The sequence below is a fragment of the Prosopis cineraria genome, unplaced genomic scaffold (genome assembly GCF_029017545.1).
Source record: "Prosopis cineraria cultivar Desert tree isolate PC_DT_omini unplaced genomic scaffold, ASM2901754v1 PC7, whole genome shotgun sequence".
In the NCBI taxonomy this organism is placed as follows: domain Eukaryota; kingdom Viridiplantae; phylum Streptophyta; class Magnoliopsida; order Fabales; family Fabaceae; genus Prosopis; species Prosopis cineraria.
The window spans coordinates 31207055-31277253 of NW_026555338.1; the positions used below are offsets into that span (position 1 = coordinate 31207055).

Below are 70199 nucleotides of genomic sequence, written 5' to 3' on the forward strand. Positions count from 1 at the left end.
AGAACATTTCTATTATTTTGCGCCACTGCTTCACTATGTAGCACGGATACTTCAAAAAAGTAAACGTACCCGTATCCGATACGATACTTGTAGGATACTTCTGCATACGTATTCCATATTCTAACATTTGTAATATGATTTTTTTCAATAATTTTTACTCTATCACTTAAAAACTTGAAAAAACACTTAATATTTTAGTTAATTACTATAAATATCCTTATATTACTTTAGAAATTCTTGTTTAAAAATCAAACTACCTATACTTATATCATAAAATGTTGAAATATATATTATAAATATCCCCGTACCCGTATCTTAAAATTTTGAAAATTTCCCGTATCCTCGTATCATGCTGTATCATATCGGATACTCGTACCCGTATCTATGCAACCTAGCTGCTTCATTGAGAGAAGGCCATCCCATGATATTTGTTAGAATGAAGTGTCTAAGTAAACCAAATGGCCTTCTCTATATTCAGAATAAGCTACAATTTCAGTGAAGCAGTAATCATCTATACAAGGATAAGGTCATTTGAATTAGCATATATTCACAAAAGTTTATGAGTAAAATGCATCTTTAAAGCAACAGACTGGTTCCACAGATGAAAATAAATCGGAAAGACTAACAGCAGCTACCTTTTTAGTTCCTTGTTCTGTTTCTTATAGTTAGCACCAGAATTTCCTGCCTTCTCATTGTTGAACCCTGTTTGTTCAGCAAGTATTAGTCTAATAATTGTTTATGGTATATAGCACCCTTGGAGCACGAAGGGGCTCCAAAATGCTTGGATGAAAATGTAGCTCAATTGATGGTGACTGATTTTATATAGAAAACCTAATTCACAATAAAAGAGGCATAATATCAAAAGGAAATGATCATCAATAAAACATCAAGTACTCAAATCATGAATTACATCACTGTTCAACATTTGACCCTAAGCTTTATTTGAATATTTATAAACCAATTCCTCTTCTTTATCAAATGCAAAATGACGATATTCATTATCAAGCCCTTGATTGAATCTCCTCTTCTTTTGAAGTTTTGTTCATTCATCAACCAAATCAAAAGCAAATTAGAAGAATCCTCTAGCCCTCTTCCCATGCTCTTTAGATGGGATTACCAGAACTCAATTTGGGTATGATCTACAAGGAATTATAAATCCTCATTATAGTGTACTATTACAAACTATTGTTATGATCTATTTGGAATTATAAGTTCTCACTATCATCCATTATGCATCATGGTTGAAGTGACATGTATTGAAGTCCCACTGTTGGATCCAAGGCAGATGATCTAAAATGTTAGGATGTTCATGTGGAACAAAGGCTATTAGGAAATTGTGGGCATTAGCTAGAGCGACCAGCATTAATCTGTACCTGAAGGGTTGTTCAGATAAATAGGTTAAAGATTGTGCAACAGCTTCCGCTACATCGACTATAAACCAATCATAAATCCAGCATACTAAATGAAACCAAAGCTTAAGTGACTGTCTTTAGTTTTTACTATAAATTTCAAATTTATCTTCCATTATTGCTATTGAATAATCATTTAAATTTGATGAAAAACAAACAATACATTGATAAAGTAATTTACAGGAAAATAGAGGGTATGTAGGGGTGTTACAACAGCTGCACCAGAGCTATAAGAAAATTGCAAGGCTATGCATGTGGCATAGCAACATAGCAGACTATTAATAATTATCTCCAAGCAAAATAGGCATTTTCCTTTCTAAGAAGGTAGAGAAGTTCAAACCTTTGTGCCAATGTTCTTTTGGAGCCCCAAATTTCTTCTTTCCTTCGTTGATATCATGAAACTTAGACTTTTGAAATCTACATCAATTATATGTAGATTTTCATTAGGTCAAACAATGCACATCATCATATGTAAACAGAATAATTGAGAGCAACTATGAAAGAGAATTGCATACCTTCCTTGAATCCTCCCTCGATTTGGACCATTTAAGTTTTTGCTTGGTGAACCTTTCCAATTAGGGTTTGGACCATTAGCTTTGACATTGTTCTTATGATTTGCCTGCAATAATAATATTCATACTAAAAAAAAATAGCCACCACTATTTTACTATAGTGCATGCCGTTAAACAGAATACATGACCAGAACATATTAGTGGTAATTACTATATCTAATAGAGACAAGCACGCTACCTGAGAACTTGTGAATGCAGGTTGGGAGTGTTTTGCATGTAGTTGCTTCAAATTATTAGGATTAGGTGTTGCCCGAGTGTTACCCTCTAACTGCTGAGATGAAAAAGGTGAGAACATGTTTTTCTCATTCTGGTTACCCTGTGGTCTAACCTGGTTTCCAGGCACATGATTTAATGGCAGACTTGCAGAAGAAAATGGATTTTGAGGAACCATAGCCTGAGGCACTTGGTTTCCAGGCAGACTTGCAGAAGAAAATGGATTTTGAGGAACCATAGCCTGAGGCACTTGGTTTCCAGGCACACTATTTAACTGCATATTTGCGGAAGAAAATGGATTTTGAGGAACCATAGCCTGAGGCACTTGGTTTGGAAAGCTGCACATAGAATGGGAACCTGGAAACATACCATATGGAATAACTTGAGCTGAGTTGGGGATCTGCATAGGTAACTGTTGATTCATATTTTGCAGGGGCAACGGAGCACAAAATTGTCCATTTTGCAAATTCATATTATTCTGCTGTAGCAAACTTGTAATATTCTGCGCTAAAATATGCCCCTGGACCTGGGACAAATTAAATTGACCTCCATTCACCATGTTTGGTCCCTGAACAGGAAACAGTGGATTGCAATTCACATTGCCAACACCATTCTGCTGACCAACCAAAGTAAAATGAGGCGGAACCAGCTGATTGTTTTGCAATGGATGAAAATTATCAGCAGCATGCATGAAAGGAAGTGGATTGATCATTGGTTGCATATTGGTCATAAAGGGATTCATGTTTTGGAGGATCCCTGCACCCAATGGATGGCGGGTTTGTATGCCGAGATTACTGTTTGGCAAGGGAAGCTGTTGCTGGTTAACATTATTCATGAAACCGGATTGACTTATGGAACTTGTATTATCAAGCATGCCAGGAACATGAACTCAAAACCGTTGCACCTCAAAGTCCCGCTAGAATCAGAGTCATGAAACGTTTGAAGTTTAGATGATATAACCTGTACATTTGATCATTCTGGCTAAAAAATTTACATGTCAACAAAAAAACTGTGCATACGAACACAAAAGAAATAGATAACTCACCAAATGTAATTGAAGACACTTTAATAAAAATGACAGGTTTGCAAGGGAAAGAATGCTCCAAAAGCAAGGGTGAGCTACCAGTACAGCTATATAAAGTTCAGCCCAAACATGTCCTCAATAATCCTGAAAAGCAAGAAGATCAACCCGGTAGAGCAACTTAATAAAAGTACAGAAAAAATTAGATAGCCCTGGCTGGAAAAACATTGAAACACGCAAAAAAAAAAAAAGGCATAAACATGTTAGTGTTAAAAGATCAAACAAGGAAATCATATCTCAGCCACATTTACAAAAGTTATTCCTCACATTTTCAAACCAATATAAATTAAAGGATGCTGTCTTTACAAAATCAGAGGCATAACAAACTCAAGCAAATAGGCAAAAGCCACCACTAAGCGTTCATTTCGTCAAGGGGCCAATAAAAATGACATAACAACACTTAAAGACCATCGAATCCCTACATGAACGGGACCAACATCCAAAATTGACTAAAAGAGACCCCGCAAATTCATGGATAGCATTCTGAAAAATTATTTTCATGAACATATGCACAATGTAAACCCAGCGTGTGGGTGCACACACCCATATAATAGCTTCCTACCACAGCAGCAACAGCAACAAGGTTGCTTTTTAAATTGCAAATGCATCAAATCACAGGAGACAATAAAAATGCCACAAAACACCATGAGCACAACAGTGGAGTAAGGTTTTAGACTCATGACAAAACCATTACGTTGGGCATATCCCATAACATATTAAGACAGTAGTTCCAACGCTATATATGAAGAAAACATGAGACAATATCTTTTAAGGTTTTCCTTTATTGCCTTGAACAAAGCCGAAGCAACATCATCTGTGAGTAGGATAACATGGACTGAGAAGAAGAAATCAGAGGGACGAGAGTTGACCTGATTCTGTGAGCTTGCGTCCCTTGCTGTGGGCTGTGGCAAGGCGAGTTCCAGTCTGAGGCATAAACCCTCCTCCGTGTTGGTTTCGCGGCAGCTCGTGGAGAAAAGATCCGGTGCTACACAATCTTCCTGGAGCATCTTAAAGAATTAACTCTGACCGTTAGATTTAATGAACGGCTCAGAAGAAGAACACGGCCAGGCATGTTAAAAATCGTCTTGTAAATAAAAGGAGAGTTCAAGGCATATTAATTAAATTTTAATAAGATTAATTAGAGATGATTTGAATCGGTGATTCAGACAGGTTTATCAGAGTCCGATTTAATTCCCCCTGGCTGACTGTGCCAGTTTTAAAATATATAAACCTATAAAAAGTTAATATATTTAAGCACGGCTCTACTATTTGGAATTTTTAAATTTAAACTTGCTTGAATATTCACATATTAAAAACTTATTTTATTTTACAAGCAAATTCAATTTTTTCTAGCAAATAACCACAATATATCTTTTCACTTCATCAATAAATTAATAATAAAAAATCACTCACAAAAAAAAAGATATATCATTTAAGAAGTTGCTAACCTTTTAGCAGTGATAAGCTTCAAAAAAATATGTCCTCTTGAATGGTTTTTAGAATTTACATCTTCTTTGTTGCTTGTTAATTTACTAGTAGATAGTAATATTTTTTTTTGTTTTTTATTATTATTCTCACGAGATTAAAAAGGAATTGATTGATGTTTCTTTTTTTTTATTTAGAATATTATTTGGTTTCTTTTTCTAAATTGTTTCTTTTCTTTATTATTATTATTATCATTATTATTATTATTATTATTGGTGTAAGCTATGTGTTACATTGTATCCAGGTTTTTTTTGCGTGTTTGTTGGCTTTAGCTGTTGGTATTTGTTTTTTTTTTTTTTGTGATTAATAGAAAATTGATTATTTTTTGGCAAAAAAAAAAAAAGAGGACTCAAACTTGAAATAAAAAAAAGACAAGAAATTTTTTGGACCAATCCATTCATGTATTGGGCATGGCATGTTCATGGGCTTCTCCAACTGGACCACACACTGCAATGTATCGTGGTCTTAAATTTTATTGACACTTTGGTCAAAAACAAAAACCTCTTTATTGACACTTTGACACAACCTATGCTCACCTACTCTACCAAAACAAAAAATTACTTCACTATTTGGGCCAAATTTAAAAAAAAAAAAAACCAGGGGCGGGCTATAATTATTATTATTAATTAGCCATAAGCCATTACTTTAGTCCCTTAACAACAGAATTTCATGTTAAACGATGAAATTTAAATTAGAAAATCTAAATAATTAATTTAAAATTGCTTAATTATTATGTAGAATTATTTGTTTAATTCCATATAATTTTTTTTTAAGTTTATTTTAGAAGAATTTGAACTCTTAACTTTTACCTGATACATCTCAGCACATCTTTGTCACTCATGTTAACCCAAGTGGCTCAATTCCATCTGTTTTTGTTTATGACTTTATTGGTAAAAAGGCATGCATGATAATATTAATATTAATATAACAACTAACGGTGTTTAACCCCAAAAAAAAATAACGATAGTGTGACGCATATATTAACATCATTTAAAGAGCTCGCGTGAAGCACGCACCAATGTGTACATACTGTAATAGATTGAATTGAAGTGTAGGAAATCATTTGCATGGAGAATTTGTGTGAGTATTGATGTGGTAATTTAAATTCAACCCGTGAATCATGTTTATTTGAGTCCGATAGTCCACATCATTGCTCGGAGAGAAAACTAATCATGAAGATGCCATTGTCAATGTTAGTATTCCTTTCATAGAAATTACTTGTTCGCACTTGTCTATTTTTGAACCTTACCAAGTTACGGTCAATATTAATTATGCCATTTCAAGTTATGACATATTAATATTGGTATTAAAGAAAAAGCCGTGACATATTAATTTCAAACTTTTCGACTCAAGAGTAGAATCAGAACATTCTCATGTGACTTCTGAGTCCAACTGAAGCCAACATGGATTAATTGAGCAGCTTATTTTAATTGGCTTAGTGAAGATAAATAGCCAATAAGATTGATCAATATCTTTTTTTTTTTTTTTGGGTTAATTGACAAGGCCACCATTAAAACCATGCAGTTATTACAAGCAAATTAAATCAAAATACTCCTGAACGTAAAAAGTCATTGTACTCTAGCAGTGGATCGTTGAAAATTCTAATGTTGACACCATCGACTTGATAAGCCAACTAGTTAGCGCAACAATTTGTTCGTCTAAAAATATGATCAATGAAGACCTGTCAAGTGTGTATAAGAAGGTTCCCAATTATTGTAATATGTTTAATAATACAAGAGGATGGTTTGGTACATGTTCACTTTATAGAAGATGAATAGCTTTCAAAGAGTTGCATTGAACCTTGATATGAGAGTAATTTTCTACTAAACAGAATTCAAATTCTTCAAGGACTGCCACAAGTTTCGCAACAGTACAGGAATGATACCCTAGAAATTTTTCAGTACTGGGAGCGATCAATATGATTTCAAAGTTGAACTTGACAAAATTAAGCTCACGAACGAGCTTGTGATCGTGATCATGATCACTAATCTTATATCGTGTGGCTAGTAAATATTGGAACTTTAGATTGTTAAATCATCGTTGATAATCTAAAAAGAATATATATATATATATATATGGTTGCCATATATAGGAATATACATGATCTTGGATATATTCAAGCGCTGAAGAAAAGTCGTGATTGCTGGGCATGTGACTTATACAGAAACTCACATGCAGCCTCCATTAATCTCCAAGGTGGTTAGATCCATGTTTCAAACTCAAGGTCACGCAGCAACGCCCTTCAGAAACAAAATGACAATATCGCTATGTATTTTTATCTTATTGTTTATTAATTAATACTCAATCATTTTTAAAAATCCCTCTTCATAATTAATTCGTTATGACAAATATACATACATAGATATATATATATATATATATATTTGTCATAATGAATTGTGAAGAATCGGAACAAAACACAGCAGCATTTCTCTAATATATAGTACCTTTCTTAAACATGTGTGTGCGTGCGTAAATCCAACGAAGCATCAAAAAGTTTATCTATCTATCTATATGTTTGTGTGCTTTCTGGAATAGCGATTCCCAATTTCAAGAACAGTACATAAAGGGTGAGTCAGAAGAACAATGATTTCTAAGAACATGACCACCTCGCATCGAATCATATTACTTGTAAGTCACCATGTGCTTATGGCGTTAACAGAGGAGGGGCATCCCACCACTTCATAAGTAATCAGATTCTGAGTTATATATATATATATATTCTTTTTTATTATATCTATATATAGGCTGTAAAGTTATGTGGACTTGTTCTATTTTCAAGTAGGGCATCGTGGATGGACCTTCTTTGGAATTTGTTCCGCCTATGCATTGCATTCAAACAACTTGCTTTTTAAGTGTTTTTTCCTCTGCGTGTGTGTGTGGATCAAGCATATGATCTAGACGATAATGAGTTTCTTGTTCACATTAGATGTGGAATTTTAATACTCTACCTTTCTTTGTTAACTTGGTAATATAGTTGAGATCGCAATTCAAATTCAAGTTTTCTAATATTATAAGAGAGACTGCAATACTTTATACTTCAGTCAAAGTTCATTAATTTAATTAATGGTTTTGTTCAAAGCTCACAATTAATTAATCTACATTGCCCATAACGGGTCCACGTTGGATTGAATATATTGTGTCTGCAAGTCAATACTGTGTTTTTGTATTGAACTCTTAAGCCACGTGGCTTTAGGGGCTTTGTTTTTCCAACTGCGCAGCGTCACTATTGATTCGATCAATTGAAAACCCGTTATTTACTTAAACTTTCGGATGAGTCATACATGTTAATGACTTACAAATAATAAAATTTTGAAAAAAAAAATATTACTCAAATATCAATTCAGTCCTCTAAACTTTAAGTCAAAACAACCCAAATTTATCAACTTGAAACAACTCGGTCTTTATACATTTTTTTTACTAGATAAAAGTTGGAAACTAAATTCAATGAGTTACAAGAATTGAATTGTGTGAAAATTTGAGTCAACATTTAAGGATTAAATTGATAATTAAGAGAAATTTTAGGGATTAAAAATTATATTATTCTCTATAATTTTTTATACAAATGAAACCATTGGAATTTGACGTGATTAAATGTATAATTTAATGTTTTATATGTATGAGATGGATTGGTCGACTGAATGGGACTAATTAAACGACTGGTTAATATAATTGTAGTTTCTTTCACTCTAAAATGATATTGATGAAGAGTTAGGTCAAAAGGAGGAATAATATTCGGAGTGGTCAAAGAGTCAAAGAATAATTTGTATAATACAACTTGTAATTTCCATTGAATTATAAATAAATGGTGCGTTCATATGAATGATAGATAGCATTCTAAATTAATAAGAAGAAAAGTAAAATAAAAATATGCAATGTCCTATAATAAGTGGGGTTAGGCATACGTTCATGTGACGCAATCATAATCAGCTGTCTTGTTGATCAATGTTAATATTGTTGTTGTTAATTATATTAATCAAATCAATCAGTGAGGAGGCTATAGCTAGCTCCATTAATTATTGATAATGCATCTTATTGCCATCCTATATTGATCGTTTTGGAGATCACTTTTGTACTCCATTAATTATCTATCTAATTTCGTTGGCAGCAATGAATCATTCAAATTAATCAAAATGGCTGTTCATTTCAATTAATTGGAGATTAATTTTAAACTACTATATATACACACTTATATACGTACTGATAGGGGACGCAGAAGCAAAATCATGCTAGTTTAGGGACAGAACCCTGAAACAACAAAAACACAAGAACAAAAGAAAAGGGGTGAAATTTATGACAGAAATAAAGAAAGGTATGAAGTAAACAATAGGATAATGATCAAGACGAAGATCCTTTAGAGCACCTGCCTCTAGGAACCTCAACCTTCGAAAATATCACAAGAGTTGATCACGCTCTTGATCACGTCTATTTCTCACACGGGATGCCACCACAAAGCACTAAGGCTCATAAGAGTTATAAACTCTAAAATGAATAATTTTATTCAACTTCTGTGTTATTTACAATAAAGAACATGCCTAATTTATATAGGCTCATAGAAAAGAATATTTTCTAAAATTAAAACCCTAATTTTCTAATACTAAAAGGAGAAATAATATAAAATAATGATAAATTGGGCCTTGCATATATGTAGTGTATTGAAGCACCTGTTTTCCTATAATTTTAAAATAAATAAAATTAATTTATTACAAACAAAAATTACAACTTTTGACCTTCAAGTAAGCTATTAGCATAAGTTTCAGTAACTTACCCCTCCATTTTACATAAAACTAATTTAAAGAAAATATAAATCAAGAGATTTTATTATTATTATTATTATTTTGTCATTACAATGAACCCCTCCATCATTGAAAATTTTGAAAAATAAGTATCTCATCCGTCTTTAATATCATCATTTCCATCTGTGACTAAAACTATTCTCTCTTTTATATTATTTCCTAAAAGGACGCTCACATATATGTAGTGTATTGAAGCACCTGTTTTTTTTTTTTTTCAATTGGGCCTTGCATGCATGAAAAAAGCTAAATTGAATTAAGGTTATATTTGGATAGGTAGATTTGGATTTGAAATTTCATATTTAAAATTCATAAATTTTACATTCTTTATTTAGATGGTACAAAAAATTTTAAATCATAATATTAAAATTCTTCATTTGGATATTAAATAAAATTTCAAATTTTAACTTTTATATTTGAATTCAAATGTAGTTCGGTCCTAGTTAAAGTTGGTTGTCTTATCCATATCAGGGGTGTTGCCCAATCTTGGTAGATTCCAATTGTCCAAGCTCGGATGATGTTAGTGGTCCAGTCATAATTAATTAGCAATGTCAATTCGGTCCTGGATGGCGCCAGCAGTCTAGTTCTATTCGACATCGATGGTTTAGTTCTGGTCGAAGGCGATTGTGTGGTCCCAAACAACATCGACGGTCTGGTCCCAATTAAAGGTGGCAATCCCATCTCGATTGACAAGTCAAAGTCAAGAAAGCAACAAAGTTTGGCAACCAACAAACGTGAAGGAAGAAAAAAGCTTCCATAAAAATCTAAAATAATAGAGGTTTTGAAAAGAATTTAAATTACAAAGAAATTGGAGTAGGATTTAAATTTGCATTTGAATTAAAGATAAATTCATAAATTTTTAATTACCCAAACAATAAATTTAATTTAAATTTAAATTTAAATCTATATGCATCAAAATATAATAATAGAGACAAAAGATTATTCCTTTATGTGCCAAAAAAAAAAGATTATTCCTTTGGCTAGTTTGCGATCATGCGTGGGTGTTGTCACACCACAAACTACCCCACCTAACCCTTTATTTGCGTGTTTATACATCCATAAATATTTGCATACTATATTGTAAAATTAGTATTGTAATTTGTGCGCATTGCAAATTTTGTCACAAATTTTCTATTTGGTTGTAGCTACCGAGCTTACGAAGAAATTGTATCATATTGTGCAACTAAGAATGTGAACCTTCATATAACTTTTATAGAAAGCCAGGTTTATTCGGTTTTTATATTCAAATATGGCTTTAAAATTGTACATATGTATATAATTATATAAAACAAAACTCCGTGACATAACCAGCCAGTCCGTTCGTTATTTTAATTAGTCGATAAAAGGAAATCAAGGCTAGGCTTATTGGTTCAGATAACACTTAATATTCTCATGAGCAGTCAATAAAATTAGTGACGTAATTAATCAAACCAGACCAAATCCGATTGATCATTCATGCCCATCCTAGATAAAAAGAAAGTTGCTTAGTTACTAATGTTCATGTGTATCCGATGCATTTATGAAAATTGAAGTTAATATTGCAAAACAATATCATGGAGGAACTTGAACATGGAGTAACCTAGGGGGAGGAATGGTATATATAGTTTTTTTATATAACAAATCAATATATTAATAGTGACAAAGAGCTTTACAATAACTTAGGTCTAAGAATAATATATATTAGAATTAAAACACCTAAACTTAGCAATATAAAAGGAACATGCAAAGAAATTAAGAAATTAAAAAGCTAATAGCATATTCAAGACCCTCCATAATGAAATATCTTTGTTGAAGGCTATTTGGAAGCTTATGAGCATGACATATGATTCCAAAAGAATCAAAGCTAAGTTAAGAAATAAAATTGAGAAGTTACAATTAATAATCCAGCAAAGTACAATAATCTTGAATCCAAATGAATTGTTGATGTATATTCTTTTTGGATCACAATACAGGGCATCTTTTATAAATTTTATTTTGTACAAAATATAGGACATTGAGTAACTTTTATCATTATTTTTTTCAACCATACCCCTATTTTATTTATTATTTTTTTAAAAAAAATGATGCATTAGAATTTTAACCATTACCAAAGCATAGATATAAAGTATTTAATGAAGATAAAATAAAAGAATGTAAAATTTTTAAGAAACTAAAGTTTCAACTAATATTTTTTAAAAATCTTAAATTAGTATCCATTGTCTTGTATTTTAGTCTAAGAGGAGTTTGTTTGGCAATAAATAGATAAAAAGGACTGAAAACCAGCCAGATAGCTTCAACATGCGCGTTGGAATATTAATATTGATTTGTGGTTGTTGTTGTTGTTGTTGAGTGATAAAATCGACGAGAGAGAGAGAGAGAGAGAGAGAGCGCAACAACCAACAAGGAAGAGGAAGAAGAAGAAGCATAATTAATGATGATGGTGGTACAGAACCAAAATGAATGCAGGCATGTGAACGGAATCAGAGAGCCCATGCATGTCTGTATGACTGTATCTCTCTCTCCAATAAGCTTCCTTCCTCGGATCTTCACTTGCTTTCCCGGCAAAATAATTACTTCCCCTGTTTCTATACACAAAAAGTCATTTAAATTTTTTTATTTTTAAATATATAAAATTATTAACATATTTTTTAATAAATAAATTATTATACTCTTATTAAATTAAAAAAAATAAGTACTCTCATTAATTTACTTTAAAAAATTATTTTTTATTTATAATAAAATTAAGAATAAAATTAAAATGTTACTATACCTTTAATTAGATAATTAATTTTTATTAATTTAAATAATTTAATTAAAAATATTTTATATATAAAAAAAGAGGGTGTAATTAATAACACTAAATGTTTCGCAGAAAATTAATTGACATGTCCAATTAATCTTAGCTGGTTTATACATTAACGTGGGGATCGCCTGAAATTAATGCCCATCCATGGGTTTTCAGAGATACCGAAGCCGAGAACATGATAGCTGGCCTCGTGCCAGATTCAGATCCACGCTGACGTGGCATTTACATGTCAATTGAAAAAAATTAATTATTAGAATGTAATAAAATATTTGAATAATTAATTTTTCAAAAATTAATTATAATAAAGTTGATAATGTTTGAATAATTTTTTCAAAATTACTTTTGCGTGAATAATTCTATTATTTAAAGTGACAAGTTAATAGAGTTTAGAATTAATTTTTTAAAATAGAATAAATTTTAACTTACTCAAAATAGTGAGTTTGGAAAAATTGGAGTGTTGGGATAATTTTTTTCAAAAACATGATTTTAAATTTAAAATTGATTTTAGAAGGGTATCCAAACATGCCCGCAATATCAATACACCACGATGTTCCTTCTAATTATTAATTTGAGACTCAATTCTTTCGATATCTCATACATGCAACTAATAACACAAAATTGCTTTACGGAACAACGTTACCAGCGTCTTTTGATTTGATTTAATAATCAGGAATTTTTTTAATCTTTTTTTTTTTTGGTCCATCGACGCTTCTAGATGATGCCCAAGGATTAGCATATATTATCAACCGTTTTGTTCAGTCCATCTTCAAGGACATTATTTGTGACCAAGACCTTAAATTAATTGCTTCTTAAGCTTATATTTTCTCAATGAGACAACTTTGTTATGCGACAGTTGCTTTCTTGGGTCAAGATCAGAGACTTTTGAGGCAGTCTTTTGACTGGGGAGCCGTTTCGCATAGGAATGCAAGCCAACACCAAATGGACTAGCAGTTTTTCTTTTCCGACTATAAATATTGAAGTATATAATATATAATAATATATGTTAATGATTACTCATTAGGGAAACTAACAGACATTAAGCCAAAAGGTTGAACATTCTTATCATTTCAACAAAAGTGAGCTTAATTAATCCACTTTGATTATAATTAATAATATTGATCATTTTTTGTACCATGATTTTATAGGCTATAGTTAATTAATTGGCGTGCCTTAGAATTTAGGGCATATTAAATGTGCGGAAGGACTAAAATCATTTTCAGTGATTTTGTAGATAAGAAATTTTTCATATTTGCAACTTATTTTTTTTAAAAAAAAATCCGACACCATCTTCTCTAATTAAACTGACCTTTACACAAGTGCCGTTTTCTTGGAAAAATAATTGAAGTTGGGTTTGAAAATGAAGGAAACGGATGAGCAGTGGTGGGATCCGAGGAAGAAGAATACAAGAGACATGAACAAATGTTGGAGTCCTAATACTGAATTGTCCCGTGAGGGCTTTCAGGCTTAGATCCCTTCAAATCCGTTCACCTGCCATCCAAATCAAAACACCTTTCTGCTCTTGCATTCATCTTTTCAAAATTTTCGCTTATCCTCTTTATTTTTTGGCTATTTTTATCTCCCAAAAGCAACTCCATGTATATTCTAAATTAAAGTTTTATTCCTGATTTGCTATGTATATGTTTGCCTTCCTAGGAGAATAATTCATCTTTGTGTATGTATATGATTAAGTTATATTTGAACACTGTCGAACCTAATTAAGAGTAACTCTATCAAATATATTTTTTTGCATTTACATGGATTTAGATTTGATGTTTTGTGCTTAAGTAGCCAAAGTTATTTTAATAGAAACAATGTATGATTGTAGAATAAGTCATCTTTAATTAAGACGATCTCAGTGATGCATATATACATGTTTTATATTGTATTTCTTCTCATCTAATATATAAATTACTTATAATTATTTTACCAAAATTAATAAGAGATAGTTAAATTATTGATTTTTTTTATAAAAGAAATAAATTTCCCGGTTTACATTAAATACACCATATTTAAAAACATCTTACTCTGTTTGTGAAAAAAATAAAAAAGAGAGGTAAAATTGGAAGACAATGGCAAATAAATACTCATAATTTTTATTAATACTGCTTAAATATCTCATAAATCAAAGTTTTAGATATAATTAAATAAATTAGAATTAATATGTGTTAAGGTAATAATTTATACTTTTACTGCTTAATCTTTAGATTTATTTTTTGGGCGACACTCACTCTTTTGGATTCAAAAATTTCGATGTTAAGTGTTTTTGGATAATAATTTTTAAAAATTTAATAGTAATTTTATTTTTCTCAATTTTGATACTACGTTGCATAAATTTTTTTGAAAAATAATTCTCTAAAAAATTATTTGAAAATTAAAATATAACCTATAACTATTTGTATAAAAATTGAGACGAGGTATTATATATCCTGCATGCTTGTGAATAGTTTTCTCACCACTGTATTTTTATATGTTGTATATATGTATTCAAAGATGTTATTAGTTTTCTGTTTAGTGCTTGACATGTATAATTATTAATTAGATGGTTAAATACGTCATCGTCTGGGGAGAATAATATCGTGATCAATCTAAGTAAGTTCAAACTTTCGCCTTATAAAAGTTGTTTTTCAATCTGCAAGCTCTTATAAAGTAGCTTTTATTCGTTGTATTAATTGACACGGGAATAAATTTTTAAGATGGTTTGAACCAAAATAAATAAACTAAACACTGATAATTTCAAACTGCCCACTACGTGCAATTAAAAATAGCTCAAGTGTTGATTAAGGAAAAGATTAATTAAAAAGTGGAGCCCACGGGTGATATTACCGAACAAGTATAAATCATGTGACTCAAACACCGTAACTCAAAACAAAAATGTGACCTTACATATAAAAAGTGAACAAAAATGCAAATTAAAATAATATATTTCATGAGTTTGTCATGTGCATGTATATTCCAATATCCTTGTCAGTTCTTTTTCTTTGGGTAAACCTAATCGCAAAAGTAGATTAAGTTAAGGGGGGGGGGGGGGGATATCACATAGTCATAGGCTCGTAGACATACCAAACCATTTGAACTTGTCATAAAAATTTCGTCCATGTAAATTAAGACCGATACCAAAAAGGTTGACCAGAAATAGTAAAACCATAATTATGTTTAGGTGAGATGTTTAGCTTATTCATTAATAAGTTCATAAATTATAATTAATGATTCTAGCCAGCATAAATAATTGTGGATAGAAGAGAACTTCCCATCTTCACGCCATGTCCGGCAGCACCATTCAAGCCCTCTTCATAAATTATGATCAATTTATTAATCATATTTAATTTAAAGTTAAAATTAGGAAAGCACTAAAATTAGTGCTTCACTAATCACTCCTCATCCTTATCCTGGTTATAAACAGCTTGAACAGTTAAAAAATACACATTCTTTGATTATAAAAGCTGGAACCCTTAAAAAGTCTTTCTTTAATTCATTATTTTTAACATTTTTTTCTTTTATATATATTTATATATATATCAGTTCATAGGCTAACCATTAAATTTTAGAATTTAGTTTATATAAAATAAAGGAAATTTTGGTTTATATATTCATTGAGATATCACAATATATTTATACATGCAAAAGTAACCTTCCAGTTCTTTAGTTTAATTTGAAAATTTCAACTTCAATTCCAATTTTGTGCGCGCGCGTGTTAGTTCATTTATTTAGTTTATTTTATTTCAATTTAGTGTTGAAATTTTAATTTTAATTTAATTTTATCATTCGAGTTTATTTAATGAAAGTAATTAGCATGTACATGAATATAAAGAGATTAACTAAACTGAAACTAAAGATCAATAAATAAATAAAATAAAATAAAATAAGCAACAAATTAGGAGGAAACAAGAGGCATGGTGACGAATATATATAGGAAAATTGATTAAAGCAAGCATAGGGTGATACATTTTTGATATAACATTCTTGGAAGGCATTGATAATAATGGTGCTATGTGGTTCCCATTCCGTGAAGTAATACATAATTTGTGGGTTTTGTGCTGAGTGAAGTTGGGAATGATGGAGTGTTCAAGAGTCACACCTACGTCTAACCTAATTTCAAAATGTATATTATTTGCTCAAAGAATTCATCCTCCTTGTTAATTATTAATTGCAAATTAGGTGGCCCATATTATGGCCACCACCTTCACTTGTTTCATGTAAACCCAATCCTAGACATTATTGGATTCTTCTGGGTAGGTTTTCGATCCTGCCTTAAGTACATAACACTTTTAACTGCGTAACAAAAATTAAGAAAAATAATTAAAAGCGGCTTCTTTCATTAAAATGGTAAATGTGTATCTCTATAGTACTCTCCAAGGCTGCCCTCTAATTAAAACCAATAGTATATCTTAATCAAATTAAATTTGATGTCATTAATAGAGGGAAATTTGTGAAAAAAAGAATTTAACAATAACATTTTGTTTTTTTTTTTTGGAAAATATCATACATTTTGAACCCATATTAACTGGTAAAATATGTTATATTATTGATTTTATTTATAAGTTATTTTCAACATGTTTAATTAAAATTAAAGAGGATTTTAAAACTTATTAACCCTTTTTAAAAATTTAATAAGTATTAAAAATAAAATTGAAGGGAGTATATTTAAAACCGGATGAAACATAAATTTATCACTTGCATACTCTCAAGTCTCAAGCTTCATCTTTGCCCACTAACAGAAACAACAACCAAGAAACATGTGTTAGCAATGATTCTAAGAGATCGTAGCTAAAATAAATTTTGATGAGAACTCCCAAATGGAGGCAATTTATGAATGAAAACAAAATAAACAGCATAGTACAAGACCAGCTACTCACGTGCATAGTATAACGTCTAGATATCCAATTAAATAATATATGCGTCATGTTCTAATCAACTTATATTGATTGATAATAGTAAATTGTAATATAAAATTAATTAATTAGTAGCGTAAGAATAACGCAATGAAGCAGAGATTAGATTTAAAGCACATTCATTGGTAAAAAAGAGAGCTTAGATCATCTTCAGTCTTCACGGTCCAAATCCATGCCTCTGTAAGAGACCATCGGGTGACATCACATACTTTCTCTTTTTTTATTTCGGCCAATGGCATGTATGTCCCGTCACTATCTCTTTAATCTTTATAAAATGCAAAGGTGACGAATGATAATAGGCCTCTTGATTTGACGAAACAGTCCTCGTCCCAAAAACACGAAATGACGCTCCTATCCTCATGTCACGGAAATTACACTGCTGACCGGCCAACGTCCTTGGCTTAATCATTACTGTTTATCCACGCAACCAGCAATGAGCAATCATTTACGTTATGTTCCATTGTTCCGTGTTTCTTCCTTCGGGCATTCTTCCCATTCTCGTAATTTCCCAAATTTCATTTCAGTTTCAATTTTTTTGAAACCCATTATTTTTATTTCATAAAACATGTATAAAATATTCAATGTCTTTTTAGTTTTACTTTCCACGAAATTTACCGCTGTAGTTTTCTTTGTCAAGAAATTAGCAGATCAACTGAATCGTCTGATCTGGAAACGGCAAGCTCTTCTGAATAAAATGAAACTGAACTGCATGAAGCGGAGCTCTTTTTTACTTTTTTTGGGTACAGTACATTAATTTTCAGTTTCACTCTTCCGTTTGTTTCCCGAGAAACAAAAATGGAAGGAGGAGACAGATGCAAAAAAGCAAACAAGAGACTCTCATTTCTTAGTTGCTTTTCCAGTAGCGAATTGGTTACATCTTCGCATTTACACTGAGCAACAAGAAGAAAAAGGGAACTTCACAATTAACAAACACCTAAATTTTCTGTGCTCCTTTCAAGGTTATAAGGTATATTTACAGAAAATGATCTTCACTAACATACTGTGTGCAGCTTCATCAACCTCCCTAGTTTCCTTCAACTTACTTTTTCTTCATTCATTCCTAGCAAAACTCTTCAGACGAGGAGCAGAGGAGGTCGTGGAGGTCACGCGCGTCGAGTCCAAGACGAAGAGCTTCGAGGACGCGCTCGAAGACTAGGACGCGGCAGGGAATTCTAAGCACGCCTTTCTGCTCGTATCCGTACTCCTGAGCCGATTTGTTCAGAAGCTTCACGAAGATCGGGTGGTTCAGCAGCTCCGCGTCCACCTCGAATCTCCGCATCTCGTCGCCAACGTAGATCGGGACGTGACCTTCCGACGCCGACGCCGTCCTAGAGCGATGCCTCCGATTCCTCCCAGCGGCAGCCAGCACTCGGCGCGGGCGACGACTCTGCGAATCAGATCTGAGCAGAGTGTACTGAGACGAGTCGGCGACTCGAGCAAGCCTGCGAATCAAATGCTTCATCGTGTCTTAGCAGTGGAGAGAGAAAGCTATGAAGTTGGAGAAAGAGACTGTGTGCGATTGAGTTGGGTTGGGTGGGAATATTAATATATAGACAGAGGGAAGGGTAAAGGGTAAATTCAGCAGTGTAGACAATGGAAAGGTGATGATGATAGAAGTTTGGGAGGCCAGGTACAGGTGAGCGTACTTGGCAGGTACTATAGAGAGAGAGAAAAATAATAAAAGGTAAAGATGGTTATTTAATTGTATATTTATAACTCTAGTATTTATTAGTTTTTCTTTTTCTGCCAACAAAATCTGGTATTTATTTATTTTGCTTTCTTTGTGTGTGCGCGTTTTTTTTTTTTTTTTTTTGGCCTTAACACAGGTCTGGTTTGAGCGGTTTAGGTGAGAAGTGAATGTTTGGTGCTGTTTCCAAATCATATTTATTTTAGGATTAAATCGGGTTTTAATAGGGAGCCACTAAGGGACATGTTACCAACCAACAGGTTCAAAGAGAACGGTTCAAAAAATTCGTCCACTTTTTATATGTACGGATTGTCTGAGTTTATTTCTTATGTCGCCCGATGCTACATTTGTTATAGGAAAACTGAATGTGAGAGGTTGAAGAAAAGTGCTTGAGAATATGAATATAACCAGTGAAATTAAATTACTTTTCATTTATAAGGTTCAAGATCTCAATTTTCATTACTTGAAAACAATTAAATCTTATTCTACATTGAGCGCTATTAATAGAATAATTATTTTCTAGTACAGGGACTTGTAGAACATGTGAGCGGATAACAAGGCTTGTTTCAGTTGGTTATGTCGGTTAAAAAAATACTAATAGCCTGATAACAATGCTCAAAATAAACCCAAATAGTTAAACAAATCGCCTCAATATCCCATCGATTGGGGTGAGCCGTTAAAGTCAGAAATAAATTAAATTTGGTTTTCCTCAAAGAGACGTGCATTCCTTTACATAATCTTGTTTTTTTTATTTGCAATCAATTTTTTATAATTAAAATTTAGTAGTTTAATATATTTGTGTATAAAAGTAATTTCAATATGGAGATTATAATTTCTAAACCATTACTTTTTAATTGTTTGTAAATATATTTCTATTAAAAATAATGTTGTTAGAAATGTAGTCAAACATTAGTTTTAAACGATTGTCTGCCAAACGTGAAAGGCCGAAAGCGCAATCACAGGGAGAGATGTGAACGGAATGTGCTTTTTCACTTTTTAATTTATAATTATTGTTTCCAATTTAATTTCTGATTATAATTACACCCTTGTTTTTCACATGGGGAGCCATTATTACTTTGGAAAAAAATAAATATTATTCATTTTAAAAAAATTGTCATGGTGAGCTATAAGTAAGTACGATTGCCGTAGCGGAATGAAATTCTGACGACAAAAGGTCACTTGTTTGATCCGGAGAATATGGGAGCTAGTAAATCACCATGTGCGTATATATTGATGTGTGATATATTGGTGTGAGAAGGAGGGGCAGGATAGAATTTTGATCAAACTCAAAATTTGATCTCTTTGATGTGTGATATATTGGTGTGAGAAGGAGGGGCAGGATAGAATTTTGATCAAACTCAAAATTTGATCTCTTTTTATAAAGTAATTAGGTTAGACAATTTAAAGTATAGTCTAGTATAAGTTTACTTGAAGTTGAATATGATCGAACTTTGTCTTTAAAATTAGGAGACTATCCTCATAGTATGGTGTTTGTTTTTTCCTCTTTATGACAGAAACAATTCATTTTAATTTAATAAATTTAATTAAAATAATAAAAATAATTATAATCATAAAAATTTATCACAAACTTTAATAGCTGATTATATTAAAAATAAGAAAAAAATAACTTTGAATCTCTTTACTTCACTCAAGTTTTGATATAGATTATTGTACTCTTTTCAGTGTTACAAGTCATTATGCTCTTGTTTTTTTTTTTAATTTTTTATGTCTTTGTTGACCTATTAAAATTGACGTCAATTCAGCACATTTTTCTATAAGTTCTTTAATGAATTAGTTTAATTGTAAATATTTTGAGTTTGAATATAAAAAAATGCGCTCTAGCTGAAGTTAACCTTAAAAAAAAAAATTTATTGGCAATTTTTACAAAGAATCTTCCTTAATTTTAAACTTTAAAAGATCTCATGATTGTTTCTATTATTTTAGGTAACTTCTTTTAGGAAATTATAATGATAGAGAAAACATGAAGGCAATAAAAATTGAACAACAAATGATGTTTGAAGATGTATATAGAACACAATATTTTATTTGTAAAATAATATTAAAAAATAAAGGATATAACAGAAAAGGTAAAATTACAAGAATATCATTAATAAAATATTATATTTTTATTAAAATATTTTATATTTTGAAATATAGAATCTTTATTAAAAATGTTTTATGAGTAGAGAACAACACAATTTAAAACATCAAATACGGTACTACGATTTTTTATCATTTTAAATATATTATCCTCATGTGTGTAATCATTAACGGAAGTCTGGGAATTTAAAGTTCCCAGAGCATATATTTTATGTTAGCTGATTTTTTTTTAACATTTTTTTTAAGTTAGGCATACTGAAATTAAGAGTAGTGTAATATTGTCTTTCATATAATAAAAAAGGAAACAATGTCATCCCTCCTTTAAATATTTTTTAATTTAATCGTTAGTTAATCAAAAAATTAAAAAGAATAATCTAAAAAATTATAAAAAGGATCCAGAAATTATAAGAACCTTGTAAGAAAATCAATACAGGTTAAATTCCTTAAATTATGAATTAATTCCTATAAAATAATGCTGTTTATCCTTATAAAACATGAAAATATTATTTTAACCAGCCACTTTGATTGATTACCGGGTGATTATTGGACTACCAATGTTGGAAACAAGTTATAATTTAATGCTAAAAATTAGTAAGATATAATCATAATCCAGGTCTCCAAAGTCAATGATCATTTTCCCATGTCTTAATGCTAAAAAAAAAATTAAAACTTCTAAATTAATATTAACCTTCTGGGTCTTGAATTGTCATTCTTCCTAATTTATTTTGTACCTTGTTTAAATATGGTTTGCATCATCTTGATCTAAATTAAATATTAAAGATATTAAGAAAATACAGATATGATTTGGAATTGAAAAAAAAAAAGTAAAAGCTAAAACAACTCATCTCACACGTCCATGGCATGCATCCAATTTGTGCGGCGTGGGATTTTGATTTCCTGCTTGATCCGTTCGTCGCACCTTAGCCATGTCTTCAGTCTTCTTTTATTTCGCTTCGCTCTTTCTTTTATTCATTTTTTAAGATTTAAAATATTATAAAAATCATAATTATATTATATTATAGTAGTTCGAAGCGAACAACCGCCAAAGGATGAAGATACAACTGTATAATTTATATTAATTATTTTTCTCAAAAATTCAAAAATTATAAACAACAGGCATTGGGTTTAATAGAAAGAGTTATCTTCCCACATTATGATCATGACAAGCCAAGTTTACAATTTTACATTAAACATTTCATCTTTTTACTTGAATATAATTACTTTTAATAAGAAGATACATGTAAATAATAATAAAAATGAAAACATTATAATTATAATTCGCTGGATATATTAAAAGTACGAAGAAAAAAGGAATAAAGAAAGAAAAGAGATGCGAGCTGGCCTGACACATGACTTGGCATGTGGTAAGATCCACGATGCGACGCTCTATACGCGGCACCGCGAATCACCGTGTCCTGCTTCAATCATTGCTTCCAACTCCTCTCTAATTTTTATATTTTCAAAATATATTTTTAATCTATTTTCGTACAAGATATTCAATTCAAATACAGTGTCACCTCTTGTTTATTCTTACAGTTATAAACTCATTTAATTTTTTTTCCAAATTCATTGATGTTGTTTTTTTTTATAATGGATATAGCTTGCTTGGACTCACTAATGGTGGCCTGATTGGGGGAAAAAAAAAGTCATGACTTGATTCTTTAAAATCGGGTTGAGAGTTCAAAATTCAAAACTTGTAAATAAAATTATCTTATAAATAAAAAAATATTGAGAATTTTACTTAATTAAACTTGATAATGTAAAAATTTGATTTGGCAGCCAGATTATTAACATATATATAATAAATACTTACAGTTTATTTTATATATGAGATCAACACATTCGTACGCATGTCATGTAATCATTGGAAGTGATTGGGACGTGGTGGAGTTATGAGACTATTCATGCCATGTGATGGATGAGGGGTTGATCGTTGAAGACCCCATCCAAACACGTTAAAAAGAGCAAAACTATGGGTGCGTCGTACGCATATATACACACAGTATGTTAGAAGATCCATTTCAATAAACTAACAAAAAATCTGAATAATAGAAATATTAGATAATCATGTAAAAAATATAAAATTAGAGAAAAAGTAGAAAAAATGGAAGAAGACTGTCTTAAAGCAATCATCTCAAACATACTCTTTCCAATTACCTTATAAATCACCAAGTATAAGAAAAATTGATAATTGACAACTATCCAGAATAGAATATACATAATGTTTGATTTATTCAAAATACCATCATTAATTACTTAAATATAATATAATAAGATAATATCCTGTATTTTTGGCCAAGTCAGGACTTATATAAAATGGTCTATATCTTGATCAAGAGAGAGAATGCAAGCAACCAGGAGAGGCTACAAATTGATGCAAAAAGGTTGGCCCGGCTTGCAAGTTACAGAAAGGGAAATTGATCCTATCTTGGTCTTTATTCTTCTTCTTTTCTTGGGTTGGGGAAGGCAATATCGTAGTTATCTGGTTCTACTTCGGCCGACTTCTATACATGGACACCCATGTTTTGATCATTTTCATCGCTTTTCAAGTTTCCACTACCACAAATTAATATATTATTATTATAATATTAATATCATATAATACGAGGTCACGAGTTGTTGCTTTATCATGTATCTTTGGTTAATGTCGACTCAAAAAGCAAGCTATCCTGATGTAAAGGAGCCACTTTCCACTGGGCTCCACGTGGCCGGCCCATTTCCTTTTCTCCAATTTAAATTCAACCCAAACACTCTTACCCGGCAGATATTCTCCACCTTACACTCATCAGGTCCACAAGTTGACATCACTATTTTCTTCTTTTTGCATGGAACATTATCACTTTTTTGATTTCACTGCCAATATTTTAGTCCACCGAAATTACAAATTTATCCCTTTTTCTTTTAGCAGTTGTTGTCCCCACCGAACGAGTTCATGTTGATCGTTGACGCTTGGACGCGTGCTTTGAAAATATTGGGGTGCTCGTTCATGTATATTCGATTGGGAGTTACGGAATGAGGAAAAATGTTTGGGGCTGCTTGGTGCATTTTGAAGAGTAGGGGTGCCACGTGCCACCTTCATACGCGTTAATGGGATGAACTGGCTAAAGTTAGCAATTACTTCTTGTGGATCATGATACGAGATATTTTTGTAAAAATTCCACTTGATCTAAAATACATTCCCCTTTTCTTAATATAAGAAGAAGTCCCGAATTTTTTTCCTTCTAAATATTAGACCAAGTTTGAGTAATTAATATTTTTTTAATTTTATCCTTTATTTATTCATTGCTATTTATATTCTTAAACAACGATATATTACTATCATTAATCACAAAAGAATATTAAAACTGGAAAAGTTATGTGTGTGTATGACACTTTCAAGATTATAACCAACATATCTTAATAAACGTGAAGTTTGTTAGTTTCGATCGTTGGATTGGAGTAGTAAAACATTAGGTAATTTTTATGATTGTCTTTTCGATTATATTCCCACTTTATTTATTACTGTTTTTTTAAAAAATATGTTAAAATTTTAATTATTATTTTTAAAATATTTATATATAATATTTAATAAGAGTATATTTTTCAGAAACATAAAATAATTATCAACGTTATATACTTTGGTCAAGGGGAGTCTAGTTAATTGTCCGTGAGTGAAATTTTTTTTATAAAATTTTAAAGACTAATTTGTTGGGATAATTTTTACGAGTTGGTGAATGGAGAGAGCTAGTGTTATAAATGTGACAGAAATTGGTAAATGATGCAATTGTCAATTAATTAAAATATGAAATAAAAAAATAATGAGAAAATATGGGGGAAAGTAATTGGAAAAATAACAATAAAATTTTATTAAAATATATAAATGACAATCAGGTTTTTCAAAATGCTATCATTTTTCTAAAATTTCTAACCATCTATATGACATTAATAATTTTAGGTTAAATGATAAACTTATCCTTTATTTAAAATAAAATTAATAGGTCTGGCTCTATTTTTACAATTATAATTTTTATTTGAGTAATTACAACTTTTATCATATGAATTACAAAAATTGAATAAAAAATTAAAAATTTTCACATTAAAATTCTTTTATGATTGATAAAAAAATTTTAAAAATAAATAGTCTCAATCACAATTTTTATTTAAACAATCACAATTTAATTTTGTAAATTACAAAAATTAAATAAAATTATAATTTTCATGTAAATTTTTTTTAATTATTGAAGTAAAAGTTTTGAAAATAAAAAAACATAAATTTTATTTAAATAATTATAATTTTTATCATGTGAATTGTGAGAATTAAACAAAAATTATAACTTTTTATATAAAATTTATTTTATCATTGAAGTTAAAATTCTAAAAATAACCTATTACAATTTTTATTTGAGCAATTATAATTTTTATTTTATGAATCACAAAAATTAAATAAAAAAATTATAAATTTTTTACATGAACTCATCATTTTTATTTTAAATAAGAAACAATTTAATTATTTAATTTAAAATTATTGACATTAGAAAGGTATCTAATTTTTTTTTTAAATTATGACATTTTAAAAAATTTAATTAGTACTTACTTCCTTCAGTTCCATTTATAAAATACATTCTAAAAAATATATTTAATTTTATTTATAAATTATGGTATGACTTTTTAAATGACATTTAAAAAATATTTTTAAAATTATCTTTCATGAAAGATAAAAAATATTATTAAATTATTTTTTAAATTTATTATATAAAGATATATTTAAAATTTTATATATTTTTATTTTTTATATAATTTTAGATTAATTTTAATGAGGTTGGTGAGGATGATTTGTAAATTGAAAGAGTATATATTTTAAAAACTGTTATTGTAATACTAATGATGCAATGGTGTGGCGCAAAAGGAAGAGACAAGGGGCCCAGAGACAAGGACGTGATGGCGTGATATCGTACGGAGGTACGAAGAAAGAGGACAGCGCCATCTCATTTATCTCTCTCTGATTCATCGTCCCTCCTTTCTGACTTGGAATTCCTCCAACCTGTTCCCCTCAGCTACCTCCCTGTCTCATACTATAAAGCCATAAACATCAAACACCCTCACAAACACTTATGACAGCATAGAACGTGTATTTTTGAATTTCATTAAAATTAAATTTTTTATAAATGGTTTTTACATTTGTATAAACTCAAATACATAACTTCAGCGATCATATTTCTTTTTGCTTCAGTCAATATCTGTTGGTTTTAAAAAAATATTTTAAAGTCCTTGCACTATTTTTATTATTTACTTTCTATAGTATAAGTCCTAATTTAAAAAACTAAAAAAACATATAAATAAAAAATGTTAAATCTATGTGATTTTGTGAAAATTAATTTCTTTTTCTTTTTCTTTCCTACTTCAATTAAATGTTGTGAGAAATAATGCATTTTTAAACTATCAACGGTGAGATAGATAATTTAGATTTTTTAGAAGAAATATTTCTCAAAACATGCATTGATTATATCTAGAAATTTGTGTTGAGATTTATATTTATATGCTAGAAATGAGACCTGCATTCCAGGACGGAGAGAAAAGTTAATAGTAGATTGATTGTCAAACCTTTGTATATATCTTACAAACCTCACCCTTCTCTCCGATGGGGAAGAAAAATAAGGATGAGAAAATATTATGACTTTTTAAATAGTGAAAAAAATTATTTTTAAATTTTTTACTACCAGTATTTTCTCATCCTCATTTTATTTACCATTCATGGTAGTTTTCAATTTTACTAGTTTTCTTTTCTAATTTTCTCTCATTTCAGATAAAGTCTTAGTTTTCAATAAAGCATAACTTTAAATTCTATGACATTTTTGTATCAAATTTAAAATATCAGCCAATTTAAATTACATTATTTAATGTATAAGTGGGGTCAAAGTTTATTTTTATCCTTGAATCATTAGTCGATGTCAAGGACTCAAATTTTAGTTATTTCCTTCTTAAATATTTTAAAATGAACTAATTTTAAAATGAATTCATGATCAAAGTAAATGGTACAGGAAAAATTTTTCTGGTTAAATCTTTAAGAAAAAAATGATTAAAAATAGAATTTAAGATACTAGATGCACTTCAACTAGTGTTTTGAAACCAAAATTTACCTTTAACCCTCTACAAGTGTAATAGGATTGAAAAGAGACAATGGGCATAATTAGAGAGTGGACCAGCGCCCGTGCTTCAATTGGGCCGGACTTGTACAACTAGGCCCGCATGTTATACTTACCATCAGCCAACTTAATAATTTTTATTATTCTTGACACCATTAAATTTATGTTTTTGTTGAGTTTGGAATTATTTTATAACTCAATTCTTTAATTATAATTCGCTGCGACTCAGTCCCTCAACTATAACTCGTTGCGACTTAATCCCTCAACTTTTAATTCACCTATAATTTGATCCTTATTTTTTATTTTTTTAAAAAATTTCTTATCAAATACGAGGGATAAAAAATGCTCATATATTATTTTAAAATACCCTCCTCTTGTTCATTAATGTGAGATATAAGTTAATATAAAAATAATTAGCAGAAGTTAAGGGACTAATTCGTAAGTGATTCAAAAGTTAAGGGATTGAATCATAGGCGAGTCATAGTTGAGGGACTGAATTATAGTAAGTCATAATTGAGGGACTGAGTTACAAATGATTTAAAAGTTAGAGGATTAAAAGATTAATTTTTTATTATTTCTTTTACTGGCTGCTCATTATAACCCTGAAGTAATTCAAATTGCTCCCCTGATACTAAGCTTATAAATCTCGCTCTGTCGCTTCTTACAAATGTTTCTTGAGTCAGTAACTTTAACTTACGTAAGTGCTACATTCTTCCTTATCCTTTTCACAAGACTATGCTAACTATTTTTCTGAAGTTAAAGAAATTAGTTAAAATTAATTAAACATTTAAAATTTTTACAACTTTTCAAATTACCATTTGATTAGTATAGTTTATTGGGAAAAGATGATGAACAAACTATTACAAAGAGGCAAGGGCATTTTTTTTTTTTTTGTAACTTGTAAGGTTTACTAGATTCAAACTGTAGCTAACCACAAAAATATTTTTAGATGTTAGTTATAAATGTTTTATTAATTTCTATAAAAATTCTATATTAAAAATAAATGAACATGTTTTATAAATAGGATCAGACCATACACAGGCTTGATATAAACAAACAGGTGTCTGACATGGACAAAATGCAAAAACTTGTGCCAATGATGTAATCAACTAATAATGCACACATTCATAGTCCAAAATGGGACTGTCAAAATCCAATTATAATATGGAAGAGGTAAAGAACCCACTATGCTATACGAACTCTTAAAGATAATCTCCTAATAACTACCCACTCTTCTTCAAGATCATAACAGAAATCCAAATGGTATCAAAATGCTAAAATCTCAGAGTTAATAACAAACAAAAAAAAAAAGAATCCTGGGCTTGGCAGGAATAAAGAAACCCAGAACCCAAAAAAAAAAAAAAGGGCTTGAAAGATCAATTGGAGGGTACATGGTAGTATTTGCCTCTGCAGACACACCTGTAAACTATAGGGCAAGACTCTGCGGAGGAGCACTTGAAGCTCACCATGACCCTCTTGCAAGGAAAACATGGCCCACATGCATGCGAGCAATCTGGTAAGGTCGATCCTGTCGGATAAAGCTCCATTCCCAACTCTTCCTGCAAAGCACAACAACCCACTTCATTACTCATTCTTAATCTTATGTATATATTTATATATATCAGTATAGTAGTTGTCTATGCAGTAGCAGCTAAATGAGTTCATGAACAGTAAAATCACGAAGCTGTTGGGAAACAAACAGACCTTCTTATCTGCATTTGCAGGTTTCTGTTCTTGCAAGCTGACCAGCTCATCTGGTAGAGGAAGGAGCAAAAGCTCACATAAATATTCATGAACTAACAACTGTGATGGTCTTGGGGAACAATAACAGTGAAGAACAAATTAAAAGACACTTACTTTGACTTGGAATCATCCTAAGACTCCGAGCAATGGAGAGCAGCATCAAAAAGACCATGATGAGAAGGAAAGATCTGTGGATTGGAAGTGAGCAAGTGTTCATAGCTGCAGAAACTATAGAAACTCAAGCACTATGAGGTCAGTTTTCATCAGAGAAATAACGAGGAAGCAAGCAAGCTAGCTAGTGAACAAGAAGGCTGGAAAAAAGCTGTATGTACTTTGAGGAGGATATGATTCCATCTGAGGATTATTCATTATATACAGGAAGATGCAAATAACGAGGATCAGTCTTAAATGTGGAGTGAGGTACATCTGATGCGTTTCACATGATCCACAGTTGTTTTTCAAAGTTTCACAAGTTTTGGTGAGTTAACCCAAAATGAACTACATTTGTTATCTGAAACTGTAAATGAAGGAAAGGCTATTTATGAATTTTGAATGTGGATGAAATCAGAGCTCGATCTTTTGTTTGATACTTACAGTACTGATATATAAGACAGCATTTTGGGCCAAACTGATTGGGGAGTTGGCTGTCTCACTGTGACGTTCTCACCATTCTGGTGAAAGAGAAAGTCTGAATCACAGAGACATACACAGAGAGAGAGAGGCAGCATTTAATGAAATGATAATACCCATTCAACTTCATGTGTTAAGTATTCTTTTTCCATGAGTTATTGTATTTGGCAAGTATAGAATCACAACCAGTGCTAATAATTCTTATTATGTGATATTAGAAATTTCCTTTTGAGAAATTAAATTGAAAGAGGCGTGTTTGACTAGCAATTATAACCTTTCACTATCAGTAAGCATTGAATCGGTCAATTAAAATCAGAACCATATCATAATTTTGTTCACGGTTTTGATGCTTCGCACAGCTACTTCGCTGGGGACAGAATTATTTGTCTGTGTCTAAAACATACTGGCTTGACAAGGTCCAATAGAAATTAAGCAATTAAGCCGAAAACATATCTGAGACCGCCCGGGAATTGGTGAAGAAGAGAAAAGGGAAAGATTAGAAGAAAAATATCATATCTTAAGTCAAAATTTTAAGGTTCAATTTACAAATCATTTTTCTTTATTTTATATTAGCTATTAATCTTAGCTTTATGCAATGCGAGACTTTTTATACAGTCTTAAATCCATTCAAGTGTAAGTCCCAACTTACAGACCAACTATGAAGTCAGTGATCTTATTTAAACGGACAACGACTAGTTTTATGATTTCTGATTATGTTTTTGAACATTTTGTCCCATGCATTGTTCATTTATGTCGACCAAATGGGTTGTACTCTCTCTCTCTCTCTCGATTCGAAGGAATGTTCCCATGTTGCCATTGGTAGATGGATTTAGCATCATACTTGGCAGAAAAGCACATTGAATTCGGAGTTTAAAGATTTTGAAAAAGAGAATCACGAAAATGAAATGAATAGCAGGAAGCGTGATTAGGAAGCCATAAAGAGGAGCAAAGAGTAAAGTTGGAGATGGGCAATGAAGAAGGAGAAAGTTCACGAGAGGGCAAATTAGGAGTAAAGAGAGACATGATCCATGGAAGAGGCAATTCAAGAGGGTCTGTGTGTTTCTGAATCTGTGTCTCTGTCTGCGTCTGACATGAACGTGAACCATCAGTGCTCTGCCATTAATGAACTGCCTTAACTTTTTGTGCATATCTACATATATTCCCATGCATATTTTGTGCTCAAATCTGTGTCTCTTTTGAATCCCTCATCCGGTCATCCCCCACTTAACAAGCCATTTTGGTTCTCAAGTACACTGCTAACCATTCAAGTCCCTAACTTGGGTATTTTCAATTCACTTTTTGTTTGATGCCCCAAAAAAAAAAAAACAGGGGAATTGGACTGAAGATTTAATGGAGCTAGTACATACTTCTGGATTTAAAGAGTGCTTAAAATTTGCTTACTAACAATGTCCTCACATTAAAAAAAAAAATTGAATTCATGACCTCATAAGTGATAGGGTCAAATATTTACTCACTGAATAAATGTTTTGTTGATATATTTCAATTTATTTTGTTGCAATGGCAATAATGTGATTAAGAGTTTGCTTGGTTTTCTTATTTTTGACATTTGAAAAGGACTTTTGTGAATTTTAAAAGCTAAAGGTTATTTGATTATTAAAAAATCTTTTAAAGCTCATTTGAGAAGGTACATTTAAAAATTTTTCAAAATACATGTAAAGAAAGTTCTTGAAAGTTATTTTTCATTTTAATCTTTGGCTTTTAAAATCGTTTGTAAAAAAATTTAACTACTTTTCGTTTCATTTTACCGCTAAAACAATTAGTCTTGTTAAATGAATTTTTACCAAACCAATTTTTGTTAAATAAGTTTTTATTTTGATTACAAGGCCACGGTAAAAATATCGCGCAAAAAGATCAAGGTCAAGTCATATCAGAAGACATAATACTTCTACAATCTGTTGGGGCAACATCAAATAGAGTAATATCAAAATGTTCACTAGAGACCTTATGAGCCAGAAGATCAGCACAACGGTTTGCCTCTCTGTGGACGTGTTCTAGAGTAACCTCCCAACTCCTCATAATGAGATTTCTAATGCTTTTGATGATTTTCGATAGAGGATGATTTTGGACCGAGTTACCATTAATGAGTGAAATGGCCTCCATGGAATCAGAATAAACATTGATTTTTAGAATCTTTACATTTTAACAAATGTTTAGCCCTTTTAGAATCCCCATAAGCTTGGTAGTAGTAGTGTGTTGGTAACCAAAGTTTTTAGTAAAACCTTTGATCCAGTTACCCTTGTCGTCCCTCCTCCACATACTGCAACACTATTATGTTTGCACGAACCATCAACATCAAGTCTCAGCCATCCAAGATTTGGAGGCTTCCAAGTAGCTTCATGTCTGGTATTGAAATTGCTCAGATGGTTAAGCTTAGATTGAAGCTAAACATCACTTATGATTTGCTGAGTGCTTAAGAAAGCAATGTCTTTGTCCAGATTTTTATCTTCAGAGTAAACTTCCTTGCATCTTATTTTCCAGATGTTCCAGCAAGCTTGAGCAAAAAGTTTCTTCCAGGGAAATCCTCTAGAATGGCTGCTGCCTGCTTCATTATTAGCATTCCAAATAATCCAGTCTTGTAAAGAAAGAGAGAAAAAGATATTATGTTTGGAAGGTTTAACTAACATTTCCCAAACCTTCTTAGCATCTTTACAATCTCTTAAAATATGAATAGAAGAGTTAGGAGAGTTACAACCTAGCTGACAAGTACATTGTTGCATAGTGTTCCCATTAGAGGGCATAAAATTTATCTGTAGACGATCCTAAGCTACTTTCTAAAGGAAGTACTTGATCTTTTCATAAGTAGGCCATTCCTAAATTTTGGACCATAAATTATTGTGCTCCTGAGTCTTCCGATTTTCTATTACAGTGTAGGCAAATTTAATAGAAAAGTTACCATCAGAAGATGGTCTCCAAATAAGAGTGTCCTCTGCACTTTGAGTGTTAAGAGGTTGAACTAGAGCAATATGATTAATAATATTCGGGTACAAGTATCTCCTTATAAGATCTAAATTCCAACCTCCATTAGGTTTGCAGAAATTCAAAACTCGCGCATGAAGAATAGAATCGGCTTTATGAAAGGCATGGTTGATAAGTGGATCAGGGAGAGAGGTCCATTTATCATACCAAAAGGAAATTTTGTCTCCTTTCCCAACTTTCCAACCAATAAAAGTCATGAAATTGTCCCATATTTTGCAAATGCTACTCCAGGTATATGAGCAAGAACTAGGTTTAACAACCATAGGGATAGTCGGTATGCTGCAATTGTATTTATCTTGCAAGACCTTCACCCAAAGACAATTTATTTTAATGAGAATACCCCAACACAACTTCATAATAAAAACAATATTTTGGCTTTTAAGATGTTTAATACCAAGACTGCCAACCTTTTTATCAGAAGTGATGCAGTCTCAAGAGAGAAGGTAGGGTTTTTTTCCTCCCGTTAGAAGAGTTCCAGAGAAAATTTTTGGATATTTTATCCAATTTTGCTAACACGTTATCAGGCAGGAGCATGGTTTGCATGGTATAGTTGGGAAGAGCTAATAGAACAGATTTTATGAGAATAGATTTTCCTACAATATTGAGATATCGACTTCTCTAATTTACCAAGTGAGAGTTCATCTTTTCAATTAAAGGCGTAAAGGTAAGCCTTGTAACTTTCTCGTAAATGATAGAAATCCCAAGATATTTTCCTAGATTACCAATGAGAGAAATTCCAAGATTTTCACTAATTTGCAAAGCTCTGTTAAAATTGACATTTCTAGAGCAGAAAAGTTTGGATTTGCTAGTGTTGACCGGATGCGTTGCAAAAATCAGAAAGACATTGGAGAATGATTTGTGTTTGAGAGAGAGATAATTCTGCAAAAAGTAACAAATCATCAATAAAAAATAAGTGGGAGATAGGAGGCCCATTAGGAGTTAGTCTAATGGGTTTCCAATCACTCCTATTGATACTACTAATAATATAGTGACTCAGACTTTCGATACAAAGGACAAAAAGATAAGGAGAAAGAGGATTCCCTTGACGAATGCCACATGAAGGAGTGAATTCTTTTGTTGGTTCACCATTCCAAAGAACTTTCATACGAGTGGTAGAGATAGCAGCAAGAATTAATTTCCTGAAGTGATTGTTTATCCCAATAGATATAAGAGTATCATCAATGAAGTTCCATGAAAGTCTGTCGAAAGCTTTTTCGAGATCCACCTTAAGGGCCATAAAACCTTTTGTTCCAGTTTTTTTCCTTATAGAATGAATGACTTCTTAAGCAATAATAATATTGTCACTGCTCTGCCGTTCCTGAATGAAGTTACTTTGATAATCACCAATTAAGTGGTTCATGCAAGTACGTAATCTTGTGGATAGAATTTTGGTGATTATTTTATAGATCACATTGCAAAGAGAGATAGGCCGAAAGTCTTTCATGCAAGTTGGGTAATCAATCTTAGGGATCAAAGTGATGAAAGTTTTGTTAATTTCCTTTATAGACTTTGGATCTCTGAAGACCTTTTTAACCAGATTAAAGATGCTGTCTTTAAGATCCTTCCAATAAGAGTGAATGAATCCTGCATTAATGCCATCAGGTCCAGGAGCTTTAAATGCCCCAATATCAAAGGCAGCATTTTTAATTTCTTCATCAGTCACCTCCTTATGTAAGGATTGCAGTTGATCAGGAGAAAGAGATGGAAAGCAAGCAGTTGTATTAAGTTTAGGTCTGTCATCATTGTCTTTTTTAAAGAGGTCTTCAAAGAAGAATACAGCCATGTTCTTAAGAGTATTATGGTCTTCCACCCAAATGTCATCATCATTTTTAAGAGAAATGATCTAATTTCTTTTCCTTCTAATGATGGATGTAGTGTGAAAAATTTTTGTTAAATAAGTTTTGATGAACTGATTTCTAGTGAAACTAACACTAAAAAGGATTGGAGGTTGGACTCATTCCATTAGACCCAAGGACCTGGAATGGCCCAAGATTATTGGTCTCAAGTCTATATTGCCAATCTTAATATTAGTAGAAATTAACAAAATTGTAAAAATTGTCCAAAATTGATTGTTTTTTATTTTGGGCCACAGACAAAATATTGCAGACAGTGTCTGAAAACTTATTGTTCGGCAATAGCCTTTCAGGTCTGAATTCTGAAGCTAAAACCCAATCCTTTTTTATATGAAAAAATCTTGGACCCATTACAAATTTACCAGACTCACGCTAATGGTGCATGGTTAGGAAGTTTCAAAACTGAAGTTAGAATAAATTAAAGTTAGGATAAAAATTAATAACTTTAACACGATTTATATTGATATATTTTTTAAAAAAATAAGTTTGATAAACAAAAACTTGTATAGATAATAAAATTTAAAAGCAAATTTAGATGTGCAAGGATTAAAAACAGGATTGAATTTTATGATAAATATTTTTGTTTCTGATATGATTTTTCATGAAAAATTATTAAACTTTTAAATTATAATTTTTTAAATATACATAATTAAGTATAATTTTTTGAAACCATCATTTATAATTGTTAAAAAAGACAAAAGATTTATATATTGCATATAATGTAAATAATTAAATATCATTAATAAACTTTTCTCACTGATTTTTTTAAGACATTTACTAACTAACATAAAAAGATTAAAGAAAAAAAAGTCCAAAAGTCCTACCAACAAAATCCTATCATTCAGTTATAGATATTCTAAAAACTTTTAATCCAATTATAAAAGAGATTGTTTACCAACACCATAAAACTCACTCCCATTCCAAATTATAATATACTTTTAGATAAAATTATATATATATATGTATATGTATATATTAATAAAATTTATTAAATATATTTTATAATATTAATGTTTCTAAATAAAAATATAAAATTTTAAAATTATCCTTTATTTAATATTTCATTATATAATAATATTTAATAAAAAATCAAATATAAACCCCAAATTGTTTCCCATTTCATTGGCAGGAAAGAACATGGAGATAGTAATGGACCTTCTCTCTATTTATCCCCTCTCCATGTTTTCTTCATTTTCTATCCTAACTCTGAATTTATTTTTAAATGTTGAGATTTAATACTTCATAAAATTATTATTAAAATATAAAATTTATAAAATAAATAAATAAATAAATTTAAAATATAAAAAATTTCATTTAAACTATAATTCAAGATTATTTTTATAATTAAAAAATAATTTCAGCAAGTTTTTTAAAAATGAATCTAATAATTAAAATGAGAAGTGAAGAAGAAGTTGAGAAAGAGAGAACAAAAATGGAGACAAGGCCAAATCCAAGATTTCAGGCGGAGAGATGGATCCGACGTGCAGCAACAAGCAACAGCAAAATAGCCGGGGACAATGGATGGGTAGGGGTATAATTTTATTGCATCGTGACTAATTTACCCATGACACATTTTGATAATCCAAAAATGCCCCGCCCCAAATAAGACCCAATCCACTTCATTTATCGTCAACCTTTACCCTATCGTCACCATCGTCCGTTCGTCCCACCCTGCAGAGTGTCCGTCGTCCCCGTTGCAGCCCTCGTTGCCGTCGCCACCCGCTTCTCCGTCGCCATTTTCACAGGTTTCACTTGTTTCTCCATCACCTTCGTCCCGGTCTGCTCAAGGCGTTCAGATTCTCTGCGGAGCTACTTGAGCAATCTGAGCAGAGAGTCTGAATGCAATTAAAAGATTTCTGCTTTTGTTTCTTATATCTATATCTTCTCTCTATTTCATCTGGTTTGTACCAGGAGTTGTTTCTATTGTAATTTATGATTATGATTATACACTTCTCTTGGGAAGTACAAGACTCTGCTTGGTTTAGCCAATTATCTATATGTGATCTCTATAATAGTCTCTTGGTTTTGAAATTTTATGGTGATTTTTGAGAGGGTTTAAGATCTTTTGAAGAACTAGCTTTCTAAATAGTCGTTATTCGGCTCTAAATGGATACTGGATAAGCTTCGCTTGCGGAAATTTCATTGTGTCTTTTGATTTGTTTATCTCATTTATTTATCTTAATCTATCTTAATGACTTGAACGAAACTCATTTATTTATCTTAATCTATTAATGTGTTGTCTTAATTTTGCAACCCTTCTCTGTTTTTCTTTTCTTACATTGAATTATCCATTTCTCAATTCTAAATCCTTGTGTGTCCTTATAGTTGTATGGAGGCTTTTGTTGGGTTGATTGGCTATTATAAATTTGCTGTAACAACTTTTTAAAGAACGCCCTCCCCCCAAACATACACACGCAGCTTTGATCCTCGATTGATGTATTAGTGTATAAAGCATGCACAACTGTAAATATTATCTTTTTAATCTTCTGGCTCATCTCATATCTACCACTTGAACATTTTTGAGTATTGTTTCTACAACCATAGGTTGTAACCTCACAAAAGTTGCTGGGTTCTGTTTTATGGTCCTATAGCTGCTATCTGGATATTCTAACCCTTCTAGAACCGTATTTATTTTAATTGGAATATTTTAACTTGAATGTTCTGTTGATTTTTCTTTGATGTAATCTGATGTTGGAATCTGTTTCAATAACAAGTATTTTTCTTTTTAGATGGAATCTGATGACTTCTTGATCGAATGGGTGGATATGCGCCGAAGGCTTGTAGCTCATTACACTTGTCTCATTGCATGTTATTGTGCACTCCTGATGTCCATAATATAATTATTTTCCCTCCCCTCCCCTCCTGAAATAAACAAGGTAACATTAAACATCAAAACCCCTCCCCTCCCTTCCATTAAAATTTTTGCGCTGCCCCCCCCCCCCCAAAAAAAGAAAGAAAACGGGGGAAAAAATCCAAACTTAGGGTAAATCTCAGGTAGTGCTTCTTAGTTGCTATCCTGCACTTCTTCAGTTCTTGGATTCGTTATTTTCGTTATCACACTTATTCCCAATTTCAATATCCTTCTGGTACATGATGACAATGCTCAGAAGAAAAAAGATCACCAATCTCTTTTCAAGCTCTATACTTTCCCAGTTAATTTCCCATGAATTCGGTTTGATTTCTCACTCAATGCACTCTCCTACATACCCTTCTTCTGATTTCCTCAAAACCCTGAACCCTTTTAGGCTTTTGCTATACCATGCATCGTATTCAACGCAGGCATCCAAATTTCCTGAGTATGAGATGCCTTCTGTTACCTGGGGCGTGATTCAGGGACGGAAAGAGAAACTTGTTTCACGGGTAATCATATTTGATTATTTGAAGGGTTTGGGAGTCATTCCTGATGAATTGCATGACTTGGAGATTCCTTCCACTGTTGAGGTCATGAGGGAGCGTGTTGAGTTTCTTCAGAAGTTGGGCTTAACCATTGATGACATTAATGAGTATCCTTTGATGCTGGGTTGCAGTGTGAGGAAGAATATTATACCTGTATTGGGGTACTTAGAAAAAATTGGAATTCCAAGGTCAAAGCTCGGTGAATTCATAAAAATGTACCCACAAGTTTTACATGCAAGCGTGATTGTTGAGCTAGCTCCGGTTGTTAGGTTCCTAAGAGGACTTGATGTGGAGAAACAGGACATTGGATATGTGTTGCAAAAGTATCCTGAGCTTCTGGGGTTCAAGCTTGAGGGTACAATGAGTACTTCGGTGGCTTATCTTGTTAGTATTGGTGTCAATCCTAGAGATATTGGTCCCATGGTGACACAGTACCCATATTTTTTGGGAATGAGAGTGGGGACCGTGATTAAACCTCTGACTGATTACTTGGTCTCTTTAGGGCTGCCCAAGAAAATTATTGCTAGAATGTTGGAGAAGAGACCCTATATACTTGGCTACAATCTTGAGGAGACTGTTAAACCTAATGTGGATTGTCTGATTAGTTTTGGACTTAGGAAGGAATCACTGCCTTTAGTTATTGCTCAATATCCACCGATTCTTGGGCTGCCTCTCAAGGCTAAATTGTCTTCACAGCAGTACTTCCTCAGTTTGAAGCTTAAGATTGATCCTGAAGGATTTGCACAAGTGATAGAGAAAATGCCGCAGGTGGTCAGCCTTAATCAACATGTGATAATGAAACCAGTTGAATTCCTCCTTGCAAGGGCAATACCGTCGCATGATGTGGCCAATATGGTGATCAGATGTCCTCAATTAATAGCATCAAGAGTTGAGCTTATGAAGAACAGTTTTTACTTCTTCAAGAGTGAGATGGGGAGACCCATAAAAGAGCTTGTGGAGTTCCCAGAATACTTTACATATAGCCTGGAATCCCGGATCAAACCCAGATACCAGAAGTTGAAAAGCAAGGGGATAAGGTTTTCATTAAATTGGATGCTAAATTGTAGTGACCAGAGATTTGAAGAGAGATTACAAGGCAACTACATTGAAACTGAAAGTACAGGACCATCATTCTGTATGGGTGGGAAGTTAGCGCTACCAGGTAATGACAATGAGATGGTGTCAGATGAGGAAGAGGAGAGTGATGATGAAAAACTATATAGACGAACAGTTTCTCTTTAGTGATTTTGATTAAATTAATGAAGCATCTACAGTATTATAACTGTCATTCAAAAGACAACAAATTTGTATTAGTCTGTCCAATGTTCCATCATCTGTTGTCTTCCGTATATCCTGCCAATGATTGGCATGTGAAGTTCTGTCTATTCATTATGTTCCACTGTATTGGTGGTTGATCAAGGTCTGAATGGCTTATATGAAAAGATATACATTTTAGCCATGTTGCCTCCAGACTTATTTGTCATTTTAGTCGTGCTAATTATGTCGGGGTTGAGTTGGAATTCCCATGATCAAACCATTCCTGAATCCTGATCCAAATTCCTAAGAACTAGTTTCAGACAAAGAATAATTGGAATGTTAATTTCTGGTACTACTTTTCTACTCAGTATGTTGAAACAACAAGATACTAAAGATTACTTCTATTTTTTCATGTTTCATAAGGCTCCTTATAAGTTACTTTGGGGGCTCTTAGAACCTAAGTATGGTTTTGCAACAATTGATACATGATCTGTAGAGTTAGGGCTTTCAACAAGGTTTTTCTTTTGTTTCTTTTCCTTGTATTCATTAGGCATTCATTTTTTGACCAAAAATATTCGGTAGGTATCTCAAAATTTAAAAAAGAAAGGAAAAAGTATAATTTTTGATCCTTATAGTTTCATTAGAATTTGCTTTTAATCTCTATAATTTTTTTCTAGTGTTTTTAGTCTCTATAAGAATTAAAACTACTGAAAAAAATAAAAATTATGTGAATTTAAAAAATAAATGTTATTCAATCTTTTTGAAATTATAAAAATTGAAAACATTAGAAAAAAATTACAAAAATTAAAAATAAAATATGATGGAACTATAAGGATTGAAGGTTGTGTTTTTCAAAAAAAAAAAAATACAAAGAAATTCCTAGCACTCTTATTTTCACGGTAGTGCAAAGGACATTTTATTTTTCTATTTTCTTGTGCCTTGAAAGTTTGAAAGCAACAAGCAATGAATTGGATCAATCAATTTATTTGGCCAATGGTATTATGTAGAGTTAATAGTTTGGGTCAAGTGTGACGAGTCAGCTTGAAAATATTTGGAATTAGCCTTAATAAAGTAATGCTTTTTCAATGTTTGGCTCTATTCATGCTGGTTAAAAAAAATTTGCTCCAAGTTTAATTGGGTTTAAGTTTAGCTCAAACACTCAAATAAAAATTACATTTTTAAAAACATATAAAATATATTAAATGTTAATTAATTTTTTTAATTTTAAGTTACTTTATATTAAGATATGATATATTTGAGTACATTATTATTTTTAATATTATTTTTATTATTTTTTATTATTTTTATATCTCAAGCTTTTTATATTTTTCATCAGTACAATCCGAATTGCTTGATGCTTGCTTTAGTAGGCCTGGGCTTGATTCAACCAATTTATTATGCTCGGAAAAAAGCTTGTAACTTGTACCCAAAAAAAAAAGCTCGTAACTTTCGCCTGATATATTTATCTTTTCATTTTTCAAGTATCATTCACTTTTCAACATGTTTATATTTGCCTTTGGAATTAATCGGTTCTCCTATCAGATATACTTAAAAAGCTCTGTACAAACTATAAATCGCCCCCAAGAAACATGATCTGCAGCTTTAGACTGCGAATCTAAATCTTGATCAAGCAATCCGACTTCCTGACAAGTTGAAGGTAGGAAACAACACGAACATAATATAAACCAGAATTTGAACATCAGATCCAATTTATTTCACAATCTGACTTTGACTATCTTTCACATTGCAAAAAATAGCAGAAGAGAACATTCTGCACCCGTCTCCATTCCCCATAACAAAAATTCAAAAGAAATGAATCCATCAGTCATCAAAGCGGCCTAACTACACAAAATAACCCTTGCAATTGCAAGACACAAGCAAGACAGAGTGAAGAAAAACAGAGACACAAAGTCCCTGGAAGACCATTTCCGAACCTCCTTAGCCTCAACCCTCAAGCTCTTGGCCCTTCTCAACGCGTCAACTTCTTTCAGCAAATCAAACTCCAAACCCTTCTTCTTCAGCTCCTCCACAGACTTCCCGAGCAAGCTCCTATCCTCCTTCTCCCTCTCCAGAAGCTTCTCCATGTGAGACTCCACGTCGCTCTTGTACCTCACGGCCCAGATGAGCCCCAGAGAGAAGAACAGAGAGCATAGAGATGGGATCCACGATCTGTGACAGGCCTTTTCCACGTGGGGTTTGGATGAAGATGCGGTGTTGAAGAGGAGCATGAGAGATGTGGAGTGAAACAGGAAGAAGAAGATGTAGAGCATCGTGATCTCCTTGCGAACAGAGTCGATTTGGGTCTCTTTGAGTGCGATTCGGCTGAGGATGAGGTCTTCCTCTTTGAGCCATTGCTTCAGAAGAAGCCTATGGGTTGGGGTTTCTGCGATTTGGTGAAGTGGGTGCAGGTGCTTCCATTCCATGATTGAAGATCTTGTGCTCTGAGGATCGGATTCAGCCATTCAGAGAGAAAAAAGTGAGAGACGCAGAGGAGGATGTTAGCGATTGAAGAAGAACAGTATCAGAAGGAACAAGGGGCGTGGTTGTTTTAAACGGCCCCATTTTTCGAATCTCGTAACGGTCAGATTGGGAACGATATTCCAGAATTGCCCCCTCAGTTTCCTCTTCGGCCTCAGGCGGCCGTGCGCTCCTCTAACGGCTAGTGACGGTGATTATTGTTATTATTAATAGTTAATAATATCAAAAGAAATTAATCAGCAGAAATTAATTTACAAACAATTCAAAATTATTATCAATTCGCTTATCCTTGAAAAAGGAAGTTCAAGACTTCTAGTTTTAAGTGGAACTCACTCCTCTACAGCACAGATATGATTTTTTTAGAATACAAGAGCTGTCAAGAAGGCACTTGTCATACTCTTACCCGCGACCTTTGCGTTATCACTTTCAGTATTCATAGTTTTTTTACCATAATATTTAGTTAATTAAATAAAACTATCCGCGGACGCTCCTTGGGGGATTTAAGTCATTTAACGAGTTTCACACTCTTTCTCTGATTCTCAAATCTCAACGCATGAGCATGACAGCCAAACCATATCTCAGGTTACTGGCTACTTTCTAATACCCAAAAAAAAAAAAAAAAAGGCCAAAGAAAATCCAACGGCAGTATATTGCAAATCACTTCTTTACTTGGTTAATTATAGGGAGCACATTTGGTGCTCATCAGCATCCCTGAACCAATCTGGTCCAGATTAAATTACTTTTTTATTTTTAAAATAAAATTTTATAAAATTTTTAATAAATATATTTATTAAGATGGATCATTCATATTTAATCAGATGAGTCTAAATTTAATTTTAATTTTTTATAAATTGATCATACAGATTTAATTTGTACTAGTTAAATTTAAAATTTTTGACTTGTTATACTGTTAGATTCAAAACAATTTAAAGTAAATATATATCATCAATTTATAAAAAATTATAAAAAATTTAATATTAAATTTAGACTGATCTAATTAAATATGAATGACACATATTAATAATAAATATATTTATTAAAAATTTTATAAATTTTTATTTAAAAAATAAAAAAATAAGAAAATAGTTTAATCTGGATCGTGCAGATTGGTTCGAGGATGATGTGCATTACATAAAAAATAAAAAAAATAGTTTAATCTAGACATCCGGATTGGTTCAGGGACTGATGAGCACGTGAGAATGTGCTCCCTTAATTTTACGAGAGAGAAGAAACAAGTGTTGCTAAATGCATCCCACTTGAATGAACTTTTAATAACTTCATAATTAGAAGTTCTTGCAAAAAAAAAAATGTATCGATTATTGCCTGCAACAAATGGTCGAGAGGTACACTTTCAGTACCCAATCTACGGTGGGAGGACCTATACACAGCAATAAAAATGATAGAAGTGAAACTAGATCCAGAACTCAAGAATTTCCCAACCTTCATTTCGTTTAAATTTGAAGCAATGAATGATTTTTTTTTTTTTTTTTGTGGGGGGGGGGAGGTTGTTACGTATATTTCAATCAGCTTGTTTATCTGTGTGTGTTAAATTGTCTTTTCTATCCTTGATGTCATAGATAATATAAATTTGCTTAATGAGATTGAAAAATTAAGCAGAGATTTCTTTTGGAATCAATCTGGTGATAGCCGAAAGATGCATCTCATTGCCTAGGAGGTAATCAAAAAAAGACAAGAATGAGGGTGGTCTTGATAATAAAGATCTTATAAATCAAAATGCTGCTTTTATGATGAAACTCTGCTGGGGAATACAGAATACTCATGAACCCTAATGCTCTATGGGTCCTATGCTTAAAGCCTAAATATGAGGGTGGTGATAATATCATTCCTAAAGTCATGAAGAAACGGAGTCAATTTGCCGCTTGGAAAGGGATTACAACGGTTTGGCATGATTTCTATAAATATTTAGGCTGGAAAATCATGAGTAGTGAGACTACAAATGCTGAGTGACATCTATGGTGTCCTCTTGACAGACCTTTGATACATTATGTGGATAAAAGTCGCCATCTCCTGAACCCTGAAGCTACGGTCAGACAGTTTGTGTTAAATGGTAGATGGAATTTAGGTGCTTGGTGATAGCTCCTTCTTGAGTGGTTTATTGATAAAATCATGATGGTGAAACCCCCGAATAGAAGGGAGAGGGATGAATTTTGTTGGTGTACTTCATCAGATGGAAATTTCAATGTGCATTCTGCATATAAGAAAATATCCAGAGCCAATGAACAACAAACAGATATGTAGTGGCATTAACTATGGTGTGGGCCTACAAATTCCTGAAAGGGTCAGGCATTTCCTGTGGCAAGTTTACCACGAGAAATTACCTACAAATTCCTTCTATCGTATGAGGATAAGTTTTACTAAAAGTTAGAGTCAATAATTCGAGTAAGTTAAACTTTTTCAAGCTGAATTTATTTAAATGGAATTTAACGTATTCTACCTCTTTTAAAAAACTCATATAATCAAGCTCAACCTTAATACCTTTGGACTTAGGGCTTATTCAGTCTGGCTTGAAAACCTGTAACTTTTTAAAAATATTTTTTGAATAAATTTTAATTTTTAAATAATTCTGTCAAGCATAAAATATTATTTTAACTTTAAAAGAATAAAATAAAAAATAATAACTTATCAATTTTGTATTTAAGTAACTTTGTTACTATTTCGTTGTATTATGTATATTTTATTCAAGAATATTTTCTTTACTTATAAATTAATATCGTAATTGTTTAAACATTGCTTTTATTATGTTCATATATAAATATTTTCATATATCTTAATTAAATTATATTATTTTAATTAGTATCAAGTTGATCTCAATTTAATTATGTTTAGATTGCTAACTTAAAATCATTGTTCCTCATTAGTTCAAAGTTTTTTTATAATTTTTGGTAAACTGTACTTTTTGTTTTTAAGAATATAAGAAAAATAGCCATTATTATATTGTATAAAATAAAATTATTTAATTATGAGTAAAATATTATTTTTTAAAATTATTTTTTCTTTAATGTTTATATTGTTTAACCCTTACATACAAGAGGTTTTTACTCTAATTTATTTTTAATTTTTAACTAAGTCTGACATGGATAGTAACTAAATAATTATTTGAGAATATTATTCTATTTATTATGTTTATCTAGTAGTAGAATCAGGAATTCGTGCATGCATGAATTTTATTTTTAAAATTATTTTCAATTTTTATTTTTATTTTAAAATTAATTATTTTATTTTATAAATAATATAAAATATATTTTTTTGGATACACAAATGATGTATTGGACTTAAAATTTTTTTTAAAAAAACTGGGTCTTAAACTATAAAAATGAATATTAAAATATATTTTAAATATTATTTTGAGATATTTTATTGATTTAAAATAATAAGTATATAAAAATATAAATATTTTTAATTTTTTAAAAATAACTATAGTAATACACTCAAATATATAGTATTTTAATATAAAATGACATAAAATTTAAAGAATTAATTAATATTTATTATATTTTATATATTTTTGGTCAAGCCCAAACTCAATCGGGCTTGACCCGAATTTTTTCAAACCAGCCTGAATGAGTTTGAACATTAAAAAATTAATATTTTTTAAAATTTAGTTTAAATTATTGGCACTACTAAAAGTAATAAGTGTCTTTTTTATTGTCAAAGTAAGGAACTATTTTACACATTTTGCGTGACTGTGAGATTGCTACTGAAGTCTGGTCAGGTCTTACTCACCGTATGTTTCACCCTGTCTTCTTCGGTGGTAATTTGTAGGTATGGACGTAATGGAATCTAACTCACAACCCAGACTGTAAGAAGATATCCAGATGCCATGGACTAGCATTTTTGGCAATGTTTATTGGTTGATCTGAAAGAACCGATGCAGGCAAGCATTTGAAGGAGTATCATGTTGGGCGAGAGAACTGGTTAATCACTACATACATCAAGTTATGGAAGACGCTCACAGTGGTGTACTAAAACATCAAATCCTCCAGGAAGTTGATCGCCTTGAATGTGAATGGCACTACCCACCAGAAGGCTATGTGCATGTAGATGTAGATGGTTTTCCAAATAATCACAGATATGCGATCTGTGGAGGACTCATCCGGAATGGTAAAGGGGAGTGGTTGGTAGGATTCCAAAGGAAATTGGGGTTTCATCATCCCCCAGCAGCGGAACTGTTCGCCATCAAGACAGGATTGGAAATTTGTAAGATGAGGGGTCTTAAGAAGATCAAATTGTACACAGATTCCCTAGAGTCACTACATCTGCTTTTGACTAACACTGGGACCAACCAACCTCTTTGAGTGGAGACTTATGATATCAGGACTTTGATATATTCAGATTGGGATCTTGAAATATTTCATGCCTATCATGAAGTTATAGCTTGTGTTGATTTATTAGCAAGGAGAGCTAACCAATTGGCGGATGAAATGAGTATTCTGCAAACACCCCCAGTTTACTGCTGGGCCCATCTCCTAAACGATATTGGATAGCCGTTGCTAGTTTTCGTTGTTGTCTTTTTTTTTTTTTAGCTCTCAGTTTTTAGTTTGTCGGTTTTCTGTTAGTTTGCACTCTTGTGCTGTTTCTCTTTCAAGTGTAACTTGCCTTTTCATTTAAAAGGAAAAAAAAATTAAAGAAAGATAGTTCAGCACGAAAATGGATACAGGAATAATCTCCAGCAACTACTAGATATAATATCGGATAGTTCATTTTGATTTTCTATAATTAATTAATTAATTAATTATCAGCAACAATTATGACATTCCCGTACGCCCTGGTTAGCTTTAGTTCAATAGTGTGGATCATCCTTCATTTATTTCTCAATTTCTTAATGAAAAATAGTACTGTGTTACTTATAATCCATTTTGGCATTTCCATGCTTCAAGGTATGTAATTATGTAGTAGTTTATTTATTTGCTAATACACATCAACTACAGATGACAAGTCAAGAACCTTTAGTTTAACTGACGCCCATCTTAGTGATCCTACCCATTAAAGCAAGAGGTTCAATAATCAAATCCCTGTGCGATTAAAGAAAAAGAATTGTGTGGGGGTTTATTGCGAAGTGTGTGTGCAGTGTATGTGGACTATCAATTGTGTGTGTGTGTGTGTGTGTGTGAGAGAGAGAGAGAGAGAGAGAGAGAGAGAGAGAGAGAGACCCCCTTTCTTGTAGGGAAGAATTGGATATGATAAATCAAAAAACCTACAGATGGTGATTTCTGAGATTTTATTACCAACTTGCAACTGCCGCCTTAGCAAAACCACAATCGTCTTGTAACAGTTCTCTTGCTCAAAATCACCGCATTAATTACAACTATGATATAAACAATAACAATTACAACGATTAAAACCACAGCAACAGGAAAATTAATCACCTCTATGGCCATACAATATCGGTCTCAACTCTCATGTCTCTCTCAACTGCTGAAACACTCTTTACACTTAGCAATGTGTGAACTGATTTAATTTGTATCACATCAGATCATGAGGTCCATGCAAATTTCAGGATCACGAAAAGCTGGTGCTTCCCTAGAATCCAGAGATCTTCATGACAGAACCCAAGAGCTACTTCAACAACCCATTCGGTCCATGAGACTTGACTATGTACACTATTGGACAGGGGCCACAATTTCTGGGAACCACATATTGGACTATTCTCACTTTACTGATCGCACACCTATGGTTCTTACACGAAATCGGTACTGGGGCTGAGATTCTTCCTCATCTTCGTTGTCATCGTCGTTGTCATCTTCACTAGAATCATCTTGAACACTGTCCCATCTTGCATAGTTTAAAGCTGAATGCCCTTTCGGTTTTGGAATCGATTGCCATGCTTTGGAATGTTGCTCAGCTGGTTCCTCGTATGGTGCTTTGGCAATTGTCCCTGGTGTAGAAGTTTTTGGCTCCGAGTTTTGGTCCATTCTTTGCTCAGATGATAACTTGGAGTCTATTTCAGCATTAGAAGCCTTGTCAAGCTCATCTTTCTGATCGCTCCCAACGTCTTTCTCTTGTGATTTTCCCCATTTATTATCTCCTTTTATTGTCACCTCATCTTCATCATCTCCCTGTTCTTCAAACTCCTCTTCTGACTCTGGTATTGGAGCAAGTGACTTTCCTTGAGCAGAAAAAAAAGGACATGATTTCTTAATTATAGCTGAGAAATTACTTCATTCAGAAACTACATTCTAGGCCAAATTCACTAGGTTATGAGAAAATCTTCACAAATTAGCTGTGTTTTATAAGATGCAAGGGCAGTTAAGTACTCCGTATCATGTTGGACTTTGTTACTTATTGCCTTAAAAGTTTGATGCTATCAGAAAATAATCAAAGGACTAAAACAAGTAAAACCAGCTTGACTTCTCACAAAACCTATAATTTTTAATAAAACTAGGCTGCAATTTATTTAATAGGGCCTCATAGCAGGTTTACTGATACAGAATTCAGATGCCAAAGGTCAAAACTCTTAAAGAACCAAGTTACCAACTGAGCAATATATTTCACTGCAATAAAAAAAAAAAAAACAAAATGAAATGGGAGAAATAATGCCATACCAATTGCGTCCTTAAGCGAGCTTGAAGATTTTGATACACCTCTGACGATGGATCCAACTCTAAGAGTCGGTTGACATCAAAAAGTGCTGAATGGTACTCCTTAAGGGTGACTAGTGTTTGAGCTCGCAGCATCAATGCTCCACTGTGATTGTGATCTAGCTCAAGCACAGAGGTACATTCTTCTGCAGCCTGAGATGACAGCACAACCAATTAATTACATCCCAGAAAAAAGAAGAGTGTAAATCATACAGCAAAAGCTTGCAATTAGACAGATGGGGACAATCACAAGCATGGAAGCAATGTTACAAAATATCTACAACACAAGGCCGTTATAGTTTGATATCCAACTCTAAGAATCACAAGACTAATGGTTTGACATTAATATCTGTTGAAAACTATACATCTTTAGACAGATGGGCGAGAGAAGAAGAGAACAGATACATTTCTTTTCTCATCCATTGTTCAATAGATGAAGGAAATATATCTACAGTCCTTGTTTGGCACATGGAATTAATATTGATTTACACCTTCAGTAAAGTACAAGCATAGTTATTAGTCAATCCAAATGAGATTTCATCTTTAAGCGCTATTATGTTTTCCATCTTCCTCTAGCCGCTCCAATACCGCCCAAAAATTTGGACCTTATAGCTTTCTAAGAAAGAAGGGGAAGGGAAGTAGACATTCTGGAATCTGGATTGGCTAAGATATAAGAGATTCAGCATAAGCATCTATCCAACCAGAAAATTCTGCTGGTAATTTTCTAAATAATGAAGATGGTTTTCTCCTCATTGAACAAGTTATCCTCACCCTCAAGTATCAGAATATCAGCTTCGGAAATTAAAGAAATGCAAAAAACCTAGCGAGATAAGCTCTGAAATCGCTATACAAAGTAATACCTCTGGCTGCCAATTTTCAAAATAGTACAAATATGACAGAAAATAGACATCACACAACACCAAAAATGTTTCCCAAGATATAGTTGTCACTATTGTCACTAGCAGAACTAGAAAGAAAAATAACAGATATGATTCAATTTTAATCAACATTTATTTATCTAAAAGCTCTTCCTTAATATTCAAATCCAATTGAAATTACATCAGAACAAAAATGGAACCTGAGCCGAGCAACAAAAAAAAAAATCTAACTTGAAGGATCCCACTTGAACAAGCTCATCAACGAGTAGTAACATCACCACCGTTATCGGTAGATTGATTGATCCCTTAGAAGGGGAAAAAAATCGAACCTTCTTGAAATCGTGAAGCTTGAGATAACAAGCTGCTCTATTGCTATGCAAAGCGATCTTTTGAGCCCTAGTTTTAGCCATCCCAATAGCCTCCGTGTAGAAACCTAGAGCATCGCCATACCGTCCGTCGCGGTACATCTGGTGGGCGCGTTCGATCTTTTTCATCGGCGAAGCGGCCATGATGGTCGACCCGGCGTCGATCAAAACCATCGACGAACTCCAAACCACAAAATTCAAACTTTCAGAAATTTGAACTTTGGGCAGTTCGCTTCTCAGCTCAAAATGACAAAACAGAGAAAGACAGCTAGAGATATCGAACTGAGGCGCAATTATATAATATCAATCGATTATCATTATCAATTCTCAATCATCTTCCCCCAACACGCGCATTTGCTGGATTTGCTGAATAATTTATTTTATTTTCTAACAAGGAAAGCATAAAGAAATAAATAAATAAATATATATATATATATATATATATTACTTTTTTAGGTTAGTTTGGTTTCTAAAACTTGTACAACAATCTTCGCATGATAAGAAAACATTAAAGCGAGGTCAAATTATTTAGAAGAAGAACGTCTGCTCAAAAATCGGTAAATTCATCGTTAATTAAATAGAATTTTTTTTTTTGAAAAACAATTAGTGGTTTGGTATTGATTCATTGGTTTTTAATCTCCTTTTGGCCGATGACTCATAGGTTTGAAGTTATCTATTTTATTATTATAGCCATTGTCATCCACTAATCCACTCAATGTGACTCCAATTGAAATATTTGCTTTATGTCAAAAGTATGTCAAGGATTTAAAAAAAAAATGCTTATATTATTGAGTTATGTTCAAGACTCTTTCTATCATCATTATATTGTAAAATGTCATCAAAATATCAGTGTTTCGTTAAAACCGTAAACAAGACTGGAACTGAAGAATATTTAATATGTTTTTTTTTTTAATTTCGAGAAGCGAATTGTCTTGAATAACAATATAACTGGACAATGTAAGTGGAGGCAGTACAAATGTAAAATTGGCATGTGATCTCTGAAAACGGTATTTGATGAAAATGATTAATTATTAACAAAAATGTTTAAAGCTGGAAAGTGACCTTTTTGTAATTTATCCAATAAAGGCTCATGTTATTTCTCCCCATAAAAATTATATCATTTTACCTTTTTATATGATTTTATTAATGTTCTCAATTATAGATGCATGAAATATGAAAATTAAGCTGCAGTGTTCATGTATCATGATTCATGGACAATGGGACCTTAAATTAAGATACAAGAATACGTGTTTAATTGGAAAATGATGTGACATGCCTTTTCCCAAACAATTGCCTCGTTAATTCGAAGAATCACGATAAGAATCTTACAGACAGTATGATATGAGTAATATAATTTTCTTATTAGAATATCCAAAATTCATGAAACTGTATTATGTAGGATAAGGATGTGTTTTACATTGTTTTCATTTTTTATTTTTAAAAATTATTTTGGAACTATTTCTTAAAAATACATTTTTAAAATAAAAAAAGAAATATTTATTTAATTATATTAATTTAAAAATAATTTTAAATTAAAAATAAAACAGTAATAATAGTCAAGTATAACTAATCGTGATTGCCAACTCAGGTGATCAATGATAGATTATAACAATAGAGGTTGTAACAACTTACCTGATTAAGTGTAGTGTGTTTTTTAAAAAACATGAAAATAGAGGTTGTAACAACTTACTTGATAAGCGTAGTGTGTTTTTTTAAAAAATATGGAAATAATCTTAAAATTTTTATTTCATACATTGTGCACATTTCATTATTGTTATTAATTTCTATATCAATCAATATCAAGCTATTGAAAATCAGGCCAGCTATTGAATCAGCTAAAATCAAGAGTCAAGGTTGAAGGGTTCAACTGAAAACCAACTCAAAGTCAAACTAATATTAATAGAATAATATAATTTAAATAAAAATACATTATTCAAAACTTAATGTCTTATACAATAGCACATATAAATTTAACATAATCATCAAAACATCATTAAGAATACATAAATTAGTAAGTTCTACTGGAGGGAATATGTTCAAATAAGCAAACCAAGTTCCAGTAGACCAACACAATTCCAATAATTAATATAAGAAAAATTAGTACAATAGTATATCATCTAATGGAAACTTTTCAATTTGGAATTATAATAGTGAAATTACACATAAAAATATCATTGAGCACATTTGAAGACAAAAAATAAATGTAATGTTTAGATATAGATTACAATCCTAAACAAACAAGCCAACACTGAAAGATTACAGTCCTAAACAAAAAATAGATGCAATGTTTAGATTCAAAATGTGTGAAGCTTAAAAAGTGAGCATAGAGAGAAGTTCAAAATGATACTTTATCAAATATAGAGCAAAACACCAACACCTGAAGAAAAGTTCAAATCAAGTAGGGTAGATGAATTGCTTGAAGCTGAAGATGGGATGATGAATTTAAGCTCATTCACAGGGACAAGACCCTCAAAGCTCACTCTTAGGGATGAGAATGATCGATGGCAACGACAGTAAGACAAGACTTAGTTGAACTCGACTGGACGACGCGATAGAGAAAGACGCGCAAGTGATAGCTCAAAGAGATGAAACACAAAAGCAAAGAATGAGTAGCCGAGTAGGACAAAGGGAAGGAATGGTGGATGACTTGACTAAACTTTATCTCCAAGGCAATAACTCGAAGTTTAGTTTAGAGCTTTTGGCTTTTCTTTTAAATTCTTAATTTTTTTTTTATATTTTGACCTCCAAAATTATGTCGTCTTAAGGGTAAGAATTTTTTAAAAAACATCAACTTGGCCAACTTGCCTGACCCGTGGGGTTGGGTAGGTTGATCCGGGTTAATCATGAGTCAACCGGTTTAACTTGGATCATACATGGCCACTTTATAATGGAAAATTGAATCGGACAAACGATTGGGTCACTTGGTTACCAGTTCGACTGGCCGGTTGGGTTCAATTTTAAAAACAATGATCAATATATTAATATAGATTACATACATCAATATATGAATACATAAATTTGAGTGGAGTTGGGTGGGTTATGGGTCTAGCTTAACTTCAATTTCCCAAAGTTGTTTTATTTAAAATTATCAATTATTAATAATTGATTTTTTTACCAGATTTTCACACCTGCGTGATATTACTTGTCTTAAGCACGGCAGACATGATGAAACTTGTGATCAATTATTAATTTAATATTTTAATTTCAAGACTATCTTAAATATCACTTGCATGTTAATCTTACAAGGAATTTAGTCGTTACATTTAATTTCTATGAATTTAAATTTATCTATAATAATGTATTAATTAATAAAATTATATATAATTATAAATTATAAATTATATATTCAAATTACTTTCTATGAATTTACCAGCTAAAATCCATATCTCCGGGAGCAACAAAATCCACATGATATCTATTCTATTGCAATGATCTGAGATGGGGTTTTTGCAATAGAGAGTCAAAATTTTCTTGCAAAAGTGAAAAAGCAAAAAAAAAAAAAAAAAAAAAACCGGAAGAAGAAATATCGGTGGTCGTTGGGTCCCGGGGGGACTGTACGGCTTAGGCTATTTCTCTGTCTTCTCCTCCTTCTCCCACTTCCTTTTGCCCTCTTCACACTGAAGAACCCTAAACTCTGAAATTCCAAGTAATCTTCTTTTCCCTTTTCTTTCTTCTTCATCTTCATCTCCATATTATTCAGTTTATACCCAGTAAGTGCAGCGCGGGTGCTGGGAGGTCCATTATTTTTGGTGTTTTACTTGGTGCTTGCAGATTTCATTTCTATCGCACCCATCGGGCTCTTCTCCTTTATTGAAAAGTAAGGTTTTTAGATTCGTGCCATTATCCTTGTAATTGCTCAAATTTTAGTTTTGTTCTTATAGCTTGGGTGTTTATTTGGAAAATTAATGTTGCTGACACTGGATATCGGTTGGCTGGTTCCAATGATGGAAATAGGGTTCCGGGGTAGTGAGCCGATCTTGATGCCTGGACTATCCTTTTCTTCAAGTGAGCTTATATGAAATCGGGACTTTTTGAAGTTGCTTTACATTGTAATTCTACGTGAATAAATGTGCTTATAGTGGAAGCCTCGTTTTTAGCTGTGATTAGCGGTTCTTCGATGCTTGACTGCCTTCTTTTTTTCACGTAGCCATTAATTGGCTATCCAGAAGAGCGTAAATTGAGACTAGTCGTTATGTGTTGTATCTTGGGAATTAAATGTTTCTTCAACGTCTAATATAAGCAAAGGAGTGTTTGATGAATAAGGATGAGATATCGACTTTAAACAAGCGTTTAGAATATTCTTTACCTCTTGTCATTTGATTGCATTCTGTGTTCATTATGTCGCAACTCAAATGCCACCTTCCTACTAAATGAAAGAGTAATTATATAATAATAATAAAAAAAACAATTTCCTCTTTCCTCTCCGGTCTTACTGTGTAATAATTGAGATACAGATGAATGTACTTTGTGAAGCAAATAACCAAACTTGAAATAACCTACCCTTTTCTGTATTCCTGTGCTTGTCATGTGTTAGCTCTAGGGGCATACTGGAGTTTAATTTAGTGATTATAGATTGCTTGAATAGTGGCATACGGAGACACAGTGATCGAGGTCTTTGATTGAGGGGCTGCTGCTGCTGCTACAACATCTGTTCACATGATATCTCAAACTTGTATATAGCATAATGTTTGTTTATAACATTGGATATGGAGATTTAATAAGCATTTGTGTGGATAAGGTTTGGCTAGCAACATATTTAACGGGTATGCCTTACTTTTATGCCTAAATTGGTCGTCCAAGAATTGGTAACATGTGAGTTTTGTAAGGTTGTTAAGAAGTTCTTGAAGCTGGTTAATTTTGTCTTCTTGTCTGCTAATTAAATAGGAGGAAAAGTTTAAGGATACTTGCTAGCGTTCTTTTATTATGTATGCTTGTTTTCTCATTCTTGTAGTCAATGGGCAGGGGAGCAACTGTGCTTTGCTGTCTTTTCTGTTGCATTGTGACGTCCTATAAACAATCTGAACAACAGTAGTCCTCTGTCAGCATCATGGCTGGAGTGCTGTCTGGAGAAGTCTCTCATCATGGAACATATCAAGGGGGTTCTCAAAGACACACTCCAGAGAAGCCAGAGGATGGTTCTCGTTGGTACTTTTCTAGGAAGGAGATTGAAGAGAATTCACCATCTAAGAAAGATGGCATAGACTTGAAGAAAGAAACTTACTTGCGCAAGTCATATTGTACATTTCTGCAAGATTTAGGCATGAGACTTAAAGTGTGAGTTCTCTGTTATGCAAAAAGCTTTCCGTTTCTCTCTCCCTCCCTCTCTCTCTCCCCCTTTTGGTAATGTTAAAGCTCTATTTCAACTGTAATTTGTACTTGTTATGCCAGTTTAATATCTATTGTAGATTTTATTTTCCATTGGATTTTTCACTTGGTATAACATTTTATTTAAATTTTACAAAGGCAAGGTTGTCCTATTGGTGATTTATTTTCTAACCACTTCACATTCAAATATGTATGTATACTTTGTCCTTGAAAGTTTAGGAAAAAGATTTACCTTTGTTGCTAATGGTATTGAAAGCACTATTGAACGGCATTGAAGATGCATACATTAATTTGTTATGAAGTTGATTTTTGGTTTTTATGTGACACAGACCTCAGGTAACCATTGCCACAGCAATTATTTTTTGCCATAGATTCTTCCTTCGTCAATCCCATGCAAAGAATGACAGGAGGGTGAGTCTGTTTCCTGTTTCCTAAGTTGCATATTGTCATTGCCAGACGATGGTGCTCTTTTCTTGTAGTAAACACTTGGATGTGGAGATATCATAGGTTCAACCCTTAGCAGAATAATGAATGTTTATATTTTGAACCTTCCACTTTCAGGGTTCCAGTTCATTATAACCAATCCACTCTTTATGGCGTGTCTGAAAAATGCAATATTTTCGTTCTGTGTCTCTATTTAGGTGAAATGTTAGCTCTATAGTTGTCTGAGTGAAGCCAATTATTGGCCATATTCTTGAAGAATTTGTTAAGACAGTTGAAAGAAACTTGTAGAATTATCTCCATATTTTTGTGCTATCCTCTTCATTTTCTATTTTAATAAATACATCTAATTATTTCCCTTGGAGTGCATGGATTAGTTGTAAATAGTCTTGTGGTGAGAAATTCTTCACAATTAATTGTATATTCATCACTTTGTGGGCTTTTAATATTACTTGAATACCCTTAATTTCAGATGACCAATTAGTTTAGGAGAATCTATCTGAAATAAACATTTAAAAGAGCTTAAAGAAATACCAGGATGGAAATATAGCAGCATCAGGAGGAAAAATAGTGGTAACCAGTGGGGGAATTGTAGACAAGGTGAAAAAGAGAAGAAAGATGGCACAACACTTAATAAGATGAAGGTGCCTTGCCCTCAGGTGAAAATTAGAATCGGATGCAATCAAATGCTTTCCCAGTGCTTTTGAAGGTGGAAAATGGGAATATCCTCCCACTGAAGGAACTATGCCAACATTTCAATTGAATCATTATCAAATTGGTCTTCCTTGACCAAGTCAAGTAGTAGCAGGAGTTCCAAGTCATCTGATGAGGAAGATAGAACCTGTTGTCTTTGAACTGATTGACAGCCTTTTTCTTATTGTAAATAGTGAAGGCAGTGAAGTTTGGTAGGAGATAATACTGATTTATAGGTCACTTCTGTGATTTGCTCTTGTATTTGATATGGACCTTAAAACCAATGGTAAGCTGTTCATTGTGCCAATCAGTGAGCAGAAGTTTTGATGTTGAAGCTTCCAATAGACCCCATTATCCTCTGAAAACCTGAGTTTCCCTTCTCCCAGAATTAGCAAACTTATTTATATTGTGTTGTGCCATCATAGAGTTCTCTTTAACTTCACCTAGGACAGAATAAGATTTCCTAATTGCCGGTTATCATTTATTAAGTGCTTGTTCCTCCAGATACCTTAATAATGGTGGTGGTTACAGCTATATAGGGCTTTAAATGAAGTTACTAAGTACTATGGAAGGAGGTTAAGCCAATATCCAGCCCATTGTATTAGGCCACTGCTTAGGGTGTGCATCTGCAAAAGACCTTAAAATAGGTGTTTAATCAATTTCAGCCCATGGCAGTCACTTAGGCCATTGTTTAGGATGTTCGTCTGCTAAACACCTTAAAGTAGGTTTCTAGGTTTTACTTAACGACTATGGTTTGAAAATCTGTGAGTATTATAGGTTGAGTTTAAGGGTTGGACCAAGAGCCCAGTCCAAAAATTTCTCCTGGCAGCTTGTCATGATCTGAGACAACACAACAACAACAACAACAAACAAGCCTTTATCCCACTAGGTGGGGTCGGCTACATGGATTGCAAGACGCCATTGTGCTCTATCATCATGATCTGAGACAATGCGGCTGGGAATTCCTTGCAACCTTACCACTCTCCTAGCTAGTACAGCTGCCACATCTTTGACGTCAAAGGGGTGTTTGAGGGCAAGAATGTGGGAACTTGTTCATTTAGTGCAACATGGCACAGTATCTAGTCTTGGTGCTGTTGGTGAGCCCGGTCCTGTATCTTTAGAAATATCTTCCCATGCATGGGGTGGAATGGGAAGGAACTGTAATAAACCTGTTGGACTCTTTATACATGTGCTGTCACATTTCACATTTGATTGAACTACTAATTATTTGACTTAAGTCTTGAGGGCCTCCCATAAACATCAGACTTGTGACTCTTTCATAAGTGCGGGGAACCCCCAAACATGACTACTAAAAGAGGAAGCTTTATACAATGAGGGATTCTAAATTGTCACCTGTTAAACCAGCCAAATCATGCTTGCGAGGGTTTTTTTAAACCTTCCGCTAGTTACATGTATCTCTGGTGATTATTAATCAAGTAGTACTTCTGTCAGATGACTATCCATTTGATTATAATTCTATGATGTGAATTGTACTTTAGGATTCTTTGATGCTGGCCATCAACCTGCTGCTTGTTTTGTCACTTGTTTGAGCTTTGGATGCGTCTTTTTAGAATCATCCTGTGCTTGATTGAGATCAATCTTGTGTCCTGCCAGTTTGATACATTAGTCTTTATGTCCATAGTCATTGATAATCTTTTTTTGCATTCGCTAATATGATTTGTTAGACTTAGCACAGGATACAGTATAACAGTGTAGAATATTTCTTTCTTTCATTCATTTTTTTCTGGGTATGAGCATAAATTATTTACATTGGATAAATTAAAATAGTTGCTTATTTGTTTAAACTTTTTCTTTTTTGGCAGACCATTGCAACAGTATGCATGTTTCTTGCTGGGAAGGTTGAGGAAACTCCTCGCCCTCTAAAAGATGTAATTCTTGTTTCATATGAAATTATCCACAAGAAGGATCCTGCAGCAGTTCAGAGAATCAAACAGAAGGTGTATTATATGTCTCTTGCTTCCGTGATTTCATATGAAGAAATCTCTGCTACCATCACTGGACTGCCTGTTTATGAGTTGTATATTTGTTAGTGCGATTCAGTTTTTTATATTATTTGTCTGAGCTTTTGTCTTCTACCTAAACTTTTCAAGTGGTTAAAATTTCATTTTTACATCTGAATTTTGTTTTCTGGACTGAGTTAAATATTTACTCTCTTGATAATTTCCTTTTTAACATTCTCATTATTTCTATCAAAATTTGGATTTTCAACTTGTTCCCTGTGGTGTAGTTTCATTTAAAATATAATCTTTTCTCACCCTGCTGTTTCTGACAACTATGGTGCAGGAGGTATATGAACAGCAGAAGGAATTAATCTTATTAGGAGAAAGGGTTGTTCTTGCAACCCTTGGTTTTGATCTTAATGTGCATCATCCTTACAAACCACTTGTTGAAGCAATAAAGAAATTCAAAGTTGCTCAAAATGCCCTTGCACAAGTTGCCTGGAATTTTGTGAATGATGGGTATGGAGATAACACCATTTTTGTTATGCTCAATTGCCGTTCCTTTCCCTTCCTGAAATTAGGATGTGGTGTGCAGACTTCGGACATCTCTGTGTTTGCAATTTATGCCCCATCACATTGCAGCTGGAGCCATATTCCTTGCTGCCAAGTTCCTCAAGGTGAAGCTTCCGTCAGATGGTGAGAAGGTTTGGTGGCAAGAGTTTGATGTCACCCCACGCCAATTGGAGGGTTGGTATCCTTTTTTTTTTTAATATGTACATACTTTCTGCCAGTATTCAGGGATATAAGAAATTGAAAAACGAAACTGCTATATTTTCATCTCTCCCTGTTACCTCTTTCCTTGCTCTCTTCCTTTTCTTTGTGTGGGAAGGGTTTGAGTAAGAATCAATTATCTAGTTAATTGAGATTCTTGTGCTTATGAAGAAACACAAACATAGCAAGATCATTTTAAACAGGTGGAATCTAACAGCAAATATTATTTGATCGTTTACTTTCTTTCTATCATGAAATACCCTATTGTGTACTTTCGCAATTCACTTTCTGCAGAAGTAAGTAATCAAATGTTGGAGCTTTATGAACAAAACCGAGTGCCACCATCCAGTGATGCTGAAGGAGCTGCAGGCAGTGGGCCTACTAATCGAGCCCCTGCAAAAGGTCCAACCAGCAATGATGAGACTGCTACCACGAACAGTAATTCTCAGACTGGTCCCACGAGTTCAAAAATTGAAATCTCAAAGTCTGCAGCTTCTAAGGCAATGCCTGAATCATCTGCTACTAATCATGCTGGGCGCCCTGTATCCAACCATAATAGAGGTAGTGATTATGGAAGCTCAGAAATGAGACACAGGGCAGAAGATGAAGCTAAACACAATCAACATCCAGAGTGGGAACCTTCAGTCTTTAAGGAAAACTCTCAGGAACCTGCAGACATGATCAAATCCCGTTCTGGTTATGGTGAAGAGCAAGAAAGCCATTTTGCAAGAAGTGAGATGAAGGAATCTGGTGAATTTAAAGATAAACATACAAGCAGAAACCTAGATCACAGAGATGGCACGTCTGGCCGGCCACCTCAGGAAGCCATAAAGAAAATTGATAGAGACAAGGTAAAAGCTGCACTAGAGAAACGGAGGAAAGCATCTGGTCAGATGACTAAAAAGACGGAATTCATGGATGATGATGATCTCATTGAAAGAGAACTGGAAGATGGGATTGAACTGGCTCCTCAGAATGAGAAGAGCAAGCAGGATAGGAGGCAAAGCTGGTCTAAGTCGTCTGATAGATCAGATCATGAGACCATGCAGCATGGAAGGCATCAAGATAATGAAGATGAGCATCATCATGGTATAAAGGGTCTTCCATCATATCAATCTGATCTAAGTAATGTGGAAGAAGGGGAGTTATCGGCACTTGATGACATTGGTCTGGGTCTTCAGTCGCCCAAGTCAAACAACCGCAAGAGAAAAGCAGGGAGCTCACCTGATAGAGTTGTGGAGGGGAAACAATGGCACAATTATACCCATGGTTCTCATCATCATAATCGTTTTGATTATATGGATGACCGAAACAAAGTCAGTCGGCTGGGTCATACTGAGAGGGATAGCAAAAGGCACATACAAGAGAACCATGTTTGATGCTGTGGCTACAGTTGCGGGGTATGTGTCACTTATAATTTTGAAATATATCTGGATATGTACCTTTGCAAAGATCTTGGAAAGCCCTCAATTCTGTTCTGATGCAGATGCACACCCTGTTATGATGCTTATTCCCCTGGTCTAAGAAATCTCTGGATATTGAAGGTAATTTGAGTACCCCTTCTTCGACTTGGTTGGTTGGACCAGCACTTGTATAATTTTTGCCCCCCTCAATTAACGGGCTTATATTTTAGCCAAAATAATAATAATGGGCTTATAGGAGAAACAATACTATGTGAAGGATGATATATCTGGATTAAAGATGGACATGGAATGAAACGTCCAATTTTCCAATATCATGATCGATTTTGATTGCTCCCCTCAAATTAGTCACCGTGATATAAACTAAAAATTTAAGTGATCAGAAGATGGAAGGGGTTTTTTCTGGTGTTGTACTAATTCCAATGTCATGATACTAATACCAATGTCATGAATGAATATTGCTCATGATCTAAGCAATTTCCCGTTGTGGTTGGGATGCAGAGGATGAACTAACAAGTGATTCTAAATGGGATATTTATTCCAAACCGGGAACCTCTTTGAACCTCCGTGATGAAGCCAGTGAAATAAATGACTTACAGCTTTCCAAATAGTAATATGATTATCGATCTTTCTGTATGGATTTTTCTTAATGTGAATATACGATTCTGGAATTGATGGAACATGTTCATGAACACCCTGTAATATTCAACCGGGGTCACGGAAATCGCTGTAGTGACTCGATGACCTGGTGCTATAATTTTCCTTAACATTATATTGAAATTCCGAAGTCCTGTCTAATTTTTCATATTTCGTTTTGGTTTAATCTCAAAATTTGTCCAAACAAACTTATCTTCTGAAACAAGTGCTAAAGGATGAAGTTTTTCAGAGGCGCGCTGTCTCAATTCTTAGTTTATTCCTTCCTCCAGTGTATCTGATCTCTCGAAATAATGATAAATATATTACAATTTATATAAGAATTTGAATTGAAATCACTCACCTGATAGCTTAAAAGGATGGCAGTTGCAAGGTATGCAGTTCTGTGAAAGCTTTTGTTCCTCATCTGAATAGTATCAGTCAAAAGAATGAGAACAATAAAAGGTAGTGTGAGTGATGTTAGCGTTTAGACAAAGGTTTCCTGCTTCACTTGAATTGCATGAAAGAAATTTGATCCTACAGATAAAAAGTTGTAGAAGTGTGCATGACAAATCTTGTGAGAAAAGAGTGTACTAAGGAACAGAACAATCTTTAGTATTGGAAAACATGAAAAAGTGGATATGATGATCTTATGCTTCCAAAATCAGCCTCAGATTCACTTCCCTGCAACACCCGCCATTGACACCAACATGAGATTGTTGGCTCCAAACATCCCAAAAGCAGGTGTGAAACACACAAACGTGTGCCTCAACCAATGGAACAAGTTATTTTCAAGGATTTGCATTTAAAGTTTCAATTTTTCTTCTCAATTTTTTTTTTGGGCATTACACACATACGCTCTTACACTTTTGTTAAAAGAAATTAATCAGTGAGTGAAGAGAAAAAGTTGCTTGGTTTCAAAGCAAGTAAAAGATTGTGCTTTTTATAAATGATTTAGTTATAAAAAACAAGCCTATGAGGCTCCGTATTCATCATCCATAAGAGCATAAGATGGCCTTTCAAGAAATCAAGGCATCCAAAATTAGAATCCGTGTCACTTCTGATGATTCGGTCAAAAAAGATCAGAAAAATAATTAGATCTTATCTTATCATGCACCTTCTCCCCGATTGCATATAATTACTCCTTATTTTCGCAACAGAATTTAGACTTGTTTCATCCTCCGAATTATTTGTTATTTTTCACTTATTTTGCTTAATTTTTGTTATAAGAAATCGTTCAAATAAAATTTGAAAAAGGGCAAACGCTTGAATAAATTATACATTTTTATTTTTTTATATTGAAATTACACACATTCTTTTATCTATTTTCAAAACCACCGTAAATCTTCTCAAGTTTTTCTAATGTCATAGGAAATTTTTTGTTGAGTTTTTGTTAAATTTATATAGACTTTCATTTTATTTTCAAAGTATTCATAAAATTCTTTTAAAAATAAAAGCAATGCCTTTCAAATTTTAAGAAAATTCAAGAGAAGTTTGCACCCTTTTTTTGTGAAACACTAGGAACATGTCCTAATTAAATTTGCTTCATACGCATGAATGTTTCTTTCATACTCTCTCCCATTTATCTACCAAGGTAGGTAGTTTATGTGATTTTGACAAATTCTATGAGAAATCCCAATGATTTCTTCCACAAATTTTACTGAGATATTAGCAAAACTAGGCAGAATCTCATGTATGAGTCCTCATGTTGACCTTCATGAGTGATATGTGTTGCTATACATAACACATCACTAGACAAATTTTCTTAAGCATTTCACAAAATCTGAGTTAAATTGCATGTGCTCATGATTCATTCACAGCTTACGATAAATAGTATTACTTATTACGATGGAAGTGTTGCATAAGGTGGAGCAATTACTTAATTACATTTTGAGAGAATTAAACAAGTGGGAAGAAGCAGATACTCCGTACTGAGAAGATAAGCGTTTGAAATGAGTGAGAGAGAGAGAGAGAGAGAGAGAGAGAGAGAGAGAGAGAGAGAGAGAGAGAGAGAGTATGGATGCTGTATGTGGCAAATAGGCCTCGAAAAAAGATGAACTTTGAAGGAGAAGCCACCTTCTGGGTGTTCCCGTGGATGATGATACTAAGTGATATATTGAGGTAGGAAGCTAGGAATCTTAATTTTCTCGCTTAACAAAATATGGTGCCACTGAATTTGAACCCTATTCCTCTTTTTATATTATATGATATATCATATCTCTTCTAAACTTTGTTGTTACACAGAGCACATATATATCATCCCTATTCCTTTTTATTCTCTTGCTCTCCACTCTATCAACCAAATCTTGATTGCATATATATATATATATATATACATCTCAGAGAATAAATATTACATCATAATTTGTGTACGTGATTGATGTGATATTATTATCTATAGATGAAATGATCGAGGTTTATGCAATACTCTCTGTCAAATATTAAGGGTAACACTCCACTCTGTTCTTTCCTCTCTCTCTCTCTCTCTAAATAAAGAAAATTCATAACATAAAAGCAAACGAAAAGGACAATAACATTGTTGGAAGTCCAAGGTGATGAGAAGCTAAAATGCAAAAATAAAGCAGGGTAGAAATGTCATTTGTCACCACATCATTTCCATTGTGAATGTCATTTGCCACCACATCATTTCGATTGTGATAAACCTGATTTTTTATAATAAACTTCTTGTGAATGCAATTAAGCCTCAAGGAACAGCCTACTCATTCCTTCATTCTCATTTTTAAGACATTTGACGTAGTTTTTATTTGGCATGTACAAGATTTTATGTGCAATCCACTTAATTCTGAGTTCAAAGTATTTGTTGCACAATAATGGTGTTGTAGAAAATTACTTAAATTCACATAAATGATTAGTTAGGCTTAGTTAAAGTTGTTAGCCTAAATCAACAAATATTGGACCAGTTGATAAGAATTTACTCCATAGTCTAAAAGTTGTATGTGATATATTTCTACTACCAATATAAAAACTTTGTTGATGGGCTTTTTATAAGTGTGTGTGTATATACTCTTTTGAATTTAAATGCATGTATTGATTTTGGAGAGTTTTTAAAACCCAACTCACCTTCTATTATATAAAAAATTGTTGGATTGAATGATTCACATAAAGTTTAAATAACTTTGGTAATTAATAAGACTAGCTAGATTTTAGCTTAGGCATTAAGAACAGAATGAGATGTAGGTAGTGATGGATGAGGTCAAAATCGTCCGAGTATATATATATATATATATATAATTAAGAGATTACTAGTGTAATTACAAATAATGTGAGGATGGTATTAATTTGAGGATTGAACACATGAACAAATTGAACACTTCATCGTGGACATGAAATAAAACGAATATATGTGCTGTCGTGCTATAAAATTAAGTGTGTCCATCCAATCAAAGAGTGCTGTCGTACTTGAGTTTCATCTAAAATGATAGGCAACTGCACTTTGGATTCTCTCTATTCATGTAATTATTTTGAACATTCATTTGGCGCATTGCATGAAATATTACAAATTAAACAAGCATAGCACCATTTCTCATTCATAAATAGTGCAAATTCATTAAAGTTTTTGAGAAAAATAACATATTAATAATTTTATCTAACATGTGAAACATATTAATTAATGCGCATATATACTTAACTTTTCTAATGACATGAGGAACTATACTAATAGAAGGAATTTTTTTAAGTAAGTGGTTTCAATAAATTCAAATCTCAAACGTATGCATATAATAATTGAATTGAAAATGATTTATTTTTTATTCTCGATATCTTGAAAAAATTAGTCTACATGAAGCATGCTCTTTATGCCTTTTTTTTTTTTTTTGAAAAACAATTTCTTCAATTAAGAGGTGATTGGTTTAAGTAGTTGATGAAATTAAATTAACTTATCTTAAAGGTTTGAGTTTGAACTTTAAAATATGTAGTCACGTTACATAAACATATTAAAAGGATCCACAAGATACTCATGAGATAGCGATAGATCATAACAATTTCACACAATGAGATTTCAAGATAGTTTGGGACTAGAAAACTTGGCAATGAAATAAAAAAAAAAGAAACAATTTCTTCAAAATAAGGTTGATTAAAAAAGAAAAAAAAATTGGGTGGAGGGGGAGATATACATATGATGAATGTACTTATTTGCAGACTAGAAATGAAACAAAGGCATGTGGTAGATTCTGAGTCTATCACCGTAGGATGCGCCTTTTGCAACCAGCTTTAATTCACACAGGATCATCGAATAGTATTATGCACATGACCCCCTCTTTCTTCTCTCTATTGCTTTTCTCTTTCTATGTTTCTTGTTATTTCATATTTCTTTTTCCCTTGTTGGCTCTAATTTGCCCAGTTCCTCCATCAATTACTTTACTTTATTCTACCTGCAAAAATTCTTATTCTTTTTTATCTTAATTTTATTCACAATAATACACAAACATATATAATTCTCTCCCTCCCCCCCCCCCCAATCCCTATCCCTCTCTCTGTAGTTTACGTATATATACACAAAAAAACACACCTGACTATACTTAGGAGGTTTTTCTTTAAATTGTCAATACACTCTCATAGTAACTCAAGAATCAAGTTTTTTTTTTGATGTTTTTTAAAATTTGCATTCGCTAGATAATTATTTTGAAATGAATGAATCAGTCTTCTCATTGAATACCTAGTATTGACACATCAATTTTTTTTTGAAATTTGCACATAATTAAAATACCTAATTACTTTAAATTAAAATTGACTCAGAATAAAAATTGATCACCAACACAATTAATAGCTAGGCTAAAAATGATAAAAACAAAAATACGGCAACTAAATTTAGTTGCTTTCTGACCTTGTTTACGCGTTTACAGCTTCACCCAACTGCATAAAAAGGGACCAAAATTTGAAATTTTTTTGGAGACTTAGCCGTAGTCAATTTCCAAACATTGTGTGAATTTTTTTTAAAGCTTAAGTAATTATATGGCCCTGAGCCGAGATTAAGATTAAATTTAAGTGTACATCTTTTTAATTTCCCCTAGTTTTCTAAAAATATATATTTTAATTTGGCCTTTCTAATTTCAAATCAAATAATACAATAATTTTTAAAAAAATATTATTTAATTTTCTTTGTTTCGTAATTCATTAAATTGTCGACTGGATTTTGCCTTACAATACACAAGATAGTAATCTACATGTTTCCATTAGATTGTAAATTTGTAATTATCCTTTTAACATTTAAACGCTTATTAAAGAATAAAATAAGTCATGGCTTATGATGGATGATACAATTTCAATAAATTTTAATATTTAAAAAATTGACCTAAAAGTTTAGGAAATTACTTGATCAGAAAAGTAATAAAATATTTATTATTATACTAATAACTTTGATTGGTTTCAAATTAGGTGGGTTAATTAAGAATAGGATAGTGCAACTTGTTACTTAATTTATATTTTAGTTAAGGAATTGATTTAAAAAGTGAAATGAATTAAAATTCTAAGAAATTAGAAGGAACAAACGAAGTATTATTTACTTGTAAAAACCAATGATGTGTAAACACTTAAGAATGTACCAAAATTCCGTTGTTGAATTAAAAAGAAAAAAAACTAAATTAAATTAAAGACAGTTTAGTGAATAATCCAAGGTGCCTAATAAGCTATTTTTGTCATAGCCACTTGCCTCAACAACTTGGCTCAACCACACCCCACTAACACATTATTCTCCTATATTCCCCTTTTTCTCATTCCTATATATTACTTCAATCCTCTCAACAACACACGCACACAAGTACACATAACACACAAATTAAAACCCAAATCAATCTCTCTCTCTCTCTCTCTCTATATATATATATCTATCTATCTAGCTCTCTTTTGCTCTTCAATGGCTTCCATACCTCAGTTCTATTATTCAAACCAGACGCTCCCTTGTGATTACTCTGACTTCACCACTATGAATCCACTGAACGGAGTAAATTCCTCTGTTATGGAAGAAAACACAATGTGGGGTGATCATCATCACCGATATGGCTTGGTTCCTCTGCTAGATAACACCTTTGGTTCTGCTCTTGATCATGATGATCATACTGTGTCGTCCATCATGCATTTTTCTGACCCGTGGTTGCCAGCTTTGCCGGAGCACCGGTCCAGCATGTCGCCTTCGGACTTGGCCGTGCCGGAAGTCTCAGACCTCCAAACCCACCACGACGGCTTCTATGGCATTAATAGCAATAATAATGAGGGTTTTCATCAGAGCTTTAGCAGTGGATTATTATACCAGCAACCATATATCGGTGACTTTGGAGATGAATGCCGTGGCTCAGTGGAAGACGTGAAGCCTCTTGCTTGTCCTAAAACTTCTTCAAGAGATAATAACTGGGTATGCCTCATGAATGAGATCGATATATAATTAAGATTCATGATTGCAATATGTCTCTGAACTGATGATGAATTGATCTTGTGATACAGGGAATTCAAGGGAATCAAGTGGCGGCAGTTGATCGAGAGAACATTAAGGTTGGAAGATATTCGGAAGAAGAAAGGAAAGAAAGAATTCTGAGATATCTGAGGAAAAGAAACCAAAGGAACTTCAACAAGACAATCAAGGTCTCTCTTTAATCACTTTTCCCTCTCACGGAATATCACGTACTCCGAATTAGAATTTGTTCATTTCCCTTTTGTCCTTTCCGTGCGAATGGCAATTATTTAATTTCACACATTGACTGCTATATACAATCTCTCTCTCTCTCTCTCTATATATATATATATTCACAGTATGCTTGTCGGAAAACCCTAGCTGATCGGAGGGTCAGAGTCAGAGGAAGATTTGCCAGAAACAACGAGCTAAGTGAGGATGAAATGACAATGAAAAAGAATATTGAGAATCTTCAACAATACGACTTGTATGGTGGTGATTCCATCCAGTTCCAGGTAAATCTATATATATGATTTTCATTAATTACACTGTTAATATGGATTAATAAACTTAAATCAAATGGAATAAGAATCATAAAATACAACTTTTTCTACATCAATTAATTGGGGTTCTTTTTAACTTTTCTTTTCCTTTTTGAATTCTTTCAACTCCGGATCATTTTTAGTATTGAAAACAGATATACCTGCAACTACGATATATACTACAAAAAATATACCATGTTGCATCATATATGTATACAAGATCGTTTATTTATTTCAAGTTTGAATAATGAATATATCTTCCATGCATGTCTAGTATGTAACTCTTTTTTACGAATAATCTCTTGCAGTTGAAGAATGAGGAGGAGGATTGGCTGCAAGGAGCCATGGAAAGTCTGGTGTTTCTATCTCATTCTTCACCAGAAGATATATAATAATAGTAATAATATAGAGCTTAATTAATGGAGTTATACATGGACGTGGCTAGCTATAGCTAGATTCTAGAAGAATATGCGTGGGCTCTTCTGAAGTAAATGATTTGAAATTAGTGCAAGCTTAGTAAAATATTATGTATGCTAGTTTAGTTGGTTTTTTTTAATAGTTAAGGACGTAGGTGTAAGCTTTAATATTATTGCATGGCGGTGTAATTACTTCATACATAATCTCATCTTTAATTTTTAATCAAGGAATTTGATGGGTTTTTATAGTTTCACCTGATGATACTTGGGGTTGTTTGAATGATATAATATTCCCTTTTTTAAATGAATGTTATATATAATACACACATACTATATTCCATTTTGACGGAACTTTTTTCGGTGATTGATTAGACAGAAGTGTTCTAATTAACTATTGGCTAACTTTATACGGGCCACAATCTCATATACATATATATATATATATATTGATGTTATTAGTCATTGTGATGATTATTACTGAAAGCAACTAATCAGAAGTTTTAGTTCACATACAATTTTCTAGAAGCATACATGAAACTTCAGAATGAAATGTTTACTAACTATTCGATTTAGACCTTTTGTGATTAGTAATGAATTTCGTGCGGTTATTAGTGAGTGTTTTGTATAATTATATTGAGAAGATATTCATCGCAATATTTTGATGATAATCACTTATGACAACACATCATTTACTACATTGACAAAACAAAAATATTTCACAGGTTATAGGTTGAAAGAAAATCCACGGATTGCATTATATTGAATCTAAAACCGTTTAAGTGCGCTATTATAGAGATCAAACTCAATATTAATTAAATCCTTAATTACCATTTATTATCAAAAGTTATAATTATCACTTAATTAATTATATAGAGCAAAATATCAAGGGCCACTGTGCGCTATTCAACACAGAATTAAAGAATCTTAAATCTGCAAAGCGCAAACAACCTTTCCTGTTTAAAAAGTGAAAGATAGTTAAAAGACAACGAACAAGTTCTCTTTCCTTCAAAGAATATATGGGAATTTCATGTCTTTAAATTTGAGGAAGAGAAGATAAGAAAGTGGAGGTATTAATTCTTTTTTATTTTTTTGATAAAGGAAGTATTAATTCTTCTGATTGTGTTGAGAGCAAGCGAATGGAATAAATATATAAAAATATAATTTATAATTTAGGGTATGGCAAACAATCATTTTATTTATCGTTTCTATTTGTTATATATATAATATTAAATAATATACTCCGATTGGAACTGATGAAGGCTTATCCTAAGAATGTAAAAATGTTCTCGTACTTAGTTCATGATAAAGCTCCCAAAAAAGAAATTAAAATGTAAAATAAAATTAAAAAATATTATTCCCCCGAAGAAATTAATTCAATCTTCACTCATTAATCGTCAATGGCATAAATCATAATCAAACAATCTTTAATTTAGTTTCGTTTGAATTGCTTTTCTAAAATCAGGTCAAGAAATTTCTTCTATATATATACATGCAGCAGGATACTTTAGTTTTATTTTCTTGTTTACAAAACTTAAGAAGAATTTTTTAGTTTTCTTTTTTGATATCTTTAAACACTTCAATCAGATCATTGAGGATAACCTAAGAAAAATGTGAAAGTTTAATATAAATACAAATATTTCTTTCGATTTATGATTAATAAGCTAAAAATTGTTCTCAATTCTCCATTTACTAAAACAAAAGCCAATTTGATTTAGCATATAAAGATAATTAAATTTAAGAAAACAAATTGGGATTGTCAAGGTGCAGGACTCCAGGTCATAATTAGCGCTGCATGATTATTAACCATTCTATGGGCATGTTTAGTACAAAAAACGAAATGAAATGTAAAAGAAATTGTGAGTGAATGTGAATAATATCCCTCCCTCATCTTTGTACATAAAAAATAAAAAAATATTATTACAATGTTTAAAAAAAAGAAAGTATCTTTGTTTTGTGGTTATCAAAATAGCAGTAAATATCGTTGAGTCTGCATTGATCTAATGAGCAGAATCATAATCTGCTTGTGACTGTTCCAAAAATGGAACTTTATGGGACCCAAGCTGTGGAAGGATTGTTTTGTGATATAATGAATGAGGAAATATATAGATGTGGGGTACCATAATTTTCTGGGTATATATAATCGATCCCACATTGCTTTGGTTTAAAGTTCAAAACTATCAACTTCGTTTCCATTCCTAATAAGTGGTGTCGTTTTCCAACTTGTCATCTCCAATTCTCCAGTCATCACCCTCATCATGTTC

At 32.4% G+C, this 70199-nt stretch overlaps 8 protein-coding genes across 16 annotated transcripts in view; 3 read left to right on the top strand and 5 right to left on the bottom strand.

Moving 5' to 3' along the window:
* The window catches only part of LOC129316372 (uncharacterized), a 6484-nt gene extending 2201 nt beyond the window's left edge, over nucleotides 1–4283 (bottom strand). For 2 of the 4 annotated variants that reach the window (XM_054960764.1, XM_054960761.1), the window contains exons 1-6: nucleotides 4145–4283; nucleotides 3240–3362; nucleotides 2160–3154; nucleotides 1925–2028; nucleotides 1750–1826; nucleotides 636–702 (exon numbers count right to left, since the gene is read on the bottom strand). In XM_054960764.1, coding sequence (XP_054816739.1) covers nucleotides 636–702; nucleotides 1750–1826; nucleotides 1925–2028; nucleotides 2160–3068 — 1157 coding nt within the window. In that variant the 5' untranslated portion in view covers nucleotides 3069–3154; nucleotides 3240–3362; nucleotides 4145–4283. Of the gene's footprint in view, nucleotides 1–635; nucleotides 703–1749; nucleotides 1827–1924; nucleotides 2029–2159; nucleotides 3172–3239; nucleotides 3363–4144 lie in introns of all 4 variants that reach the window. The other 2 variants (XM_054960763.1, XM_054960762.1) reach the window with 2 other exon arrangements.
* A 13650-nt stretch (nucleotides 4284–17933) lies between these two features.
* Nucleotides 17934–18760, bottom strand: LOC129316276 (auxin-responsive protein SAUR71). Its single transcript, XM_054960608.1, has one exon. It carries the CDS (start codon nucleotides 18687–18689, stop codon nucleotides 18288–18290), a length of 402 nt encoding a protein of 133 aa, XP_054816583.1. The 5' UTR covers nucleotides 18690–18760; the 3' UTR covers nucleotides 17934–18287.
* A 9504-nt stretch (nucleotides 18761–28264) lies between these two features.
* Nucleotides 28265–29195, bottom strand: LOC129315218 (protein EPIDERMAL PATTERNING FACTOR 2-like). The gene is made up of 3 exons (XM_054958785.1): nucleotides 28994–29195; nucleotides 28841–28890; nucleotides 28265–28695 (listed from the first exon to the last, which is right to left on the bottom strand). Exons 1-3 carry the CDS (start codon nucleotides 29094–29096, stop codon nucleotides 28513–28515), a joined length of 336 nt encoding a protein of 111 aa, XP_054814760.1. The 5' UTR covers nucleotides 29097–29195; the 3' UTR covers nucleotides 28265–28512.
* A 6809-nt stretch (nucleotides 29196–36004) lies between these two features.
* LOC129315266 (transcription termination factor MTERF4, chloroplastic-like) lies at nucleotides 36005–39214 on the top strand. The gene is made up of 2 exons (XM_054958854.1): nucleotides 36005–36104; nucleotides 37089–39214. Exon 2 carries the CDS (start codon nucleotides 37450–37452, stop codon nucleotides 38995–38997), a length of 1548 nt encoding a protein of 515 aa, XP_054814829.1. The 5' UTR covers nucleotides 36005–36104; nucleotides 37089–37449; the 3' UTR covers nucleotides 38998–39214.
* A 1479-nt stretch (nucleotides 39215–40693) lies between these two features.
* Nucleotides 40694–41519, bottom strand: LOC129314847 (uncharacterized). The gene has a single exon (XM_054958288.1). The coding sequence runs from the start codon at nucleotides 41472–41474 to the stop codon at nucleotides 40851–40853; it is 624 nt and encodes a 207-aa protein (XP_054814263.1). The 5' UTR covers nucleotides 41475–41519; the 3' UTR covers nucleotides 40694–40850.
* Nucleotides 41520–46694: 5175 nt separating this feature from the next.
* LOC129315819 (uncharacterized) lies at nucleotides 46695–49681 on the bottom strand. The gene is made up of 3 exons (XM_054959892.1): nucleotides 49297–49681; nucleotides 48054–48242; nucleotides 46695–47612 (listed from the first exon to the last, which is right to left on the bottom strand). The coding sequence occupies exons 1-3, from the start codon at nucleotides 49504–49506 to the stop codon at nucleotides 47160–47162; spliced, it is 852 nt and encodes a 283-aa protein (XP_054815867.1). The 5' UTR covers nucleotides 49507–49681; the 3' UTR covers nucleotides 46695–47159.
* Nucleotides 49682–52889: 3208 nt separating this feature from the next.
* LOC129315542 (cyclin-T1-3-like) lies at nucleotides 52890–60256 on the top strand. 6 transcript variants are annotated; one of them, XM_054959324.1, is made up of 8 exons: nucleotides 52890–53149; nucleotides 53287–53337; nucleotides 54295–54606; nucleotides 54987–55068; nucleotides 57615–57749; nucleotides 58096–58271; nucleotides 58348–58499; nucleotides 58818–60256. In XM_054959324.1, the coding sequence occupies exons 3-8, from the start codon at nucleotides 54380–54382 to the stop codon at nucleotides 59900–59902; spliced, it is 1857 nt and encodes a 618-aa protein (XP_054815299.1). In that variant the 5' UTR covers nucleotides 52890–53149; nucleotides 53287–53337; nucleotides 54295–54379; the 3' UTR covers nucleotides 59903–60256. The 6 variants fall into 6 exon arrangements, with proteins under 6 accessions (XP_054815299.1, XP_054815298.1, XP_054815302.1 ...); XM_054959325.1 differs by lacking the exon at nucleotides 53287–53337 and having other exon boundaries at nucleotides 52912–52978; nucleotides 53104–53149; XM_054959326.1 differs by lacking the exon at nucleotides 53287–53337 and having other exon boundaries at nucleotides 52963–52978; nucleotides 53104–53149; nucleotides 54284–54606.
* A 6107-nt stretch (nucleotides 60257–66363) lies between these two features.
* On the top strand, nucleotides 66364–68165 carry LOC129314923 (uncharacterized). Its single transcript, XM_054958402.1, has 4 exons — nucleotides 66364–66944; nucleotides 67034–67171; nucleotides 67340–67495; nucleotides 67831–68165. The coding sequence occupies exons 1-4, from the start codon at nucleotides 66450–66452 to the stop codon at nucleotides 67912–67914; spliced, it is 873 nt and encodes a 290-aa protein (XP_054814377.1). The 5' UTR covers nucleotides 66364–66449; the 3' UTR covers nucleotides 67915–68165.
* The last annotated feature ends 2034 nt before the right edge of the window (nucleotides 68166–70199 follow it).

What these genes read in the sequence shown, in the direction of transcription:
- LOC129316276 (XM_054960608.1), bottom strand. Translation starts at nt 18,689, where the DNA reads ATGAAGCATTTGATTCGCAGGCTTGCTCGAGTCGCCGACTCGTCTCAG.
- LOC129315218 (XM_054958785.1), bottom strand. Translation starts at nt 29,096, where the DNA reads ATGAACACTTGCTCACTTCCAATCCACAGATCTTTCCTTCTCATCATG. An exon ending in TAGGATGATTCCAAGTCAAA is followed by an intron (nt 28,891 to 28,993) that starts GTAAGTGTCTTT and finishes TTCCTCTACCAG; the next exon opens with ATGAGCTGGTCAGCTTGCAA. An exon ending in CTGCAAATGCAGATAAGAAG is followed by an intron (nt 28,696 to 28,840) that starts GTCTGTTTGTTT and finishes TGTGCTTTGCAG; the next exon opens with GAAGAGTTGGGAATGGAGCT.
- LOC129315266 (XM_054958854.1), top strand. Translation starts at nt 37,450, where the DNA reads ATGATGACAATGCTCAGAAGAAAAAAGATCACCAATCTCTTTTCAAGC.
- LOC129314847 (XM_054958288.1), bottom strand. Translation starts at nt 41,474, where the DNA reads ATGGCTGAATCCGATCCTCAGAGCACAAGATCTTCAATCATGGAATGG.
- LOC129315819 (XM_054959892.1), bottom strand. Translation starts at nt 49,506, where the DNA reads ATGGTTTTGATCGACGCCGGGTCGACCATCATGGCCGCTTCGCCGATG. An exon ending in AGCTTCACGATTTCAAGAAG is followed by an intron (nt 48,243 to 49,296) that starts GTTCGATTTTTT and finishes CTGTCATCTCAG; the next exon opens with GCTGCAGAAGAATGTACCTC. An exon ending in CTCGCTTAAGGACGCAATTG is followed by an intron (nt 47,613 to 48,053) that starts GTATGGCATTAT and finishes GCTCAAGGAAAG; the next exon opens with TCACTTGCTCCAATACCAGA.
- LOC129315542 (XM_054959324.1), top strand. Translation starts at nt 54,380, where the DNA reads ATGGCTGGAGTGCTGTCTGGAGAAGTCTCTCATCATGGAACATATCAA. An exon ending in ATGCAAAGAATGACAGGAGG is followed by an intron (nt 55,069 to 57,614) that starts GTGAGTCTGTTT and finishes CTTTTTTGGCAG; the next exon opens with ACCATTGCAACAGTATGCAT. An exon ending in TTCAGAGAATCAAACAGAAG is followed by an intron (nt 57,750 to 58,095) that starts GTGTATTATATG and finishes ACTATGGTGCAG; the next exon opens with GAGGTATATGAACAGCAGAA.
- LOC129314923 (XM_054958402.1), top strand. Translation starts at nt 66,450, where the DNA reads ATGGCTTCCATACCTCAGTTCTATTATTCAAACCAGACGCTCCCTTGT. An exon ending in CTTCAAGAGATAATAACTGG is followed by an intron (nt 66,945 to 67,033) that starts GTATGCCTCATG and finishes CTTGTGATACAG; the next exon opens with GGAATTCAAGGGAATCAAGT. An exon ending in GTGATTCCATCCAGTTCCAG is followed by an intron (nt 67,496 to 67,830) that starts GTAAATCTATAT and finishes AATCTCTTGCAG; the next exon opens with TTGAAGAATGAGGAGGAGGA.